Raw genomic sequence first — 71,223 nt, 5'->3', positions numbered from 1 at the left:
CTTATAATTCAATGTGTCCAGCACCTCACCTGATACTGTAGAGGACAGTCCCATCCTTGAAAATCCTCAGGAGCTTGTTGTCTGTGGTTACATCATGGAAGTTGGCACCCTTTTCATTGGCAAAGAAGAGGTCAGGCTTCCAGATGGAGTCCAACATGGATGGATCCAAGTCAAGGGAGGAATCTGGGTATTTGCTGTATGCCAGCCGGGGGTCGTTCCACTTCTGCCGCAGGAAGATGTTCACTCTGTAATCCTGCAGAGATGACAAGCAGCTTTACATACTTGTGGTGCTTTGGGTATGAGAAAACATGCTATAGATGAAACATTAGCCATTGGTTTTATTCTTATTCTTATATATCCTTCTCTCTTTGAAATGCCACAGAGATTTGCATTGGTAAACCTACCTTGTGAATTATTATTCTAATACATAACATTAACATAAAATGTCTACACCACATCTGGTGAAGTCACAGACTTATTGTTCACATGTTGCTTTTCCTGTTACATCATTATAACTTTAATTATAAATTGTCACATTCACACAGTTACAAACATAGAAGGCTACTTTTTCAGAAACAGTTCTGTAAGATAAATAATAGCATATGACAAATAACATGAATGATGAGCGGTATATGAATTCCAATGCACATCTGGAAATTTCTATATTAACCAGCAATACCTAAATGCCCATATAAGCATAAATTAATTACATTTATGGACAGGAGCAATTTGATATACTGATGCAGTTTGCTTTTGGGATATGCTGAACTTATTACAACTTTCCTCATTAATCATGATTATATATAAGTACCATTATGGTAGCTAGATGATGTTTATAGTAAGCAATGCTTGGCAAAGAAAATCCATTGGATTCTGGCAATGCGGTTAGTATTAAATTACACATGTTTCACAAAGCTCAATTGCTCAGAGTAATTGACATTTCATGATGATGAGATGCCTTTATGTTGTTTGATATTTTATCAGTATATTGGCGGTTCCAAATGTTTGCATCTGTGTTTATCTAAAAGATTTGTAGTTCCCTTGCAATCTCATGAAATCCAGTTCCTGTGCAAATTAGCATCCTCCTATCATGATCCAAGTATTTTTGATCACTCATGAATTCTTTGATCACAGCTTGTGAATGAGCTGCAGTGAAGTGTCCCAGGTTTCATATTGTTTACCCCTTGGGCAGTTGGGTGTCTTCAGATATCACATTGATCAATCTGTTTGAATCTTAAGCCCTAAGTCCCCCACCCACAAATATTGGCTGCACTTTAAGTGAATTATTAGTTGGCATTCGTTGTGTTATTATTAAACGTGGGCTAATTTAACACATGTACAAGGGGGCGTCATGGGTGCAGAAATCCAATACTTATTTGGGTAGAAGGAGAAGCATCTTTCTCATTTATAATGCTATGTCTGTTGGGTGCCTCATGGACCCGCCAATAGACTCTTGGATGGTAAAAATGAAGTCATTTTGTGAATAAGTAAACAGTAATAAAACAAAAATTGATTATGTTGGATAAATAAACTGGATGAATCAGTCTTAACTCCAGGGCAGAAGATCAAGGCTGTCGGACATGGCCAAGCACAATACTCAACTCACCATTGTAGTTTCTGCTATAGAACCAAAGCTGTTGATAAATATGTTGCAGGTAACATTAACTGGTGGACCTGCAGGTTGAGGGATAGATAACACATTGACACATCGTACAGGGCAGAAATCAATCAAAATGCCAAAGCACTCACCATAGTTGTCTCTGTGACAGAGCCGAAACTGTTGATAAAAATATTGCATGTAACGTTTACAGGGGGACCTGTGAAATGGAATGACAATGACATGACAGGAGAAAAGCCTTTATCCCATATCATCAGGAGGGGTTGGGTTTGGAAAGGTGTTTCATCAGGAAACGAGTGTGTGTTGGTTACAAGCTGCTGTTTCACTGCATACATCAACATACATCAATACCCACAAGCATGAAGATTTTTTTCACGAAGGCTCCATGAATGGATGATCACACGTCTCATGCTGTGTCTCACCAGATGTAAAAGATCACATAAAACATGATAGGACCCTCGGCTTTGGCTTTGGTGGAGACTGAACTGAGTGTTCCTAATTTTTGCAGGATATAGTTAAAATACAATTAAACCCAGCCAAAATATAATAAAGGGTAATGATATCATACTGTGTCAGCTTGATGTTATAATGAGCGCTTCAACTGGGGTAATTGTAAAAATCATTGTCATTTCAAAACTTCATCTGACGTTTTTTTCTCCATCCTCTCTGTCTTCTTAAGACAAATGAGCACACACTTTCACAAACAAGTACCCACAAACATACAAATGCATGCACACACACACACACAAATGATGCTGGTAAATTAATTGTACCAATATCAAATCAGAATACCTTCAATCCAAGACTGCCTTGAGTAAAAAGTGTTATGCATACTGTAGTGAGTAGTGTCATTTTTACTCCACTGAGTCCTCTGAACTGGAATCTCTTTGCAAGGCTTGGCAGTTTATACCATTTAAAGTCACAGCAAATCTTTTTCTCTATCTGTTAAGTGAAGTTGTAAGCGCAGTGCCCTTCCCCTGCGCTTTCCTCATCAATATTGCATGGAACTTGGTATTAATATTTGCCTCAGTTTGTCGTCAGGCAGCTACATTTAACAGCGGTAGCAGAAAAATAAAGCAGTTTCTCCTCACAACAAACTCAGCAAGCAAATCTAGGTCAGCCTTCAGTAATACAGTTCAACACTCTCTTCAAAGTATGACTAGCAGGTTCTCAACCAAAATCATCTGTTTACATTGTGGTGGGAGCATTAAGGTGTGAGTGCGTGCATGTGTGTGTGTGTGTGCGTTCGAGAAAGAGAGAGAGAGGAGAATACAAATTAAACCAGCAACGCTCAAATCATGTTTTGTGCTGGAGACTTTTTTGTAATCCATGAGTGCCCATCCTCTTTGGTGGCTAGAAACAGTTGTTGCCGTTTCATCTCTCCTCTGAAAATGCCAGCCGGCGTTAAACAGACTGTTCTCCTCTCATCTTAAGTCCATTTCTGCAATCTTGTCAACATTTTCCCATTCTCCCAGATGGGATGGATAGATCTGGGCAGTGTGTTTCTGGGTTGAGGCTGAATCCTGCTGATCAATCTCTGTGCTAGTGTCTATCTGCTTCGCCAATCCTACTTCCCGAGCCCAAGCACATCTCCAGCAGAATCCCAGCCCACCTGACCCAGCCGGGGCCCGGAGCGGGCCTGAGCCTGGGCCAGGCCCGCTCCGGGCCCCTGTGGGCTCCCCCTCCTCACTCAGCTCCATGCTAGTGACAGATGCTGTGTCTCTCCCCAGCATCACAACACAACAACAGAGGAAGTCAGTAGCCTGCAGCCTAGCCAGGGGGGCACCATCCATCATTTGGCCTGTCATGGTGGCATCCCTGACTGCTGCAGGTGCTAATCTGCAACCTTTCATTGTGTTCATTGTGATATTTCTAAGCCTTTTTTCCTGTTTCGAAATTGATATTTAATGGGCCTATGGATTCTATTTGACATACCAAATGAAAAAAACCCCCCCAAAAAACAAAAAAACATGGGATGTTATGTTGAGGAATCATAAACTATGATGTGAGTCTAGACTGTTTACACAAGTTGAATTCCATGGTCCTATAAATTCCTGCTGGGATGATCATGTTACTGTCAACAGCATTGATTGACTACTCCTATTAAAAGCCTGCAGCGACTCCAGGCAATATTTTGGTAATAGACAATTAATTTCATAGTATTGACGGCTGCCATGATAGTGTTTAGGAGGGATGGACATCATACGCTATATGAACAGTTTCACTATACCAACAAAAAGCTACTTCAGATGCATCATCAGATGGTGATAAAAAGAAGGGGGTGGTAGTGGTGGTGGTTGGGGGAGTGGGGGGGCGTTAAAGAAGTGTCTAAAGATTATCAATAGATAAAGATCATGAAAAACAAACCTTTAAAATTTGGTCTTATTCGTGCATCATAACCAGATGTTCGACCCATGAGTGAGTCCAGAAAGTCTGATGGAGACAGGTTAGAGGATGATCTGGATTCGTGCTCCTTGGCATCCACAACCCTGAAACACACACACGGTGAGAAGATCACTTGATCAGTCATCAGTCATTTCCCACAGTTCAAATAGAGGAGTAAAACCTTATTTGTCATGGTGAGTGTGCTGTGAGTAGCAATGAAATACGCTAGCCCACAGCTCGGAGTGATAGGCACGCTTAGGAAAACTAGATTATGCGTTAAAGCGCATAAACATTCATAGATGGATGAATCTTGCTGCGGTGTCAACATCGTATATGTGTATCTCCCTTAACGAAAATCGACAAAATACATTTTACAAGGATGCTATACAAAGATCACATTAAAACTGTAATTCCCTATGGGAACATTATAGGGATATTATAGTGATACTACAAGAGATAAAAAAACAAAACAAAAACAAAAACATATCAACTCATTATTGAGTACTACAGACACTTCAAGTCCCTCTAGGAATATTTTAGGAATATTATGATAAATTATCGTTAGGGACTTTATGGAACTCACTATCAAAACACTCACTATCAAAACAATTCATATATAGGTAGATGAAAATACGTATACATACTAAAAGAAAAAAAAACAGTAACTTGAGTCGATTGGTCAAATTTAACCTAAATTAAAGCGAAAGAAATAGCTTACTAACTTAGGCTGTACAGAAAAAGTCATTGTCCATTTCACCTTGGCTCTAATTTAATTTCCATTCAGCCAACATATTGTTGAATGAATAATCTAATATCTCAAACTTTGGGAAGGGCAAATCATCTGTGTTAGTGTGGAATCAGATAGATATAACCTATTTAAATAAAGCTAGATTTAGTAAATAAATCCGCCTACCTGAAGTTGCTGGTCTCCATGAAACATGCAAATAAGGCTGTCAAGATTTTTATAAAGGAGCGATTCATTCCTCTTGGTTTTCTCATAGGCTCACTTTTTTATTTCTTCCATATGTTTACATTGGTCAAACACATAATCCAAACAGGGATACCGCTTTCTTCCTGACCAAATCGTGGGCGTTTGGGTGTTCTTGTATCATACAAAAACGCAGGAGACATTCCAGTATGTAGCCACAGATCATAGTTTAGTTTCATAAAACTCTGATTCCCAGAAGCAGATTTCTTGAGAGGAAGGTGTGAAGAAGCATCAGGCTTGTGGTAAGACGTCGAGAGGGTGAATCTCCAAAACGCATCGACTGGAGCTTTCTGCTTTGGCGTCTGCTCAAATCTAAATGCCCGTTCCTGTGTGATTAGTTGTGAAGTGACATCGTTCGCAGGTAGAGGACCATCCTCTGTTGAGGAATGGGAGTGGAACGCCTTTTTTCATTTCAGCACTTGGACAGCTCCCGGTTCCTTTACGCGCAAGCGCAAGGCTTAAAAGTGGAGGACGTGAGTCGATTTTCAATAAGTCAAATAAACGAGAAAGGCAATCTATTCAAACTAATTCAAACTTTATTTACAATATCTGTAACATAAGAAGATGTATACATTTTAAATACTAGAGCTTTACTCTCACGAGATCGGCTTGATTCAGAAACTCCCAGTGCGCGCAGCTGCGCATCATGGATCAAGTGGCTTTGGCTGTTTTGAGGGTTGTCCAGGGGTTTAAACATGCATGTTCACATGAAATGACAAGGGTAATATGAGCATCTAATGTACATCTATATGCTCCAGTGAAAATAAAATGAGTTGGAACGTGCATTCATAATAATGTGCAATCATGACGTTTATTCAAGGGTGCAATTCAGCTGGAAGCAAAAAGACAGATTGACACTGTGAATGTATGACATGAGATTCACTGGGTCACTTCTTGTCTGTATTTTACAGGGTGTGCTGTTTTTGGTCACGTCCTTTGTCTGTTTAGAACAAACTAAATCCTCCCAGAGATATGAAAAGTGTAAACAAAGGACACACCAGCAAGAAGCCGCTGGGAATGTATTTGGTACCCTGGTTGCCCTGGAAACAGATTTCCGAGGCACATCATTGGAAATGCTGAAAGGTTGGCCTCCCAGAGCGAGACGGAGGAGAGCTGACTGACAGACAGAAACACAGACGGAGACGGCAGAGAGGAATATAGGGTGGCTGTAGCCAAAGGGGGACGAGTATAGAACATAAAACAAGTTCAGTAGTCCACTACACAAATTCAGCAGTCGTCGAGCAACATCTACACAAAACAGCTCTTGATTTGTTTTAGATTGTGATATTTGTATTGATACTGGGGCGGGGAGACCTGGCAGCGCATGCCTGTGAGTGGGCTGCAAGTGCTTCATGGACCATAGGCATGAATGACTCATTTCACATGAACACACAGGCATGTGCTGTGGAAGAAACAGCGACAGTGAGAAAAAGTCTTTCATTCACATCAGGCCAACCATAGGCATTATGTTGTGAGATTACTCGCAGTGCATCATATGCCTCAATGCTGTGACATGCTTGGGGCCATATTACACTTCAGTCTGGCACTTGGTTACTGACTGGTTTCCAGATCATCTGCTATAAGAGACGGACTGTCTCAGCCTGAGGAGGAAATCATCAAGTACTCCCCCTCCCCCATTTTAATGCTATGGTCCAAATTACATGTGTCACATTGTATCTCATGGTTGGGAATGTATGGCTTTCTCTGGTTTGGGGATTTAACATTAGTCTGTCATCACAGGTCTTGTGCATGGCTTGCTCTACAGCATGTTCTACTCCCTAAACACTTAATGCTCTGTATAAATGAATTGCCAATAAGCATATGTCCAGGTTTTTGCAATTAACTGTGGGATACATGATGAGCAGCACTTCAGTTTGATGAGCAGCACGTCATATTGAATATGAACCTGAACTATCTGTGGTTCTCATGTCAATGTGCCTGATCCAAGGCAAAAAATAACATCTATAAATCTGGATATTTTGTGGATTCACTTTAATGAATGTATTTGCTATTGGCAAGGGCCAAAATTCACTTGGCACCCAAGTCATTTATTTTCCATCTCAGAGACAGCTGCAGTTGGCTTGTCTGTGTTATGACAACCAACGAGGGCTTCAATTGGCCATTAGATTCCATAAGGAAAGACTTTGGGCCAGGTGGGTCATATAATTAAGGGAGAAAAAGTCAAATCCTTGTGTCGCTAAGGGGAGAGAGAGATGTAGTTTATCCCCCTCTGTGAAAGGAAAGAATAAAACAGAATAATCCTTTTGACAAGAGCTGTCTGTTTCATTCATCCAGCAGTTTCCACAGCCATTAAAATTAAAGGCTCAAGACAGGCGAAGGCGCTATTTTAAAGCTGCCCACACACAACTAAGATTGGCCGCTACTGCTTGTTATTCTGTGGGGAATTAAGGGTTTTACATCATCTGGTTTATAGTGCTGTCCTTTCCGAGACTCTGTTGTCTAAAAGGATTTGCGGCACCATTTATAACTTTCAAACGCAAACAAAAGGTTTTTTGGCTTTTGTAATCACTCGGTTGTAATGTTTCACTCCAAAATGATATGCAACTGGTAGGAATAACATACATTATAATATGTATATTATAATATCTTTATATGAATTTATATTTTAGATTTTTTTTTTATATAAATTGGAACAAGCTGCCACAGCAGGCATGCCCATGTGATTTTGGCTGAAGTAGTATCCAGCTGAAATCTCCTATTCAGTCCCCATGTGGATAGGCTGTTCTCATTGATCCCCTTCAGTAACCAAGGAGTTGCAGACTGGCTGGAGAGCTCACCTGGAAACAACAAGCAGGCTTGAGCCACCCTGATGCTCATGTGCACTGGACTGGAGAGAATCGAGAACTGTGGAGTATCCATTGCTCCATCGATTCCTTGTATCTTTATCCCACTTAATGACTTTTCTACTGTATAATTCACCTCATGGATCTGATCCTGAGCGCAGTATAAGACTAAGAAGAAGTGACTTGTGGTGAGAGCTATTTAGATGAGACGTCGTAACCCCACTGGCACGCTGGAGGAAGAATGCAAAGGAATTAATGAGTGGATTCCTGAAGAGAGGGAAGGATTTGTGAATCCTCCAAAGACACAACATCCCACGCAATTATCATAATCTCTCTGTCATAACAAAATGAAGCTATTTTGAGCATCCTGTGAAGCGCATAAGAGAATGATAAACACCATTAGAATATACACAGGCCGTGGCTGCAGTATAGACACATGGCCATATGTCTTGTGGACCATGGGTAAATGAACAGCCTCAAAGCCCAGGAGGATGCTGCTCCTTAGGTTGTGTCGTCCCTGAGGCCAGGTGAAGAGAAGAGTGGTGATCCTGACTGAAACTCATCTGTCAATCACAGCTCTCCTTCATCAGTGGGAGCAACCTGACAGTCACAGAGCCTTTCTCCATCACTGAGCACTGAAAACCCACTGATCCCCAGTCTAGACCCTCATACATGCTCCGCAGTCACTCAGTCTGTGCACATTCAAATGGCTGTCTATGACGCCACGTGCTTTTACAGGCTGTTCGATGGATATACATATCGAACACAAATGACTGTGTTGCATTTGTTCGGAAATAATTGCTGCAGCTGATGATGAATCCATCACTTAGATCTGCATGTCGTCGTGCTTCTCCGGGGTTCCAGCTTCGGTGCAGTCACCCAAACCTAAACGATAGACATACTCCTTTTCCCTGGCCAGTGTCTGCTCGATGTTGACACTGGCTCGCAATTTATCTATTTCTGGCTGGCAGGCTTGTCTCACTGAGCAATGTCACTGGAGCTGTGCAGCTGTCAAAAGGATAAAAGAAGAGACTGAAGATTGAACACAATTTCAATTGCTTAACTTGTTTACATCAGTTTTCCTCTCAGCGGAGCTTAGAAGTATGTTATAGGACCAATTACCCACGAGAAGGACACAGGCAGAGAGGCAGCGCTTATTCCCCTGCTTTTTTAGATATTTATGGGGAAACTAATCTCTTGTATGCAGCGTCTTGTGTTGAATATTAATGTGTGTTGATATTCCAACCTAATGCGACAATTTCCTAATGGTGGTTGGAAATTCCCTGTGGGTGGGAATGCTGTCTGATGCAGCTGATTGTTACGTCTGACCAGGTCTGTCAGAGGAAATAGGGAACTTCCTCCCTTTACAGTTGCTGTCAAATCGTTTATAGTGGAGCCAGGGGGACAAAAAAAAAGAACAAGTATGTGCAAGTATACAGTTTAAGGCTCCCTGTAAATAGAGAATACAGAACATGATGTGCTTGCACAAACATGGTTTCATAAAAGTGATTAGCATGCACCCTGTCAAATGGAAGAACATATTAAAGATGACTGACTGTCACACTCTAAATATATCCGCATCCAGAGAGTCGGACGTAAATCCAGGTCTATAGAGGTGAGCAGCGTACTAGGGCGGATTGACTATGTTGTTTCCTGTCCCAGTGCTTCATTTTAAACTTAAATACCGCCTACAAGTAAACCTATTTTCCTCACATTACATTTTTAGCCCGTAAGCTGAGCTGCTGTGTCTTACCCTGAAGTACAGCACTACTGCTCTCCATTATCAAGCATCAGTGTCTGCTTGACTCAGCACGTGCCACGTCTTTTCTCCTACTCATCATATGTGTCTTAGTTTACACTGTCAGGCATTAAGGCATGTAAGGCATTACAGGTTTACTATACTCACCGCTGTGCCAGAATACTGTGATATTTACTGATCGTGAATCTAACTAGTCTGGGAAGATTCAAACAAAATAGTTATATTTTCATTCATTTTCATCATATCCATTGCTTTTCCTTTGCTTTTCTGTGGTTAATCATCAAAATCCTCCCAAAATTTGCATCTAGAGCCAAATAATATGTATGTTTCAGGTTTCAGTAATATTCCATGACTCATTAATCCTTTTATATACAACTATGCAGTGTGTGCTATCATGTGAATAGCATAGCCAGGCTTTGCTCATATCTACAATGCTGAATTTTAAATGAAAGCTTAGATTCTTGGAAACAGATAGGAGGCTGAAATGTGAAAGATTGTGGGGCTGGAGAGTCAAGACATCCCAAAAATCAGTTAAAAAAGATTTAATTCTATTTTTGCTAGTCATAATTGTAGATAAAAAACACATTTTGGCTTTGAAGCTGAGTGCCTTGGATCCCTCTTTTTTCCAAATCTTGGATTCTATTGCGTAAAATGTGTCATCTGAGCTAACAGGGAAATGATAATAAGAGGCTTAAGGCATAGTGATGTAAAAGCCATAGTTGTAAATGCAACATAGGGTATCTGTGGCACTACTGTTTGGATTAAGCACAACTATTTCATTGGAAAACCTTTCAGTAATTTAAGATTATTTGGTCCTCCATGACAACCCATGTTTTTTTTTTGTTTTTTGTTGTGTCTATTATTATATCACTGTTGTCCTATTTTGTTTCTTTTGTTGTAATGTATGTATAATTTCTTGTGTTTTGTTTTGTGTCTAGGACCCCAGGAAGACTAGCTGTCTCTTTGCGTCAGCTAATGAGGATCCTAATAAATAAACAAATAAACAAAATCAGAACTTCCACTAAAATCTTTGAGCTGACGGTGACATTTTGACAATTTGCAATGTGAGAAGGATAATGATGTCATCATACAAGGTTTACGCATCAGGTTTATTCCTTTGATGAATAGTAATAATAATAACACATTTTATTTTAAGTGCCTTTCATGGTACCCAAGGACCCAGAGAAACCCATACAGAGCTACACTGTCTGTGCTAATTTGCTGTAAGCCAAGTTTTCCAAGTAACTGTTACTCTAAACTACGTGAGAATACCTGTCAATACCACAGTCAAAGCTTAGTCCTGTTCCCAAGTCTCAAATAATTTCAGTTGCTTTGTGATAATTGTTGCTCAGGCTAATCTTCCTCTGGGTTACACATTACATAATGTGTACATAATGTGAGCTTTGGGACAAGGGCAAAACTGTGAAACTGAGTGGTGTAACCCACAATAAAATAAACAAAAATCCTAAATTAAGAGTTAAACTTTCATCCAATATGGAATGCCTGCTAATCTGTTTATTTATCTCAATGTATTTATTTCAAGTCTACACTGAATGTACAAAATATTAGGGACATCTTCCTTGCAGTTGCAGCCCCTTTTGCACAATCCACATCTCAGCTGTCACAAAGCTTAAAAATCCTTCTCTAACTCGTCTGCTTCTCTTTATCTACATCTCCCACTTTGTGATTGGTATAGATTTAAGAAGGAAAATCAATAAGGTATAATTGCTTTTACCTGGATTCACCTCATCAGTGGAGTTCATGAAAGGAGTAAGCATTTCTAATATTTTGCACATTCAGTGTATGATGCCATTGGAAACAATAAAAAACACTTGAAACCAAAAACATTCCTTCTTAGTAAAACTGTGTACCATCAAAGAATGCACCACCATCTATTTATCCATATGGAAGAACATCAAAGGAAATACTGGAATTATTGGTGATGTAACTAGGTGGTGCATTTATGGTGCCACCATTGGTTAAACTTTAAAGTCTCCCATAAATCACAAACACCACAAAGATGAAACTTTTTTCTAAACAGGTGGTTCTGTTACCACCTAACTGTACTCAGTGCAGATGTGTCCTGGTTTTAGTTTAAGGGTTTTATTCCAAAATGGCACATCCATTTTGCAAGAAGATTTTTATTAATGTGGCATCTAGAATGTTAGTACTTTGTAAGCAAAGACTTTTAATTATCTAATAGTTTGAAAAATATTCCAGAGAGAATTTGATTTTATGTTAGCAATCATTTCATCAGAGTGTCACATTTTTTAAGCGGTGGAGATCTCATTCTGAGATGAAAGTGTTCAGTTCTAGCTGGGTGCTGGATACGATGTGGATCTGTCAGATCACTCAGTGATGTGAGCTGGTTAGGGGTATCTGACAGCTCACTGGCCTTGTATGTGTCTATGGAGCAGCTCCACTCTTATTAAGTCAGAGATTGCTTGGGTTCACTCCTTGTGACTGGCTAGTGGTCTGTACCAACGAATAACTGAAGAACATACATCACAGTCTTTCAGTAACCATCACATGACATCACATTTTCTATCCAATACTGTATGACCAGAAGCCACATTCTATCATTTAATTGCAGTTGTGTTTCATAAGAAATAACTAGCTCTTTCATTATTGATGGGTATACAACACACACACACTTATTCCCCCCACTCTGTTCATGAAGAGGCAGAGTGAGATCTGATTCCTTCAGCAGCTGTGTTGTCTGAGGGAAGTTTCAGTAGTTGCAGTGTACACTTATGGATGCCATTTTCCTAGAGGGCATTTGATTTGATTTGACACAATGAGAAAAAAAGACATTCCTGTAATAAGGATCACATGTGTCTAAGAGAGAACATGCACCACCTATAGAAGAGTAGATGCGCCCCCATACCCATTCAAACGATCAAACAAGATATAGCTCTACAAAAACCCCAGCTTTCCCCACTGATAAAAAAAATCCTGTTTCCAACTTGCCATGAATGCAGGGTTATTTCCTCCAAGCAGATTGCCATGGGAACAGTGCTGACTGTCTCTTCCATCTAAGACTTAGTTGATGATTGTCTCTTTCACAAGTCATTTTATAGCATGCACAGATAAAACATATTGTGATAAGATAGTATAGATAATTAGATCATCATATAAATAATGGCTAAATAAAAGGGATGGCAATATATTCCAGAAATTAATCATTTGAATTCTTTCAAAACAACAACGCGTATTTCCTTTCATGTTTTCGTAAGCTGGAATCTTTTGGCTGGAAATTTCAATCCTGTCCTCCAGACCATGAACTGAAAGAGCTGATGGATATTCATCAAAACCAAACCTCCAGGTTAAAATGTGGAGGACATTGGCACAGCGGTCGAAACATACCGTCACACAATTATACTGTAATGACAATAGATCTTCTGGTCGAATAACTGACAAAGGGAAACTATCTGGAGGTATCCAGGTTTTGGTAATGTGCCAGTGAAATCCACATTATTAGAGAAGAAAGAGAAATAATGACATTAGTTAGCTTTTCTAATTCCACCATTTGGACTTCACACTGAAAACGGATTGCCACAAGGTCAACTTTAATTTCTAATTTGCCTCTATCTAAATTGCACTCATCAGCTCACACATTCAGCACCTCTCCAGAGCTGCCAGCCAGAATCATGGACAGTGGATGGGAAGAAAGAGACAGAGAGAGAGAGAAAGAGAGGAGAGGGACAAAGAGAGACAGAGGGAGAGATCCTCTTTCGTAATACACCACATTTCCAATGTCTGAAACGAGTGATAGAATTAAAAGGGGTAGAGCAAAACAATTTGGTATCTCAGAATTTTATGAAGGTTTAAACCTAATAAATTCTGAGACACTGAATTTAATTTAAAAACATTTTTAGGGGGAAATTACAATGTTTTGCCTGTATTCCTTTTGATTCCACCTGTTACAATGTCCCGTCATTGCACCACACTTACCAGTCTGGCGCCGTTATCACTTTGGAACCATTTTTAGAACACTGTGGTGCAGTAAACACAGTTTCCATGGAAACATCACTGAGACACACATTGATAAGCGGATTGGTGCAGCTGCATTTCTCTGATGACGAATGAAACCTCAAAAGCTGAGAGGGTTTCAGCTGGTGAACACAATTAGACGCTGCCAATATATTCCAGAAGAGGGATCCACACGAGTAGAGGAATCTGTTTGATTTTTCATTATGAGGCAGATAACAAACAGCTCTTATCTGGTTTTGCCAAAGCCCCCTCCGGCTCTGCTGCCTTCCTGTCTGCCAGCCAGTGGGCCTGCCTCTGTGTCTGAGAGCAGCCACAAATGGGCACCAAATTCCAATTAGATTTTACTTTACAAATGGATATATTGATTTGGTGCAGCTGTTCTCATCAAGTTGGAGAGAAACAATCAGGCACAGTTTAATTTGGCATCAATCAATAGACTTAAGCAGATGAAACAGAACACATGCAAAGCTCATATAGACTATCTTAGCCTATTATGTGGCAGATATGGCTTGCATGAATCTGTAATGTATACATAATTGAAAAATAATAATTTAAACTATTTTATTTACAGGTAATTAGCAAAAATAATTTTGTATTTGTGAGCTTGGAATTATATGGTTCTATCTGACCTTTTTTTAATCAAAATTGAGTTGTCCACATATTCATGATCTTTGAATGTTACTTTATACTTGTGTGGTGGTTTTTTTTTGTTTTTTATAAAGAACCTTTTTTTGCACTCCACCCAGATAGAACCTTATAAATCCGAGCTCACATATTGTTTTCTATGTCCACTTTGTTTAACACTACTTGACATAATGTGATATACAACAAGAAAACATACTGCACAATCTTTGAGTAGATGAGAGATTTCATTCAGTGTCCTGGCCAGTGTAAGTGATCTGAAACACCCCGACCTCCATTTATGTTGCACACTGTGAAAAGTGAAATATATCAGTAGCCCATATTTGGACTGTGTCCCAAGTCTTCCAGGGTTATGGGTTGAGACTCAGCTGTTTAGAGGACACAGGGAGAATAACTTTATCCCAGTGCAACTGATGATAACCTGAGAGAGGCTTTGCTTGACAGCAGCACATCTCCCCTCAGTGGTTTTTGAAAGTCCTAGAAGTGTTGACCTAAAAAACAGACTTTTGCCAGTGAAGTACTGAGAATACACAGCATCGCTTTATCAACAGCATGTTCATCTGTGGAATGTAAGGGGTGCTGGTGAACCAGATGGTGAAATAGCATGCCAACAATACATGGGCCAATGTAAGTTAAGGTAGTGAAGTTAAGCAAATAAATATCATGCCAAGTGCATTGGCGCTTCATGCACAGGTGAGGTATGTCACCTCAGTTTGCATGCAACATGCTCACACAAACACACACACACACACACAAACTACAAATACAGAACGCATGGCAGTGTACATTTCTCATTCCCTTGCTCTGCTGAGTGTGAATCAATGTTGGTGAGGCTCAGTGATGAACTCATTCCCCACTGGCAGGCTGATGGGTCTGTTTTCTAATGAAGCAAGGCCCCGAGAGAAAATGATGACACACTATACAGGCCCCTGTCACTGAATACAGTCCACCCAGCCACAAGGTTCAGCCTGTAAATCTCCCTTTGTACTGTAAGTGCTGTGAGAAGAAAATACACCACTATCTTTATTCAATGCTGCACAGGTATTACTATCCTGAAAAAGACATTTTCTGCAGCAAAAGAGATGGTACAGAGAGGATGTGAAGCAAAATACACTTGAGATAAATTTTTCTCTGGAAAATCTCTGTACTAAATTGCCATATCAAAAGTGAAGAAAATCTCGGTCAGAATGTCCCTATGTCCCACAGATTGAAATCACTGCAGTATTTAAAAGCTTCAGTCAGCCATTTGCAAAATAATTGAAAATGGCAATGAATGTCTGCTTTAGCCAGGTCAGCAAAAGAGAAACTACCATTATGCTCACTATATAAAAAGCCCCATTTCCCTTTGATACAATGTAGCTACCAGAAAAGATGCACACAAACAGCATAATCAACATAAACAATATATTGTGGCAAAATTGCAGAGTATGCAGGCCATTTTATAAAGACATGCTTTGGCAAATTGATTTGATGTAACCATCAACAAGAATTGAAGTGCTTTCCAATCTAGGCAGTTCTTGTACATCATACTGACATTAATTGTGGCAAACCCCAGCAGATGCAACCAGCCCCACCCGTCTAAATTGCTCTTTCCAAGCAAAGAACAAGCACTTTAACCTGTTAAAACGCCTAAAATAATATACTCCAAATGAATCAGGAATAGCTCCTCAACCATAAGGCCTATATGCATATTTCTGGTCTCCTTTGATAGGTAAGAAGCTAAGGAATATTAATTCAGTGTAAGTAAACCTATATCTGTTACCATTCCAGAGTAAATGGAGATGCAATAGAGGAAAAAGTAAGATTTTCATCCTCGCCTAGTATATAATTCTAAATTTTAAGGCAATATCACCATTATAACCAAGATCCCATGGTTAATAATGCAACTGAATGTCTTCTCATAGTCTTTGACTACAACTGTAACTGTAAATTTGATGGAAATACACCAAAATACAACATTTATGTACAATTCCTAAAAATATACTCAGGCGGTCTCCAGGTTTTGGTCAAGTTTACAATTTACATTATGCCTGTTTACTGGGAGTTTTACTTCAAAACACTACTCATTTCCATATAGCCATGTTACAAATAACATACATCTCCCAAAAACATTGAAATAGTAATAAACACAATGATTAGGAATCAATATTCATATATGTCTGAAGAGATCCATGCTATTCAGGCAGATTAATGGAGAATGCAAGGGTCCTCAGTGCTGTATGAGGTATCCCCAGTTTCGTCTGTCTTAGATGAAGAGAATGATATATGGCTCATTGGTGTCAGTGCTTCGATGCGGCCACTAGAGGGCGACGAAGAGCCACTGCACCCTCCATAGGGATTCAGTCTGGCTGGACTAAAATGGCTGGGGAATCCCCCCTGACGATCGTTTTAACTCCCGTGTGGTCCCAAGTTACGGCAGAAACGTAGGTAACTAAAATGTGCCGTTTTTGGCGAAAATAGCATAAGCCTTAGTGAAATATTTTGGCAAGAACATAGATTTTTGTCAGTATGACTGTAAAATGTGAAGTTTGACTGCTACTTTTCCCCGGAAATGGCGGACTGTGTCGTTCCATTTTCATGGTGCGTTTACTGTCATTGGAAAGCTCGGAATTTCTAGTTTCCAGCGATACCAAGCATGTTATTGTAGACTGAAGAGAAAATTAACCCCGATCTTTTGATCACAACTTGCTCTTATATTTACGAAGTTTATATTTGTAAGACTTAATTGTTAAAATACTTAGTAATAAGACATAGTTTGGTCAACATACAGTTGGTTTACAGATTCTGAAAGCTGAAGACCCCATGTTTTCAAAACAGTATAACATTCATATCTTCTATTAATAGACCATCTTCTGTCGCGATTTTTCATAACTGTGGGGGTGGGGTGGACCCGGTACCGGGTCCGTCGGGCTAAACAGGTTAATAGAGCAAGAGAGACTACATGGATATAATCCATTTGACAAAGAAGTAATCACTTGACACGATGTAAGGAGCTCGCAAACTGCAGTGAAATGATTTGTGACTTACTAATGGTTTCTCTGAATCGTGCCTTGTTTGTTGTGATGTGAAGTAAGTACACATCAGCCACAATGCGGGACACACCATTTGGAAAAGTGTTAACCAAACCTGTAAATGAATAAAATATGAGAGGAAAGCATTTATCTCTAATTAGTATTGACATTGTGTTTGGGAAAGATTGCCAACACTGCAGGGAAATTACGTTGAGGGCTGGCAGAGAATAATCACCCTGCAAATTGATGCTATGATGCATTACTTTAATATAAGACTTGAATGATGCCACTATTCAATTTGACAGAATTGCCATTGGGAATAGCAATGGAATAGATTCAAAAGCAACAAATGTTTACAGACCAAACATTGAAAGTTACCATTTCATAGAACTATTCAATACATTTAATTATTAGGCAAGGATGTATGTATGCCCTGTATAATATGTATATTCCAGTGATTAAAACAATGATTGTGTTTTGTTTTTTGTTTTTTTGTTTTTTTTACTGATATAGATCAACCTGTTTCACTGACAGGGGTGAAATAGAGAAGAATCCTCAAGAATGACTAAAGAAATAGAAACATAAAATATCACAGCCGATTAGGTTTTTAAAAATTCAAATGAGTTTTGGTGCCACAACGAGCATCAGTGATATTATTCTGGGACGTAAATTCATTGTTAATGAGCAGAAAATCTCCTCAGCACCTGCAACTTCTTTGTAGTTTTCTCAGCTAGGTAAGCTTGCTGCCCTAGAAAATCTATACTGTCATGCTGTGCCTTTGTAAATAAATCATTTGAAGGGTTCCATTCCAAAACATAAGATATAGGCTACACACAGGATATACATTTCAGAAAGAAAAGCCATAAATTCATCAGGCATTATTAGGCACTATTCTCAAAAACAGAGCTATTTTGTATGTAAAGGTTGTAAGATGAGTCAAAGCATTTATAATTGATCATGTGCATTACTTTTCATGTTCAAAATCATTTTGTAAGAGCAGGCGCCAACTTTTACATTGTAGATATCTCATTTGGAATGAAACTTATCCCCCCTTCTCATTTTTTTTTTTAAATATACTGTATTTGTCACTTTCTTTTCATTTTGAAAATGTGAACAGGCCATTTGATATATTTGATATATTTTTCTTCTTTATGTATGTAGTTTAGTGAAAACTAATATAATAGTAATTATGAAGAACTATGGTGTTGTCAGAGAAGGTGGGAGGTAGTAATGTTGTTGCTCAATATTAGTTGAGACTCCAACTATTCCCATGGAGATAACACCCAGGTTACTGAAAGGATAAGAGCAGGAGACATCAGGTCTATCGTGTCTCTTCCTAGATTCGGCATCACTTGACTTTAACGAGGCTGGAAACAAAAACACTTGTTTCAGTTGATCATTTTAGGCCTTGGCAATAATTTGGCAGTGACATCTTCACAAGCGTGCTGACACTTTCACTTTTGCTCTGTTTCTGACCCATATCAGTGCAGACCTCTAACTGATGCCCCCTGCACACTGCTGCTCAGCGGAGCCAGAGGCGTCTGTCTCCAGCTGTCAGATGACTGTCTGCTCTGACACAGACTGTCATCAGAGATCCTAAACTGTGGATTTTTTTTTTTTCAGCAATCTTTCAAAGCTGTGATACACATTCATAAGAATATTCACTGGTTGCTTTTAGATACTGTAGGTTTGCCTTTTGTTTGTTTGTTTGTTTGTTTTGTTTATTTATATAGGCCTTTATCCCAAGCAAGTCTCAAAGAGACCATCACCATGTCATATACATATATCATATATATATATATATATATATGCAAACATATGCAACCTATATGCAAACATGCATATAGGTTACATGTGTGCACTACAAATAGGGTATGAATGCATACATACATATGTGAGAGGCCGTGCAGTATCCAAACTTTGCTGTTTGTGTGTTTGTGTTTCAATTAAGTCTAACATAGCCTCTCATGTACATACACACACACTAATGCATACATACATGCATATACATACATAAATAGAAATCTGTGAACCAGGCAAATCATGAATCTACTCTGAATTAAGGTGAGATGGATGTTGGCAAGCTTTTCTACATCCAGTATATGCAGTAACCTACTCCTTCTACTTGGATTCATGTTTTTTTAAAAATGTAAATCTTAGAGTGCAAGGAGGATTGATGCATGCGCACACACACACACACACACACACACACACACACACATACACACACACACACACACACACACACACACACACACACACACGCACACAAGACTACATGCTTTCATTCTGCAGGAGACTCAGGAGAGTCAACAGGAGAGCAGCTGCTTGGAGGTGATACCATTCAAATAACATAAGTCGCCTGTCATCCAATAAGTTGATAATTTCCCTGAGGTAAACTCAAGTGCACTAGTTTATTAATCTGTCAAATGCCATAACAGGAGTCTTCTGGAGAAATTTGGCACACAACAGTTGTGATGGGAAGAAAATATCATTCTAATGCCACTTGTTAATTCAGAATGCCTACTTATGTGCAGACAAACGTACAGTATATGATGTATGAAGTATTGGTGCATGTAACTGTCTGCACCTGTCAAGGCCTTGACTAAACATGACTAATGAGTGAGAACGTAAATGTTAAGGGTTGAATGCAGATTAATCAATTGCATGTCTGAAGCATCTGTTCTTTTTTATTAATTTGATATTAAATTACTTGAGAGTCATGCTCTGTTCCTCCTACAGCTTCTATTTGACTTTAACTTGTTCAAGAGCTGTATCAGTGTTGTTGTTTTTTTTTCTTCTGTCGTCGTGCAATGTGACAGAGAAAATGAATCCAGACAGAATGGCGACAATAAGCATGGCAATATCCAAATTAGTCACTAGATGGCAGCATAGTATAGACTAGTGTTGACACTGTTCTCTATTTTGTCAACAACAGTTCAGTTTACCGTACAAGCTTCATTCTGAACAACGTTTCTCACTATTACAACAAACACCTACTCATCCAACAAGTTTTCTCTTTTAAAACAGTTCCAGAACAGCCCAAAATGTAACACACATCATTGATCTGCCAGAATGAGCTAGCTAATGTGGTTTCTGCCCATGGCCATTCTGCCAACCAGCAAATGAAAGGAGGGGTTGAGGAATTCAGCAAAGTTTGTTTCGATCTTTGGGCTTGCCTGACTGTCTGATGTCCTATCCAAAATCCTCTCTGTTTACGTTCTGTTATCCAACTTGTTTTGAATTTGCCAAAATCAAATGTTTCCCTGAACATTCACCACATGGTCGACTCATTTCTCCACGATGCGTCTTGTAGACTGTTGAGAATGGGAGAGTTGCAGTGACCCAATTATCCCTGGAGGCAGAGTCACGAGGGTTTGCATAGTTGCTCTTTGTTTTTCTATTCTCAGAGTAGGACAGTTTGTTGAGTCCTCAGGATCTGGCCGCTCCCAGCTCTTTACTCTCTAACACCACTAGAAATCAAGGGAAGCAGATGCAACAGGATTTGTGCTGCTGTTGCGTTGCATGCAGCTGGGCAGTGTTTTCTCATTCCTTGGATGGAGTCTTGTTCTCTTCCTCCCTCCCTCTCTTTCTTCCTCCCTCTCTCCCCTTTCTCTCACTCCGTTTTCCATCCATAGGGATCATAACATTTTTTTTTTTCCATTTTCTCTTTCTGTTCCTTGAGGAGATAGATGCAGCCTACATGTAACTTCCTCCCCAGCCCCCAGCTGTGGCTCTGTTTAGTGCATGCCCTCTGCCTGGGGGCCATGGGGGCGATAAATTACTCGGTCCTGCATATATGTTCGCCACTTCCCTTGACCTCCTGGAGTCGGTCACCACCCCTTCACCACTGTCTGTTTTGACATTCAGGGAGAGGCTATTAAAGACCACGACAAGAACACTGCTGTTGCTTTGTGCCTGCAGCAGCATTCATTCCAAAACGCTTCCAGATATTCATGGAATTTTATTTTATTTTTCTCCAAGAGCTGCATCCTGCCACAAAAATGGCTGTTTTTGGAAATCTGTGATTTCAGTTTGTATGCTAGTCTCATCTGTCTGCAGCCAAGAGTAAAAAAAAAATCTGGTCCTAACTTTTAAAATAGTATTATTGGGTTCCTTTTTTGCCAGTGGCTCACTCCTCAGCCAAAACCTGTAGCTGACATATGCCTCACTCACTCCACAGTCTCGGCTTGACTGATTAGCTATTGCCTAAGTTTGGTCTGAATCTAGAGCCGCCACTATTAACCTCCAGCAGCGACTAATAAGCTGCAGAAGTAGAACGCAGAAGTAGAATTTACCTACGAGACTCCTCCGAGACTTGACATTTCTTTTGTTAAATGCCTTGGAGAATTTACAAAATTAGAGGCAAATTTTGAGGGTCAATAAAACTTGACATTATCAGAAATGCACAGTGAAGGTAGGAATTAGGGTAGAGTATAATTGGACAAAAGATGCTGACACAAACGTAGGTTGTTCCCGAGCAGCAGATGCTTTTAAGTTGTAGAGCATGCAGGATTTATTTTTACAGGCAAGCTGAATAGATTATATTCTTTTGATAGCCTTTTGTGGTAAGTGGTAAACAATATGCTTCCTCTGCATCTACCGTCAGATGGCAGCGAAACATTCTTCCACTTACTCCACTTGTCCTCAAATGTTAAACCAGATGTTGGTTCCACACTAAACCCCATATGCTGTTGACTTCAAAAACTAGGTCAAAGTCTCAGGAATTGTTGTCATATTCTGTTAATTCAGAGGGATCCAGGCTGTTTTATATATATTATATCATATACAATATATCATATGATTTCTATTGAGTAATTAGCTTATGTACAAATAGACAAAGTATCTAGTTATAAATATAATATTATGCTCTATGGAGTGTTGAACTGAAGTGATTCATCCCAAAAATTAAAATTAGTTTCACAGAGACATCAGCTGCCAGCATTTGCCTGCAGTAAATGGAGTGATAAAGTGATGTGAAATCACTCTGTAACAGCAGATAAAGAGAAGAAAAGTCCACATTGTTTCATACAGCTGGATGTGTTAAGATGCTCTTTATTGCTCATGTAGCCTGGCTCTTCTGGGGATACAGAAAAAGTCACCTTACAAAATGTATGTATAGATTAGGCAACAAAATATTTGACTTGGAAGCAGTTTGTCCGCACTTACCTCATTATAAAGCCTTTTTAGTAATTTAAAGCAGTAATGGGATGTGTCATGTATTCCATTTTGTAATCGTAACATCTGTTGACCTATGAAAGAAATTTGGAAAAACTGAAAAAAACCCCATCTAATTATCTCATAGATTAGCGCACATATTTGCACCAATCAATCATGGAACGCACACCCAAAACCCAAGGACAACTGGTGATGTTTTGTGTTATTTTGAAACTAGATACTCTTTTGTATAATTTGATCAAGTGCAGTTGTGTGAACTGACACATGTTAGAGTTTTAGGCACAGGGATTTTCAATAATGCCATGCAGGCCCAAATTGTTCAACCAAGTCATGTAATATTCTCTCCGCCGCCAACTTCACTTTAACAGCTCTGAGTGAGCGTGCATTAAGCTGCCTCTCATTTTGAGCCCATTCACAGTGTCTGTGCGCTGCCATTTTCTCAGTGGCTTTGTAACCATGGTGGTTGTTGTGTTTGGTACAGCACTCCAACAGCTTTTCTTTATTTGCAATTAGAAGCTGCAGGATTACCTCAGTTTGCCCCTGCTGCCTGCCATCATCCATGTTTTAGTGTGCTTATTTTTAATCAAAAACATTACATGTTTTAAGAACAATTCAGCATTCAGTTGTAACTTTACATTGGTTTGTATCTTTGGTAAGAAAAGCACTATACAAAGACACTATTAAGTTTAAAGTTAAAAGATTTTCTGATATATTTTGCCCAGATTAGATATATAATGTGCCTGTCCTATTTGAATAGTCAGTTTGCACCAAACCAGCTGGTGCTGGTCAGCATTGCCCATAACCAAGGAGCCAGGAGGGAATTATTTTTTAAGGCCATTTATGTTTTTGTGAAGTATTTTTGGAACACAATTTTATGAAATAATTACAGTTTGCTTTTTTCCTTCATCTGATTATTTACATACAACTATATGTCAAATATATTCATCAGATGGCATTACATAATCTAATTATTTTAAATATTGTTGAGGTAAAACTTTCATTGTGAGAACTAAACCAACAAGCTCATCTATCCTGTCTATACTGTATCAATTAGCCTGCTTTGTTCAATCTGATCTCTGGTGTCATCTTTTTTTGTGCTAGCTGTCTAAATCCTACTGAATCCCCTCCAAAAACACATTCAACACAGGTCTGCTAAACATCCCAAAAAGCTGTGAAGGTCTCCTCGCAGAATGCAGATGCCTACCGATAAATTAAAAAGTCATGGCCTATGTGTATGGCTCCTCTACTTGAATGACATGTCCATATGTACTGTATAATATCCAATAGAAAGGATTCGTCTGAGTGTTTTTGTTTTGCCATGGTCCGCCCTAATAACAGTTGCATGACTGCTGTCTGCCAGCTGCCGGTCCCGACTGTAACAGCCAGCACAGTGCTGGAATGTTCCCATGCAGATCCTCTATTCACACAGAGACATGCAATACATACACAACCTACAGACAGAAAGCCCTAAAGCACACCCAGACAGCTCATGGAAATTCCAGTTCATGGGGCAGCGGAATCAAAAAGTTTTCTGATAAGATCCCTATCAGCCAAACGCAACTGTAGGCCCATTTGTGCTGCTTTCTACACATACTTTGAATAATTACAGTATGACTGGACACTTTAATAAGCGTCTTCGTTCACTATTGCGTTTTATGATAAAATAAGGTGAAGTTTATTGAACCCCAAGGGAAATTGCATCATGTCACTGAAAATAATATAGATAACAATGCAATACAAATTAAAGATGAAATATACATCATGGTCATACAAAGCTTTGATTGGCTTGATAGAATTCTTGCTTTGTTGACTATTGACAGATTAATAGATGTTTGCAGAGCATATATGCAGGATACATGTAGCCTACATTTGTTGGCTATTCACATAATGAGATTTGCAGATAGAAGAAACGGAAATGTGTTCAGAAGTGCAAACAAGAAAACTAATCCTTTTGCTATACTGCTACGGCTAGACAGTTTTCCTGGCCATACCTAATTTTTGTCTTCTAGCAACTTTGATTTGTGAACTGATGATATTCTATCTGTAACTCTAAAGTTGACCAGTTAAATATTTGCCTTTTGGAGGCTGTTGTCGTTGCCATGTTGGGCAGTTGCCCTGTTTGACCATGAAACGGCCCATTGAGAGTTGCCCATTTGGCGATGAGTGAAAAGACTAGGATTGGAGGGTGCTTAGACCTCCTTGGATACCGGATACCAGTACACTGGATTGATGGTGATTGGCATTGTTTCTGTCCCTCTAATGGCCCCGTCTTTGTGAAAGGCAGAAAGACTGGAATTTATCCCAGTCAACAGTAATAATGTCAAACATGAAAGATATCTATAAAATCTGACTGAGGCCCTGTAATGTCATATTTCCTCTCTGTATGTCCACCCCTGAAGGACAGAGTAAATATTCCTGACTCCCTGAGTCAGATCTGTTTCTTGTTGACAGTTTGACAAAGCAGAGCAGGTGACCTGATAACACCTTATCCTAAACATTGGCGTACTAGAGCCTTCTGGTAAACTAAAACACAGAGAAACCTAGCTTGACTAACATGGATTATAATCATGATGCTTCTAAATATTTACCAAATTCATTGTAAAAAAAGACCAAAAAAAAGAGGGGAACAGCAACAGGTGTGCAGCCTGTTGACAATCCAGGCATATCTACTGTATTTAGACTATTTGATAGAGGAATGTGTGCATGCTGCATTTCAGTATTGCAGGATTGTTTCAAGATAAAGTTGCTCACGAGGTGACTGGCCAGTGAAGCTTCCTCACTGTCCTGATGAGGTCCGAGGCAAGTAAAGCGGCCAAAGCGAGTGCTGTCCTCCCATCAGTAATCCCTTCAGCGGTGACGTCACTCAGCCCGTCTCCAAAGGGACGCAGCGCAGAGTGCGGGGCAGCCAGGCGGCCAGTGTGCATCCCAGGACGCAACATCCCTCTAGCTGGGGCTCAACTTTCCTGTGATAACTCAACTTCGGACCAATTGGGAAACTGACCAAAAATGGGTAAGTTTTACTAAGAAGTCTTCTAATATGCTTAGAAGATGGTTATAAAATCATCTGCCGTGCTGACAACAAGCTTCATACTTCATTGTCGTCGCTTACTTTGTACGGGGCTGCTGATTGTTGGATAGTAACTAAACTATAGACGCTGATCGGAGGTTAGTAGTGCTGCAAAAGTATTAAGCCTACCTGACCCGGTTTCATGTGAATCAGCATTAGGCGTAGCCTAGTGAAGCAACTAGTGGAAAGCGATTAGGGAGATAAGTCTATAAGGATTTCCCTGCAGTCAGCCCAACTCTCCATAAGGCTAAGCACTAGTATGTGGCGCTGCTAAGTCCCGACAAACTGTTACCGTGCTGTCTGCTGGCTGCTATGCTGAACAGTTGGGATAAACTACTTGATCAAAGGTTGTTTCATTAGTCTTGAGTGATCATGTTGACTGATCTGCAACGATTGATCACGTTGATTGTTTGATGCATTGTTTAAGCCGTCTGTGGAAATGGAAATGGCAATCATGATGATTGTTTTGATGAGTGATTGTTGCAGGATTTATTTAAACTTCATCTGAGCACCATAAATTGCTTTAAAATGGATTCTTAAATTAATTCTAACACTGTGGTATTTCATAACAAATCTGCACCGGGTTTTTGCTGGTAAAGAATGATTAAAAGTTACTACAAATAGAAAAGACAACATATTCATATTCCACTCCAGTCAGATGCTCCATAGCTGAAGCCAGCATGTTGCTGCTAAAAGCTCGCACTGCTATCTGACAGGCTGAACTGGGAGAGTTGTAAGGGGGATGATTCTCATGCCCCAGTCTTCTCTGAATCAGTCCCAAGTGTTGGCCATCTGTGTTCCCACACTGGGGATGCCTGGGAGGAGTGAGGCGCTCATGCCATAGATGTTTAGTAACTTCTCGCTGACTTAAGGCTCTGAGACAGTAATAGGCTGTTGGCCAGATGGAACAGCATTCAGCATTCACTCCCAACTGTTCTTATTCAAACCATACAGCACAGTAGATATTCCATGTTCAAATGACAAGGAATTGAGATGGCCAGTATTTGTAGTTATACCTGTTGAGTCTTTTGTGTTGGCTGTGGGGCTTTAGTTGCTTGTACTGAGAGACTTCAGGCACAAGTCTGTTGGTTTGCTTTGGTGCAGCTGAGGCAAGAGAGAACATTGACAGTGTGAGAATGTGTATCAGTGCTCATTAATTCGCTCTGAAGCTCTCACAGTGGCGTCTTTGTGCTCCTAATTTGGAGCCGCTCCTTTGTGCGACTTCAGTGGCTCTTAATGTAGAGAGAAGTTCACTGAATTGCAAGTTTCAGAGTGGACGCCCAGTGAACTAATTCCCTGCAGACCCTCTTTCCTTGTCTCATGGAGGATATTGCCCTGCATGGCAATGGACCATTGTGCATTGTCCACTTGCTAAGACTCTCTTCATATTCAGATATTCTCTATAGCACTTTCAAAACAACAGCTGACCTTGGGCTGTATGGAATTTAATAGTCTCTGTTACTTTATCATTTTAAATCAATCTGTGAGATTATTTATATTAATTTATTATTTATGAGTTATAAGTCACTCACTGGTTGTCTTAAACAACTTTGTAATAATAACATTGACTATCAGAAAAAATGTAGTAGCCTGTTATTTTGAGCATGACAGGCTGATGTGAAAAATGGTGAGGAGATTCATTTGGATCCTAAACTCACTAGTTGCTGTAAAGGTTGCCTTTTGTTTTGATCCACGTAAAATGGAAACAGAAAGTGGTTTAAGTGGAACTGTGTGCATGTAATGGTGCAGCCCAAAACAAACAGGATATCTTGAGGCCGATTGTGTGTGGAACTGAAAATGGAGAAGTGAAGATGTCCCTCGGAGGTTATATAACTTATCAACTGTCCGATTCGATTTTATGGTGACTTTCACCTCGGAGAGAGGCCACATTTTTTCAGAGAGTTTCCCCTCTGTCCTTTTGGTTAACGATTTAACAGTGCATTGGCCTGTGTGTGGGATGTGGGAGGATAACTTGGCTGCAGACCGCTGAGCTCAATGTGGTTCTTAACTCAGAGGGAGACAGCAAGTCATTTTCCACCAATATCTTGTTAACTTCTCAGTGTTAGTCCTGTGACAATTACTCATCCAGTGGTATTTGGTTGCCATGGGCCTCCGTGATAACTAAAACACTCAAGGCGCAAACTGTGGTCTTTGTTCTATTCACACAGTTTATCTTTGGGCCAAACAATCTAAAGAGAAAGTGTTGGTCCAAAGATTAAAGCATTCTTTGGTGCATGTGATGATCATACTCATTTTAGCAAGAGAAGCATGACAGGACTCTGCTTAGAAGGACTAGCAGTTTTTCCTCACAGCAGACTCTAACCACTAGCCTACAGAGAACAAGTACGTCAAGCACCAACTAGCTTTTTGCTGAATTGGTTGACAGTGTTAAATAGACTTTTGGTAAAATGGTTTAGAAGTTCTGTTGAATACAGTGTTGAAAATCTACTAGCTTGCCAATTTGTTTTTTATAGACACAATTTAATTACATGCAGGTTAACATTTAAGACCCTATCTTGTGACTGGAGCTACAGCTAATCAAATACAGTAAATTATGGACCTGACTGTGAACAGTGACTCTGTTCTTCTTAGAGCCAGACCCTGATAGCCAAAAAGGGAAGATTGTTTTCCCTTATGGAAACTCTTGAACTTTCTACTAAAACACTTTCCCCGGTCTTCTGTATTCAGCATGGTGGTCCTCTGGAAAGGGTGATCACGATTGAATACAGACGAAATCTTAATGTTGTTGTTGCATCGTTTTGGAGTAATTGGAGAAAGAGTGATTTAGTCAATGTCGACAGAATGAATCATGCAGTTGTGACGGGTTGTGGTACAGGCCTAAACCATGATGACAGTCTTAACTTTTGATTTTAGAAGGAAGGATGAAATCTTGCCTGACTTTAGATCCTCATTCTGCACTGATCCACAAACGGAAGAGCAGAACAACTTGTTTGTTAGGAATGGTGATGACAAATGTGTCTGGGAAATGTTTCCGAGGTGTTGGCCGTGTTGTGCTGTGTAAACCCACTCTGCGCTGTGCTTGCCTGTGTGCCATCATCTGAACTAGGATGTCTGGAAAGTGTCTGATTATTTTGGTCACACATCAGCAGTGATTACTGTCACAGACACATGCAGTGGACTGTATGCGCTGTGACCCTGCATCCTGAGTCTGGGGAGAGGAAAGGACCTATGACTGCTAATGTTATGCCAGCAGAGGAGTTTTTTTGCCCTCGGAATCAACAGCTTGTCAACCGATGCCTGAGCAATAACAGAGAGCGAGATAATGTTTCCCCTGCTTTTGAGCTGACTCAAGGTGATCGCACTCAAAGGCCAAGTATAGGTCATGTGTATACGCAGCTGCTCCCCTCAGAACTGCTTGAGATGTAGAGAACAACATAGGAGTGCATGAATGAATCGCTGCAGAGATGCTCTGGAGGGAGCATGCAGACACAGAGACTGGGCTTTGCTGTTTTGTGTTTCTTGTTTGTTCTCATCGAAGCATTTTCTGGTTCACTCCAAATGACCTGAAATCTCTCTTTCATTTCCATACCTGGATTTGAACTAGGAACAGCACAGAGTCAAGTTACCTCCAAACAAAGTACCAGCTTTTACAAATGATTATACATTCAGCATTAATATTTTTTCCAAGTTACTATTCTCTTTTGGTTTGCAGTCATTAATTACACAGAAAATCCACAATAATGAGGTAGCTGCTGTCATAATTACATGATTTCTGGGCTTCTTTCCATTTGGCATAGGAAGTGACTGAGCATCTTTGGTAATAATGCAGTCATTGAGGCCCATACATTCTGCAGCTCCAAAGTGGGACCACTTTAGTGCAATCGAAACACCTCTGTCATCTCATGCTCCATGTTGCTCCCCCTCACATCTCCCTCCTGCCTCTCTTGGTGTCTCTGCCCCTCCTTTCCTCTCTCATCTTCACTGCTTTCTTCCCTCTTTTCTGCATGCATTTTGTCTTCCCTCTCTCCTCACTTATGACAGTTGATTGTCTGCCACCAGCACTGCAGGTCTGCCAGAGCAGTCATGTTAATTTGTTGAGCTTAATAAGTCCTCTGATAACAAAGAGGGGGCATTGTGTATTGTGACATAAAATGATAGGAATAGAAGCTCCTGAGTGGGGATGCCTGTTCAAGCATGCTCCTTGGCCGTCACTTTAATTAAAGGCCTATTTACGACACCACAGAAGGGATGCAAGTGGGTGGGTGAGTGTGTGTGTGTGTGTGTGTGTGGGGGGGGGGGGGGCAGTTGGGGGACCAACTGTGTCTAACCCCTAACAAGGGTTAACTGAGTTCACCCTTGTTAGAGAGATGTCACATTGCCACATGGTAGAAACAGCATGACATTTAAATATCTCAAAATGCCCTTATATGCAAATGACTACAGCCTTCCAGATATGCAAGAAGCCAAATGCTGGTGTGGTATAAAATATGCTAAAGAGACAATCTGGCCTTTAGTTTATCTGCAAGCCTTCAGAAAATACCCACTGTTATTTTGGTTAATCAAACAAATAAATGCAGACCGGGGTTAGCCAATTTGAACAATCCTCAGAAGAAAAGATTATTTTCCAACACCCTTAATCCCACTGCTTCCAGAATCTCTTCCGTTTTTACAATATGTTGGTATTACTGCATGTAGAGTGAATCGGTTATATTTGTCAGCGGAGCAACAATCTGTATCGGTGGTTTTGTTTACAGTAGAATGAATATTCCAGAAGGCCTGTGTGAAATAATGGACTGGAAAAGCAAGCAGAGTGGTGCAGACCCGCAGCCGATGGCTATTCAGCCACTCATTGAACAGGCATTCTACCCCACTGCAGGATTTTCTGCTATCCAAATCAAACTATCCATATCAAACTATCCAAATCAAAGCTCTGGAGAGCTACATTTCCCACTGCACAAAAGCACTATATATGCTGTTTGGGACATTGATTAAATACTAATCAATAACTTTTTCCCAGAATGACCTGCTTTCTATTGCCAGCCTTTTGTAAGCAACTAAATAGATGATAATGCGTGCAGTATTGAAAAGTGACGGGTCAGAATTGGTAGCTTGATGTGATTGCTCCATATGAATCCATAGCTGTAGTACAGAGGCCTGTGCAGCGAAGGCCACACCTCTGTGTCGGTCAGGATCTGGGCCAGAGGATTAGAACGGGTCACTCAGTGAGAGTAGACAGCCGATAGTATCAGCTAATATGGTGCTTTTAACACCATGCATGGATTCCTCTTCGTTTGGGGGAGAAATTGCTTCAGAGTAAATCCAGTGTTGTTTCTAAATTTAAAAATCACGACTCAAACTTCCGCTTTCATTCACTTGACTCAGATTATTTCAATTCATGCAGCTGCTCCTATTGTGATGGATAATTATTTAAGAGCTGACGGAATATGAAAACAGTTTGGATGTGAAAGTAGTTGAAAAGATAAAGTGAGAAGAAAATTGTTAGGGCCTCTAGCTAATTCCCTCTAAGGTCATCTGTAGGGAGTGAGAGCATACTCTTAGAATGCATTAGTCTGTTTTTCAACTGTGGGAGCCTGCAGGATTGAGCTGTTGGCAGTGTGCCCACGGAGCGTATTCAAGCCTCCACAGATAGCTCTTTGTCCTCTGCTCTTTTACGCAGCTGCTAAACAACGGTAAGACAAAAGCATCTGGGGTACCCCAGCACACCAATGAGAAATGTTCACCATATGAAGAGCCATGCCAGACAGCCTCAGATCCATTTGCACGCAGCCAAATGCTACACTGGAGATGTATTAAGCAGACTTTTAAATGCAAACTCAAGTAACCCCCTTAGAAAAAAAACAACAAAAAACTTTAGTGATCTGGTATACATATGGTGTCACCACGCTCACACCAATGCTTTCTGTGTGTGTGTGTGTGTGTGTGTGTGTGTGTGTGTGTGTGTGTGTGTGTGTGTGTGTGTGCGGGTGCGTGTGTGTGTGTAAGAGAGAGAGAGAGCATGAAAGTAGAATTGAGAAGATGAGAAACGTCATGTGCTGCCAGTTATCCAAGCAAGCCCACCATCAATAGTGAATAGATTCATGCTAACAATGACTTCTATTATTCTGGAGTAGCAGCTGTAAATATTACACACACAGTAAAAAAGTTTTTAAAGATATTTTTGTGAGAATATAGTCACACAGACACATCTTATGTACGCACAGTAAACATTTGTTTCTCCACGTCTTCTTATCTAAGATGTTGCGTAAAATGCACATGACTCATGATTCATTTCATGGTGACAGTGTGTGACACTGTGGATTCTGTGTTGGAGGCAACTGACCATGTTCATGACACACCATCCAGTCGGTAATCATCTTCCTGCCCAAGGAAGAGGTTTCTAAGTGAGAGTTTCATTGTCTACTTATTATTATCCAGAGAAAGGCTCGATAGGCAGGAAAAGGCACTTCTGCCAAGCAGATGAAAATCTGGAATAGTTGAGCTTTTATAAAGCGACAGCTGCAGGAAATCCAATAGCTAAGGGAGAGTGTCAGGGGAGATTGTTCCCCTCACAGACAGACTGTTAGGGGGATTGAGAAAAAGGATTTCAAATTGAATGACAAAATCATTTGTCTCTCAATGACAGATGAAAACACACTATACCAGTGATTCTCAACCTTATTCATATCAAGGACCCTAATTTAGTCCACATTGGAGCCACAGACCCCCATTTGATGAGATTTTATCTCTCAGACTCAAATCTAAGAATATTTTTATTGTTAGATATGATTTTGTCCGGAATGCCATGACTATCTGTATTGTAGGTAGAGAGATAACAGAGAAACTATGATCAAAATAGTCATTCTTCTACATTCTCTAATTGTGTTAACTTCTTATAAACTTAGTTCATTTGTACTGTATGTAAGTGTATGGAATACTCTGAACACAAATAATAGAATTGTACAGTAATGTGTGATGCTAATGTCATTAGCATACGTCTTGGTTCAGTAAAAGCTGAGGCTTTGGTGTCACTTAGTTTCATTACAGAGGAAATGAGAAGTGAAAACATCAGAGGATATGGGGGGGTTGGGGTGGGGGGTGTTTGCGGGGCAGAAAGCACTGAATTAGGAGAAAACAAATACCAACTAGCAGCAGCTTCAGGGGAGAGGAAATCCCAGATGTTTCTGTCTGAAAAACAGCTTGACCCCATAACCACACAAAGACCAGGGGAGAGCAGTTAGTAATATGAATATCATATCTACACCGCTGAGGGGTCTCATAAGTCATCTTAGCTTTTGACCTCTACTCTATGGGAAAATAATGCTGTAACAATAGAGTGGCCACAGCTGAAAATAGGAAAGTAATGTTGTGAAGGGAGGGGAACATCTGGAACATGCAGAACAAGCTGTCTGCCGTGGAACTTGGACCATTAGAGTGCTTTGTAGAACCACACTGGGAATGGTAAAGCTGAGTAACTAGATACACATGAAATGTCTGATTCACTGTTTCCTTTCTCAGTACCACACTACAGAGAGAGAGAGAGAGAGAGTGAGAGAGAGAGAGAGAGAGAGAGAGAGAGAGAGAGAGAGAGAGAGTGTGTGTGTATCTGTTTTTAGATGCGTGCATAATATACATTTTATGTGTGCATGTTGTGTATCATGTGATGTATCCATGATGTATCCACCATCCAGCTCCAAAGCTTCTATGAATTCTCTGGGTTTGTGTTTGCTGGACAGTTTCTATTTTTTTGACCAGTTTATTTTCCGGGAACAAAGTGTTTTTCATTGGTTTCAATCAAAGTTTTCAGGATCGAAGAAAATGCTTTTGCAAAGGTTGTATTTTTTTTTACTTTAAAGAGCCCAAGTGGTCTGACCATGTAAACATACAATTATAGGGGGAAAAAGAAAAAAACAAACAAGAACCAAAAGAACAGTTGTGTGGTTTTCCCAGCAATATGATTCACTACACAGTAATGTCTGCGTTATCGGAGCAGTGTGCGTGTGATTTGTGTTGTTTGTTATGCAACACGCACCAGTGAGTTCACATCCATAGAGAAATCCACAGAATAACCGCAGGAAACAGAATCCTCCCTATTTGCATGATGACCCTCATGATGTGTGCACAGAGCAGATCAGTGCGAGGGTAACTGATTAGACACTGATACTAATACAGAGACCGCACTACATCAGATGGAGCCACAAATGGGTTATCATTATTGTACAGTAGCCATACAGTTAGTGCTGAAATGATTAGTTGCTTCATTAATTAGTCAATCGACAGAAAATTTATTTAAATTTGGATAATTTATTCATTGTAGTCACTTATCAAGTAAAAATACCAAACATTTGCTTCAGCTTCACAAAAGCTAAGATTTGCTTGATTTTCTCCATTTCATATCATTATAAAATGAATACTTTGGGGGGTTTTTTGGCTGCTGCTAAACTAAGTAAGCAATCAATTTGTCATTGATTTTGACATTTTATGGACTACATCATTAGTCTATAGATTAGATTATGAAAATAATCATTAGTTGCAGCCCTACATACAGTATTCTACTTACCATACTGCATGGCGGACAAAAGGACATTGCAGTGTCCCTGCTGTCAATGATTTGTCTATCAGTACTTAAAGCAATAAAGTAATGGACTGACCCGCCCTCTCCAAGGTCAGCCAGTGTACAGTAGGTAGTGTGCCTACCAACCACCAAACGAATGAGTTTCCATCTCTTTCTTGTGACTCATATGCCCCTGTATGTACTCAGTATTCCTTGAGGAATACCAATAACATTCTCTTGCATTATGATTCAAAACAGCCTCCGCCACGACTGTGCGGGACGAGCTCATCTCTGCAGGGTGAGAACGTCAGGTTCAGGTTACAGCCGACTCTGTGTCCTTCCAGGATCCAGCCCCAGGATGCGGGAGGAGCGCCTGGCCGAACAATGGCATTAAAGTGATCTGCATGTCGGCTGCTCTGTTGTCATAGTGCCGACGATGAATCCTGACACGGTGGGGTCTGGCTGGCTGGCCCGTCGAGCAGCGCTGGCTAGGTTGAATGGAGAAGGTTTCCCCCTCCCCTCGCCTTCTAAAGAGGGCCGGGAGAACAGTGCTGGGGGGCTTGAATAGGGTAAACTCCGGGGTCAGGGGTGAGAGGTTGGCGGTGTGAGGCGAGGGACAATAGGGCTGCCGGGAGAGACACAGAGAAAGAGATCCCAGCAGCTGGGAGAGACAGAGAGGAGGGTGGGAGCGGCTAGAGGGGGGCTGTTCATGGGAAGCCCCCAAGATTAGCTGGAGAGTCTCGTCTGCTGTCTCCATGTCTCTGTGCTTCATTATGTCTCTATTGTGTGTGTGTGTGTGTGTGTGTGTGTGTGTGTGTGTGTGTGTTCACATGCTTACAAGTTGGAAAATTAAAATGAAAGACCCTCTCCAACCTGGTGTTATTCACTGTCCCAGCAGCTGGAGCGTGGGAACTTCTGGGTCGTAGGGATCCTAGTCAGCATCAGATGCCCATATGGAGCTTTAGACACTGAACCATCAGAAATCTCTTGCAGCCACAATATTTCCAGACAAGCCCCCTGAAATGGCATGGGCCTGCTGTATTATCCATTCTAACACTTGTCCATTTTGCAGACTGCCTTCTTTTAATTCTCTTTTAAATATTTGAATTTGGCTTGCTTCATTATTTTATTTTTTGTCTTTGCTCTTTTCATGGTGCCTGTGTATTGTATTGTATTGTATGCCACATTATAACCTTTATTTTTTTTTAAATGCTCTCTAAATAATGTTGTTATTGTTACTCGGCTGAAGATTAATGTTCCCAATTAATTCCTAGGCCTTTATGATAAAGGCCTATGAATTTAATGGTGCAGCTGGTTCTCTCTAGAATGAATATGTACAATACAGCAAAGGGTTGAAGCTATTCTCATGGCTGGATGAGTAATAAGGGCATGCTTGTGTTGCTCTCTTATTCAAAATCAATTTACATATTATGTGCACATCTGTAGTACAAAACAAATCTAATGACCTGCTAATTTCCCTATGATTGCAATTGACTGCTGTCATTCAAGTAGCACAGCATAAAGGCTTTGTGCTAAGCTAAATATAAAAACGCTTACGGCGATAGGTATTGTATTTAAAGGATTAACTACCCTAAGGGAAGTCCTCTGAGATTTATTTTTACTCTCGATGTTGTGCGGCTCCATTGAGCAGCATATGTTTCAGATGGCTTTGGTAAGTGCTCCGTGTCAAAGCGATTGATTGGCTGGAGACGTGGGTTCATTTCAGTTAATGATCATTTATTGTTTGTCTCCAGGACCGCCTCATTTGCAGGACTGCAGAGTGTGAATGGGTCTTCCTCCCTTGAGAGACAGAGTGTGGAGGGGGCAGATTGAGTCAGATTAGAGGGACATGTATGCCGCAGGGGGCCATCACTACATGTTTTATGCCTCTAGAGACGGAGAGCCATTTTAAGACTGTGCAGGTAGAAATGAGTAAGGTGCCATGGTAGTGTGTCACCTGAGAGAGGAAGCAATAGGTGATAGGTGATTTGTGATACAAATCATTTTCATTATTTTTTTCATTTTCAGTGCCAAATATAATTTTGTGTGTTCAGGGTTTTTGTATTCATAGTCTTTCTCACGTTCACTTGATATGATTCACAGACATTTCTTGACAAGATGATACATTGACTTATTGACTGCTTGCCTGCTAGTAGGACGGAAAATCTACTGAGCTGCATCGACCCATGTGGGAAAGATATTGTATACTGTAACCCTTCATTTTTCTCATAGAGTATATTTTCAGGAGAAACTAGATATTCTTATTATTTTCAATTTCTTGGCAAACTATTCTCACAATATATATTGAAAGTATAAGAAATGATTGTCTAATGTTATCCTAACAGGATGTTGGAGAGGTGTTTTCTTGCATACCTCTTGGCTGGTTTATTGGCTTGGTAAGTGTGGCACACCGCAAAGACAGTGAAGCCCCTTCCAGACCAGAGGCATCATTAAAAGATTTATGTGCTCCTGCACTCTGAGGGAACAACAGACAATTATGGAAAGACATTCAGCCCTTTACTTTCCTGTAAAATGGCAAGGAGTTCATGGCCTTAGACAGAAAACCAAGAAAAGGTAGAGGGGAACAACTACTATAACCCCCAACTATCTCTCTCTCTTTCTTTCTCTCTCTCTCTCTCTCTCTCTCTCTCTCTCAAGTTTATGTTTTTGTTATCCTGGCAGAGAATTGCTCTCCAGACTCCAGCATGAAATTATGAAATTCTTAGTCTTGAGGATTTGGTATTGCATTGGTTTTCTGCCCGGCCAATGTTCCTCAAGCCATGGTGGCAGTTTCCAAGGTAGACCAGGAAGCCTGGGTAATACGAAGCATCTGTGTCTCTCCCTCTGCCTGCAACACACTGTGGCCAAACCACAGTGGATGTGGAGGTGCCAGAGTTGTGAAGTCACTTTTAGAGGAAAAACATGGCTGCCAGGCATCACTGAGTGTTGCTGCCTTTCCAGACCTAACACGATAGTAACACAAACATGCAATTAGAGATGTGCTGAGTCAGATACCGTGGGCATTGTTTGGTCAAACACTAGCAATTACACTGGAGAGAAAATTCCAGCCGGATAATAATACAATGGAAGATGTTCAAATGCCAAGACATAAAGTGTGTCTTTATTGCCAATGGTTGAAAGAGAATAGTAACTTAGGTTTACTATCTTGCAACAAGATGTTAAGTGTAATTGAGTAGCTTACTTTTTGTGCTGGTAGAGTTCTTCTGCATGAAGGACAGTGTGTTGGTCTGTGTGACGATATTTGTGCACCACAAACTGACTGATTTTAAGGTTTTGTTTTCGAGGTTGTGTTATTGTAGGCATTAGATTAGAAAAGAGATCTTGTGTTCAGATGGGCCTCAGTTTGAATCTCTGGGCTGGTAAAATCTGTGCAGGGCAAGTGAACGATAGTCTCCCCCCGCCTCCGCAACTACCATTTTAGGAGCCTTTGACCAAGGAACTCAACTCCTGATTGCAGTAGGTAAGGATGTCATTTTAAACTGTTCCTAAAATAAAAATGTAGGCAGAATAAATATTTTTCTGCTGTGTACACACCATCAGACCACGGATCCAGGGATTTTTCTTAGTTTATTGCTTTCTGTCAGATGTAGCAAAAAGGAAGCACGAGGCTCATTATAAGTCAGCCCATTGTGGCTTTTCCTCTCCTGTCCACATATCTTGCTGTAACAAATGAGGACATTTAATCTTTAATGGCATATCCAGTTTTTCCACAACAGAGAGAGGAATTTTCTCCAAGGAACAGAGCACAGGGGCTTCATATAGTGTGCTTAATCATTATATGGCAGTATTAGCTGTACTGAGTTGGAAGCATAAGTTCTGATAGGCAATTACTCAACATGGCAGACTTTGATTGTAGCGGAAGTCTGCTTTGCAGCTTCTGGTGCATTTTTGGCGCAACAATTTGTCTACATGTGATAATTGAAATGTTCAGCAAAAGTCTATAGAATTCATAAAGTCTTTGTCCTTCTTTAGGCTCATAGTGTAAATGGGTCAGCAAACAAGTGAATAGATCTGTATAATGGGTTTGTAGACCAGCGCTTTTGTGAACAAATCAATGGCTAGGATTCAGCACGCCAAACATGAAGTCAGAAAAATAGAGCACATTGACCTATGAAGTGAGTCCACATTAAAAACTAGGTCAGCAATGCAGCAAGGGGGAACTCAGGAAGCCGCAGTACAGTAGGATCAATTCATGACATGCAACATAGGCACTTGTTTGCCAAAATACAGTGTTTGCAGGGAAGTGGGCATCTCATTCTGTAATGCTAGAAGATCCCAGTAGTGACTGTCAAACACAAGAACAAGGATGTAACAGCTTTGCAGTCTGTTTGTCCAAGAGAGCAGCAAAATATACCGCAATGATTTGTTTTGTTTTCTTTTATTTGGTTTTCTTCAAATACTTCTCAGCACATTTTGGCCTCTTTGTCCAGCCATTCCTCATATGATCCTCTTTCCTCCCTCCCTCCACACACACACACACACACACACACACACACACACACATACTTGACTTGATCTGTCCTACTCGGTGTAAGGCGTTGGCATGGTGAGGCGGCTTTCTCAGGCTGTTGTTAACTGTGTGTGAGTCTTGGGCACAGACCTGGCTCCCTGAGAACTCCTTCCTCTGTATGGGCCAATCAGGGTGCAGGTCTTCACGGGTGACTGAGCGCTGAGGAGCATTCAGGCCCCCCAGTCTCACGGCATGAAAGATTGACCCACAATGAAGCCTCCTCCATTTGTCTAAGCTTCATCATCATTCAGATTGTGTCCTTGACAAGGGGGGTGGCGCTGTCTCTTAGCACTGGAACTGAGTATGCGGCGCCCATGCTATGCTGCTTTGCCACCAAATGTATAGATGATTATGCTCACAGCCATTCAGCCAATCACAGTATTACTCAGTTCTTTCACTCTTTACGTTTCAAGGGGAGCTCCTTTTTGGGTTGACAGGGTGAACACCTTTTTTGTGATGGGAGGAAAAGGTATTTTAGTGGCTTCTCAAACCCCTGAGAAATACACTGAAAAGTAGACATGATATAGTGTCACCTACTATGCTGATGAATCCTTGCTTTTAAACATACATTATGAACCCAGAAACAGGGTACAATGTTTGTGCTGCTTAGCTGTACTGGGCATTTAATACAATGAAAAATGAGAAATATATTGGCATATGAAATGTAAGAGGGAAAGAGTTACTGTGTTGAAATGTTGACTCTTTTATTGTGTTGCAAACCTCACAATCATGGTTACTGGTGAATTTCATTGCAAGAAAAATCAGCATCATGACACTCATTCTGTTGGTGGTCTGTGCTCAGAGACATCTGTTGAAATTCAAATTGCTTAACAAATCATGCTAAATTTCATGTGGTGTTTTAAGGGATATTTGCTTGGTCACAGTGGTAGTGACAAACAAAGTAAAGGGGAAGGAAGAAGAGAGGGAGGAGGGACTTGTGTCTTTTAAAAAAATTTGAACCGCCTGCTCTCTGATGTTTTCCCTGGAGGATCAATCAAGTATCACATTACATCAGTAGAACCAATGTGTGTTTGATTTGCACTCAGACACATTGTATTGTAGAACAGACATGACACTAAAATATAGTTGTAAATTATGTTTTTTTCTGCTGGGTGTGTTTGAAGTAGGTGTATTTAAGTGTGAATGAAATTGACTCCATACCGTCTGTCTCCAGAGACCCTAGGAGCTGAATATAAATGTCTACAAGGGAGAACGTTGTCGCCCTTATGTGCTCACTCCTCCACTCTTACAATCTATTAGTAAACACACATACAAGGCACACTGTAACGCTGAAAACAGGGATGGGCCATATGATGATCTTACATAGTCACTAGCCATCTATGCATAAATTCCATTCAAAACGTTTGCACTGCCTTTACCAAACTCTTCACCCAACTTACTACATAACTTTCCTACTAGCCTGAAAGCTGTGGTTCAGCATCTTGTTCAAGTGCATTGTTGAGAACAGCCAAAGGAGTCTGGGAAAGTGAGGATTTTCTATGACACATGAAGGCAGGTTCAAGAACTGATGGTAAAAGTTATTTTTTATTATATGTTATTGGCATTGTATGTTTCTTTTTTCACTCTATGTTTTACTTTTAGTATTTCCAATCAAAACACTTGATTGAGTGATAAGTTGTCTTTACTAGAATCTGGAATTCATAAGTAAAAGGATAACCTGTTTTATGTTATCCCTTACTTGTGTTTATACTTTGTTTAAAGGCTGCAAATCGAGTGTTACCATTGTGTCTGTAGTCAATAACTTGTAACATAGCCTTGGCCAGAATGGCAAAATTATGAATATTGTGATGCATATAGTATATAATATTAGCCGACGCCTCAGCTTGGCTCCTTCAATCAATTAGTACCAAAGTCGAAATCACAGACACAGCTACCTCTGAATCAGCTGTATTGTCTTATACAGTATACCAATGGGCCACAGTAAAAATCTGTCGGCTGGAGTCTCTGTTCTTCACTCCACAAAGATGATGTCAATTCTCCTGGTGTTTTACAGGGCTGACAGAGAAAAAGCTTGCAGATTAGCGCAGCATTTGTTGTTGTGGGATCCCCGCTAAGTTCACTTCCCTGACCCCTGAGGCCCCCCCCCCCCTGCTGCTCCCCCTCCTCTCTGAGGTCTGGTATCCGTGAGAAGACCCCACTCCAGCACCACTCCAGCAGGACGTCCCGCTGAAAGCTCCCTCTCTCATTAGCATGCCTCTGGGGCTCCTCAGCCTGCCTCTGCCAAACAAACACAGCCAAGCCCCCTCTTCCCCGTCTCCCTCACTATCTGTATGTGTGTGTGCGTGTGCGTGTGCGTGTGTGTGTATGTGTGTGTGTGTGTGTGTGTGTGTGTGTGTGTGTGTGTATGTATGTGTCTCCCTCTCTCTGACTCTGGTCATCTCTCTCCATCCATCTCGCTCTCTGTCTGTGCTGTGTTTAACGAGCAGTCCCTGTTGTAGTTTCTCGCTCCTCTCTTTGTTTTTCTGGCATCCTCTCACTTTTTCCCTCTTTTATCAGCTCCCTCACCCTTCTTCAATTTCGGGATGCTTCTCCCCTTCCTATTTTCTTGTTCTCTCATTCTCAGATGCTGTTTCCTCTGTTGTTTGTATAAGCCCAGAGGAGCGTCCCTCTCCCTGTTAGGAGAATGGCGATCTGCCCCTCTTTCCTGTGTCCTTTTATGTGAGTTAGAAGTCACCAGATGGGGGGAAGACAGCGGTCAGAGGTTGCTAATGTATGCCTCAGGAGCAGGGGGCATATGGTGCGAATCAGAAGATGAAGGGCTCACCCCCCCCCCACACAGCCCCGCAACCCCACTACCCATCCACCCATTCACCCCCCCTCCTGCACTGTGGTCAGATGGGAAATAGAGAAAGGTGATTGTGTGCTGACATGCATTCTGCCCCAGCCTACACACAGCACAGAGTAGGGCTTTCATCCACTGCGCCCCGACCAAAGGAGGGGGTCCCTACTCTCCCACACACATCCCCTTCTCTGATGTAACAAGCCCATTCTCACTAGCCAGCCAGCCCCCGAAATTGCTATTCATGGTGCCACTCCATTCCACTCCGAGACAGAGACAGGGACGCCTCAGAGGAGGGAGTATCTTCAGGGGATGGGCAAGGATTTGTGTGTTTGTGTGTGTGTGTGTGTGTGTGTGTGTCGTTAAGTGGACAAATTAATCGGACCCAAACTGAATCCCAAAACAATCCGTGCAAATAGAGCAGATGCACAATATTTCCTGTGAAACTGGATTTCAAGTGACGTATGGCCGGGGCATGAGGTTAGCTGGCAGCGTGCACTAAGCTCAACCAAATCCCATCTGACAAGACCTCTGCATCTTGGAAAGGACCCGCGATATATACAGAGGAGCCGTGCCTTCGTCAATCAGGACAACACAGGAGAGAGAGAGGGAGAGAGAGAGAGAGAGAGAGAGAGAGAGAGAGCGGGGAAGAGAGTGAGTGAAGGAGGGAGTGAGAGGGGAGAGAGTAAGGAGGAGATAGGAAGAGAGAATTTGCTGAAAGGAAGCATTTTTGTTGGATGGGAGAAAAACAACCATGGAAACTACATCAGAAGAAAACCAAGAGCAGAGGCAGGACAAAAGAGGTACCAATGAGCACTCACAAAGGGCCAGTTTAGTTCCTTTCACTGCTTTGTTTACTGGGGCTTTAACCTACTTGAGCCTGCTTGGTTTCACCCCGCACAATAGGCGGGTAGACTCCGCTCAGCAGGGATTAATTCAAATAGTCATTGTCTTATTGCTCCGCTCAGACAAATTTAAATTTTTAGCATTGCCTCCTAGTTTCAGTGCAGGCTGTATTGGTTGTGTGTGCATAACTGTTGATATCCCAGTTGCAGATCATGCATCAGATAGTGCGTCACTGCCTATACATTGTAGTGGAGGGCACGCTTCAAGTGTATTTTGCCAGCGCTGCTTGTGCTTGTGTTGTGATCTAATTATCTTATGTCTGTGGGATGTTTTCAACAGCCCATGCTCCTGTTGTGTTGCTGTTCATCGTTATCGTTATTATAATAGTTCCACTATTAAGGACAAAGAGCCTGTTGCAGCATCAACAGTAAATCAATCAATCCTCAGGGTGTGTTTGAGTTGTTCTTTCAGGGGGATTGGTGATTAATGAGGTGAATAAGAGGCTGGCAAGGACAAAGATAGATGCACCAGACATCACTGCTCTCACACGTAGAGAGCCGTGACTTTACACTACTGAGAAAGAATGAGTGAGAGAGAGAGAGAGCAAGCGAGAGAGGTGCCACTATGGGAGAATGAAGTGTTCACATAAGCTACCGGTTCACATTAGTAACCGGTCGTAAACATGCTCAACCCCCCTTGTAGCAATCAGCAGGAATCATTGATTTTTCCTTTGCTCTTTGTTCTGGCTGCCTCCTCCAGGTTAAAGATCGCACTGTTTCAGACAAGCACACGTTCCCAAGTAATGATGCTGTGGTTGTCTTTGAGGCTCATTTAATGATGTAGTATTAATTCAGTGATAAGGAAAGGAAGGCAGTAACTTCTTAACTACACTGTGATGTTTTATTGATGATGTTTGGTAGATTAGTGGTATTTAACATTGCCTACATTTGTATATCTGAAGAGTTTTACTCCAAAATGAGATATCCACTATTTGAAAAATGTGACACCTACTCTTACAAAATTATTGATTCCAGATTATGGCAATTTTTAAAAGATGAGAGGTAAATTAAGTCCTTGGTTAACAAAATCATGACAGACTTTTATTGGGTGGATCATCTATAATATAGAGATACTGAATGATAAAATTCAGGTAATGCTCTTTTTTTCCAAAATGGATCTACTTACTTTGCAGCACAACTATTCATTTGGGTTTTCTGTATTCTCACGTCACTTTCTCTCTACTCTCTGATCAAGTGGAAAGTTGTAACAGGACTGTTGCTGTGGATGGTTGGGTGATTTCCACGTGCAACACTAACACTGTTGGCAAGACTACAGAAGAGAGTTCTGCGCTCTGTTTAGTTCTCTTTCCTTATTTACATGAAACATTACACCACACATGTTCACATATTTACCCCCCCCCCCCCCCGTCCCCAAACACACATATAAAATTTATGAGCCATCACGGCCATCATTGGCCATTATTCATGAAGTGCACATGTCTCCCTCAACCCAGCGCCTTTCACACACAGCCATGGGTGAGCTGCAGTCATCAGCTATTAGCTGACAGAGTGTTTCCCTTGTTAGATAAGTAAACGACGAGACCACTTTAGATGGATTTGCAGGCTCAGATCTCTCAGTCCCTCGAGAATGACCATTATGGCCATTATGGCATTTTTAAGTGTTGTTCCTTTTGCCGTGGAGAGTGTGGAAAATCAGACTGCTTCTCATAAATGGTGTTTTGGCTTCTCGCCCCACTGGAGCAACAGAACAACAACACTTAGCATTAGCTGCAAACAGGCACATCTGTCAGCAATGAGGCTGGATGTAAGATTAGGACTGGATGGTGTTATTGACTGATCAGAGCTGGGAGCCTGTTTGTCGTTCAGGACTCAGTGACGAGACTGGAGAGTTGTGTTTGTCTCCTGTGTTTGTCTGTGTCTGTGGGTGGGGGCGTGTTTGTGTCTGACATGTATGCCTATGCACGTATGAGTATGTGATGTTTACGTGTGTGTGTGTGTGTGTGTGTGTCTGTGTTTGTGTCTGGTGTGAATGCCCATGCATGTCTGAGTATGTGATGTTTGTCTGAACGTCTGCTGCTCTCCAGATCAAATCCAGCTGATATCTCTCTGGGCAGGTACCTAAACAAGCGAGGCTTTAGACATTTTACCCCCCTCTTTTTCCACCGAGGGTCCCAGCTGTCGGGAAGATGTCAGCGGTCTGGTGCGTTGGCGTGTTGACAGGCCGTGTTCACGTGACGGCAGATGTTGAAGGATGGAGGGCAGTGATGAAGCAGGGCCAGCTGTAAGGGTTTCGCGTGATGGAGCGGTGAGAAACCGCGGCGATGAGACACAGGGTTCACCCTCATTTTCTCAGTCACTCTGTCTAGCTGTCTGCCTCTCTCTCTCTTTCTCTCTCCCCCTCTCTTTCTCTCATCCAGTACGCCAGCTTGCCCGCACTCCTCGTGTTGGTCTTAATCAGCCTCCTCATTCACACGTTGGACGATTTGAGACGCTTTGACAAACAGGATCCTCCTGGAGTGTGAAGTGGCTGCCACCCATTTCCACTGTGGCCCATTGTGGCTGTGCTGTGTGCTGCGCTGGAGGGGCACACAGGATGGAGCTCAGCGGTGGGCTTGTCCTGGGCCCCCAGCCTGCGGGCCGGAAGAGCGGGCCGTGGTTCAGTGCCGCTCTGAATGGCCCCTGAGAGCCCAGCGTGATGGACAGTCTAGGGCTGCACACACTGGCTCTTTGTATCAGGGTTTTTTGGACTCTCTCTCTCTTTCTGTCCCTCTCTCTATTTCTCTCTGTCTCACTCACACTCTCTGTCACAGACACACAGTCGTTCTCTCACAAACAATCTTTCTCTCCCCTCTCGCCTCGTGATCCTGATGTGGCAAGTCTAGCCTCTGCAGTAAGACCACAACATTGCCTGACACTGTCATTATACGCAGTAAGTTAACTTGTCTGTCTGTCTCTCTCGCTCTCTTTTTCTATCTCTTTCTTATCCCCACCCTCCCTCTCTCATTCATGTGGTGATGAGATGACGAGTGGCGAGTCTTGAAGTGGCTGGAGGTCTAACCAGGATATTAGTCAGGGACTGGGACCATGTGAAAGTCATCAGAGAGAAAAAGGGCCCAACGTGATTATCATTTGTAGCTCTCCATGCAGAGCCAGTAGGATCCATTTTGTATGTTTGTTGTGTAGAGAGCCATCAGCTCCCACTGATATCCTCTGTGGAGGAGGATGACTTTAGAAAATCCTGGACTGTAATAGCCTGTATACTATGAAATCCTACGCATTACACTTAGAGAGAACAGCCTGAGCTGTGCTGCGTGGCAGGTTTACTGAGAGTAGCTGTCTGTCTCTGTAGAGTTGTTGCTACTACTCAATGGCCAGCCGACCTTATTTGACTTGGTCCAATCTGATACGCACAATTGCACAGTACAGCATCCCAGATGATTCCCTGTCATTTGGTCCATCTAATTGGCAACATAATCCATTATCCTCTTTGAACAAAAGTTAGTCAGAAGAAATTAACAGGAAAGGAAGGGGGATTACATTAAAAATAGAAATGACTTGGACAAAGAATACTACAATGTTTTCTTATAAGTGAAATGTCATTTTGAGTTTGATCTTCCATAAAGTAGGAAGGTTATATTATGCAGATTGTGTGATGACTCACATAATATCTCACAGACCCTGAGATTATTTCAAAATCCCAGGCCCCCTTTGAATCCATCTACTGAGTGAGTCTGATGGTCCAGACTAGCATCCCTATAGGACTTTGTGTAGGACTGCTGAGGATTTGTGTGGAGCTTTGATGTTGTTTCTGTCTCCCTCCATGTCAAATACCAAGACTGAAGCTTTTACAGTGGCCCTTTGTGAATAGAGAAGTATTCTTGAGGCTGCTAATAGTTAAACCACGTCAGAGGGTCTTTCCTTATGCCAGTGTTGTTTCAGCCAGCCAAGACAGAACTGTGCTAACCAGCCAGCATGTCCACTCCAGCTGTGAAAACACCACCTTGGATTTATTGAGTTATTAAACATAACACCCAATCAGCGACACAGGACCTCTCCATTGAGAGAAAAATATCTTTGTTCACCACAGCAGTGTGTGTGTGTTGGATGTGTGTTTGTATGACATTGTAGACCGGTGTTTAACAGTAATATTCAGAGCAGCAATGTTGTATCACTACAGTGCAGAGGGGTTACAGAGATCACATGACAGCATGTACAGTGGGTTATAGTTGTTTGACCAACATTCTCAGACTGGATGGATAGATGGCTTGGAAAGCAGGTCACTACTGTGGAGTGGACACTAATCAAATGGATGGCTCATCGATTGGATTGGTGGCTTTTAACCATGATGTACATTTTCTCTCTCTGACTTGGCCCAGTTAGAAAAGCATGGCAGATGTTGACATATCACTCTGACCTTCTCTGTGACAGGCACCAGGGAAGTGGGGTAACAGGGTCAAGGTGATACTTTAATGCAATGCAGCCTGGTGGTATAGATTCCCTGCATGCGTTAATACCACAGTTTTGATTCATTAGCTTTAGAGATGTCAGATTGTGTTGACGACAAATGTTGTTCTCATTGTCAAAGGCAATAAGATTCGGGCTGTCAGATACTGACTGTCATGATGATATTATGGCATCCAGGACCATGCTGTCTGCCGGCAGACAGTCGATCTAATGGGAAATGTGATGCATTTCAAGGCAGGGCTTGAAACTAAACAGACACTTAATGAGTTGGCAATCATGCTGCGTTCCAGCCGTGACACGTCACACCTGATTGTGCTCAACTGAATTCATATTAAACCAGTGTGACTGTTGTTATTGCCTCTGTCACTCATCTGCCCATTTATTACTAGAGAAATTTTGTTACCGAGATAAATCTTTACCACGCTTCGCATATGGAAAAAATTTCATCTCTTCAGGAGGGTGAACTTAATCGCCAGAAAAGTATGTTGTGATGCTCGGGAAACAACCTTACATGACTTCAAACTGTGAGAGTTAGTGGATAGTGTGCCAACGTACAGTTCAGCCACCTGGATCAAAAATACCTGACAGCGACATCCACTACAAAAGCAGCTCCTCTGTTGGATGGACTGTATTTACTTTGTGGCTGGGCTCAATATCCTGTGGAGCTCTGCGCTCCGACTCCAGCCCACTCACCCTTCCCGACATGTTCATCAGAGAAATGTGGGCTGCGGTGGAAGTTAGCCTCTTTGCTGTGGGCACACTCAATGGGTTGTGGTTAACATGCTGCCATGGCAACTCCTATTCACCCACCCTGGGACAAAAATGTTTTTATCCCCCCGTACTACACAAAGAGTCAGGATGAACCATCTGACTGCAAAACCATTGTCCTGACAGTAATATATCTGTTTTAATTTCCTCTGCCACAGCAAAGAGCTCAAACACAGATGAACTTTCAGGATTCTCGTCTCATGCAGGAAGCAAGAAAATAGATAAGCATCTCTGAAGCATCTCTGCTTGCTCTGATATAGCTGCAAATTTGTGTTGAAATAATAGAGGCCCATACTGTCTGCAGCTTCCCAGTTCACTTATTTTCATCTTCCTAGTATACAAGAAAGAGCACAAATAGAAAATGCCTTATCCTATACATATTGAACAGTTGATTAGTCATTAGACATTTTATACAAATGTTTTTTCATTTTTTCATTATGTGTTCCTTGATGAATGTGTAAAGTCACAAATCCCTCTATGGTAACTTGTGAAGATGAGGAAGGAAGTGATGTATAAACGGCATAAAATGTTCTCTTCTTATGTTGTTGGTCTGGTGTAATAGCTGTTATGGAAACTTGGGTAATGATAATTTTGCACTGCAAATGGACCCTGTCATGTCATCCCCATTACCCAGGCTACAGTCAGGTAATGATGATGCATTTTGCACTGTTGCTATATGTGTGTGACTATAGGCACGCGTCTCATTGAAAAGCACATTGAAATCAAAAGATTGTCAGAATCCACAGGCTGCTTGCTATGAATATAATTGTTACATGACCTATTCTGTGAAGGTCAGCGCAATTCTTTCAAGGCCAAAACAGCGCAAATTGGCTTAATTTGGAAGAGGCCATTCTGAAACACTTGTTTACAGTATTACATATGAGGTATACAGGCATGAGCCTCAGGCATTGACCAGGATGTCCTATAAATCTCAGCCTTGTGCTTACACTCCAACATCCTGCTAGACACATGTGGATGTGATTGGAAGCATATTGAGGTCTGTTTACATGTGTCCACAGACAGTTCACTGTGGTGACTGGGTCTATATCACAAGCCATATGAATACATTGGAGTAGACAGACCCATCTGGGTCACTTCATTCTATCATTGCGAGTTGCCATTGATTTCCATTACAGCTTGGCCGACACCCATGGCTCTGACTTGTTGGATGGCCATTAGTTCGCTTTAAGTGTGGTGATGAATCGTCAGATAAAATGGTAATGGCTGTGTAGACTGTACAAACTCAGCTGCACACAGCATGCTATACTGAATACTGTACTGACTGGTACTGCACATCACACAAGTCTAAAAAGGAAGCAGGCCTCCTGAAGCGTGACCATGGACAAATGTCATGAAACCTATTTTGATCAGATTTGTTTGCTATATGTGCATCGTTGCTTTGCAGTATTTAGGGTGACAATTTATTCTTGTTCTGTAAGTCACTAATTAATGTTTGAAACAGTCAGTCCATGTTCTTTAAGAGTCCAGATGAGTAATAAAAAGACTTTTAATTTCATTAATTTGAATTTTTCATCTCATACTAAGTTTCCCTGAGATCACTTTCTGGGTTACAACTGTTCCCAGTTAAGGGCAGAGTGAAACACACTCCCTTATATGGGCATGTTGACACTGAATTGAGTAATATGGCTTTGTAGAGTAAAGAGATTTGATTCGCTGTTCAGCAAAACCTTGTTTTATCATATCAAATGATCTTATGCTTGTGTCCTCTTTGTATTTTTTCACAGGTTGCTTTGAGTGCTGCATCAAATGTTTAGGTGGGGTGCCGTACGCGTCGCTGGTGGCCACTATCCTGTGCTTCTCCGGCGTTGCCCTGTTCTGTGGCTGCGGCCATGTGGCTCTCACCGGCACCGTGACCATCCTGGAAAACCACTTCTCCAAGGTCGCCAGTGACCACGCCATGCTGACCGATGTGTGAGTGACCTCTGCTCAGCCACACCTCATATCTGCTGCATGGACGGTTGTACTGCTCGCCAATGTCGGACAAACAGATACAGCTGATACCACATCCTGTCAAAACATACTGTATCCATGTTGGAATAGCCATCCATCAAACAATATCAGTAGTCGCGGGAGAATTTGTTCTCACATAGCCATCTCAATGAACAAAGAGACCCTTAGAGGCCTAAACTCAAGGCAGATAAATCAGATCAATGGAGTTACTCTTTTAATGAGGTTGGCTTAATGAAGCCTATTTTTAGCTGATAATGTCTCTCGACTTCACCTTATCCTGGAGAGCAGACCTAATATGGACCTTTTTTTATCCTCTATCCATTAGTCTAGACAATAAAAGAGGAATGAGAAGGACAGGACCAAGCATATGTTTTATGTTGCTGCTCAAGTGTAGACTTGGAGTGCACTGTTTAATTTAAGATGTCTACCAAGGCCGTCTGTCTCTTGGCAGATGATTCCCCCAGACATTGCATCACCTGTTATCTCTGCACTTGGGGTAAGGGGCTCAGTGTCTCTTTTCACTTCTTGGGCCGTCTGTTTGTGATTAATCACCCCGAGTTACTGATGATTTCAAGATTCCACTCAAAAACCCCAAAAAAACAAAACAATGGTAGGCAGTACTTTCCCCGTCCCTAGCTGCGGTATGTCAAATGCTATTACTCTACCTGACATTTTTAGTGTGTCTCTCCAGGAGTCACGTTGGAGGCTGAAAAAAATGTTACAGTCGTTGAATTGGGCTTACTGTGTGTGTTTAACCCCAAACTGATGGAGAGGTTATGTGTGACATGTTGTGTCGTTCCTTTACAGAATACAGCTGATGCAGTACGTCATCTATGGCATCGCCTCCTTCTTCTTCCTGTATGGGATCATTCTGCTGGCTGAGGGCTTCTACACGACCAGCGCAGTCAAGGAGCTGCATAGTGAGTTCAAGACCACCATCTGTGGACGCTGCATCAGTGGAATGGTATGCTACTATGACCACCACCCCGCTGTGTTGACCATGATGTTTTAACACTCCCTATAGCCTGTAACACTCCATGTAAAAGAAAGACGGGAGAAGTGTGATAGTAATAATAAAAAAAGACACATATGAAGATGATGTGAAGGGGTAATTAGAGGAAAACGAGGATGAGAAGGAGTAATAGTCATCATTATATACACTACCTGTCAAATGTTTGGACACCTGATTGAATTTACTATGTCTTTCATTATCTTAAAGCCATTTGGATCTAGAGGCTTATGCTTAAATGCTTGGAATTTGTTTCTTAGAAAAATATAAATAGTGAAGTTGATGCCTATGTATGAATTTCTTTCTTCTTCTTTCTTTCTTTCTTTCCATCAAGGCAAAGGGTGGCTACTTTAAAGAATCTAAAATATAAGATAGTTTTGATTTAACACATTTTTGGGCACTGCATAATCCCATTTGTGTTATTTCATAGCTTTGATGTCATTTTCTAAAATGTGGAAAATAGCAAAAATAAAGAAAAATGTGCATGTCCAAACTTTTAAACTTTTGACTGATAGTGTGTAGGTGATTCAGTGTTATGGTTATCCTGTGATGCTAACATTGTGTGTGTGTGTGTGTGTGTGTGTGTGTGTGTGTGTGTGTGTGTGTGTGTGTGTGTGTGTGTGTGTGTGTGTGGTCAGTTTGTGTTCCTCACATACATCCTGGGTGTGGCCTGGCTGGGTGTGTTTGGCTTCTCCGCGGTGCCAGTCTTCCTCTTCTACAACATGTGGTCCACCTGTGCCGCCATGAGGTCCCCCATGGCCAACTTCACCAACATCGACACCATGTGCGTGGATGTTCGTCAGTACGGTAAGAGAGGGGCGCTCTGTCCAAGAATATGTTCTCTGTTTTGCATCATCAGCATTTGAAACACAGAATAGACATGTCTAATGTTGTCTTTATCGGATGAGTCAAGCCCAGGTCGCACTGAGGTCGCTTCGAACTAAAACAGTATTATGGTAAATAATAAGTGGAACAGAAAACTGCTGCTATACTTCCCTTGCGCAGCTCCATCTCTAGCTTTACAGAGGCAGCGTTAAGTAGTAGCAATAAAATATAATGATCCAAAATGTTCATTGGGATGTGTTTTATAGCTTTGATTTGCTTAACTTTTAGACTATGACAGTTTAGCAGAGATTTAATCCAAAATCCAATAATTTTGCACATTACTACAGTGATAAGGGACTGCAGGCCATTGACTGAGCAAACTTTGGCTCATTTAGTACTTCACTCGCTGGGTTTTATCAAGACGTGATGCAGGGAATTTGCTCTGTGTAAATGGAAACCTTTGAATCTCATGACTACAGGAATTATCCCATGGAATGCCACACCAGGCAAGGCTTGTGGGTCTACGCTAGGTGACATCTGCAACACCAGCGAGGTAAGAGCCGCTGTCCCATCCAGACACATTCATACAAACACCATCCAGACACATTCATACAAACACCATCCAGACACATTCATACAAGCGTCATGCAAACGTCAGCAGAGGCCATAGAGCAGAGCGCTGTGTGAAATGTCCTATTTATATCAACAAGGCATAATAAACATGTTTGCTTGTCTGTTTCCCCAGTTCTACCTGTCCTATCACCTGTACATCGTAGCGTGTGCCGGGGCAGGAGCCACTGTGATTGCTCTGGTAAGTTTCCCTCCAGTCTCTCCATCCTCTCTCCTTTTTAGTCCATCTTTGCACGGTTTTGTATCAGTAGATCATGTGTCAAGTGCTCCTCTCCTCATTTCCCATATGGTTTATGTAACCACTCCAAGGAAGATTACGCATAGGCTTTTCCACAGCTCCAATTCCATTTGCTGTTTACCATCTGCTTAGATGCCCCTGGCCCCATTCTTATTTTAGGAGGGATGAAGCAGAGTGCAGTTTGCCCTGGATTGGGCTTGTTTATCGGGCAATGTTATCAAATAGAGTGTCTAATTTCTAGACATCCGAATCATGAGCTTTATCTTAGGGATTATGAAAATTGTAAGCAGGATATTGTAAATAGATATTTTATAGTCTCTCACATTTTCTTATTTGCTACTAGATAAATATGCCGGGAAATGGAATATGCCGGGAAATGATTGGTCACCATACTAACATGTTACTAGCGACTAGGGAGTAACTGGCATGTTCTCTTACCACCTTTATTCTGTTCTCTTCCACCAGCTGATCTACATGATGGCTACCACTTATAACTTTGCTGTTTTGAAGTTTAAGAGTCGAGAAGACTGCTGCACTAAGTTTTAAACTGTTTTAAGAGCACAGTACAGTATCTGAGGCTGTACTGAGTAGAGACAGTTGCCACTGACAACAAATGAACTAAAAACATGAGAATAGAAAAACCAACATCTCTCCATTAGTAGTCACATGAAGTGTAAATAGCTGATTGTATGCATCCTTTTAGCGTTTGGTATCCAGGGATATGCTTGTCTGAGGACACCTGATGAGACTTGTCTTCAGAATGGGGTGGTGTATAGTTTTACTGGATTGTACTGCTTTCCTGGGGCCTCGCTTATAGTAATATGTCACCATCAGATTTTATAGAAATGTGCACAGCTAGAAATCCATACCAGTGTCGTTATTTATAAACCTTGAATTTAACGTGAAAAAGTTCCCAGAGCTACGCCAGCTATTGATTTGACCTGCACAGATTTGAAAAAGGCATCAGCTGCATGAGTATCTCTGATAAAAAAAAAGCCTACAGTATTTTTGCGTGCAGTACTACGCGACATTGCAAAATAGGAAAAGTATAAATCAATGGCAGAGCTGAAATGTGTTCCTGTGTGCTTAAATTCCTGAGGCACTTATAAAATATAGACGGAAGGTACTTGTGCAGGTTGTTACACACAATTTGAAAAATTACCTTAAGATTGAGTTAAATATGAAATGAAAATGAGGCTCTTGCTCTTTATTGAGTCTGATTCTGACATAAACTGCATTAAGCCCATTCATGTAAAGCTCTGAAATTTGTCCATGTGGAGAAGGAAGAGAAAAGATAATTAATCTGATGACAAATAATGAAGGTGTTCTCAGGCTTTATGTTTTTGATAGCCAGATTAGCATTTTGGGTGAGGAAGAATTCTAGTGATTCATTTGTAAAAGGACTAGCTACAGTAGCAAAGTAGCGTTGGCCAAAGTGCCTTGTCCTTACATTTCTTTGTTTTTATTTGCTTAGCCTATTTTTGGTGCCAACCTATGAAACCATAAAGTGTTACACAGAGAATTTCCAGTATTGATTTCTTTTGTCACAAACTAGATTCTAAACTGAACTAAAAATCCTTTCATCAACAGTATTATGGTGATGTAGACCAGGAGACCAGTTGTGTATAGTAGATTTCAAAGTAACTGCACATACCTAGCACAGCACACTGAAGGGTTAGGCCAGTACCAGTGTCATACTTCTGCATGAGGCCCTAAGCCTCACTTTAATTTCTTCATGTATTTTATAAAAAAAGAAATTCTCCTATTCTAGAGTAGGGTAAATGTATTTTTTTTTCTATGAGATCTGATGCTGTTATAGCCTCAGCTATGAAGTTGATGTTTTGTTTCATACATTTTCCTTTATTCATTCAGAAAGTGCCATTAAAGAGCCATTTGTTTTTATTTTTTAACACTGAGCCTGCATGCTTAAATTTTTTTCAAATTCTTTGATCTGTTTATGGTTACTTATACTCCATATTTCATATATTTAATTCTCTCCTTAAGTTTTTGAAGACTGTAGCTTTTTCCTCTCTTTCTATACAAAATAAACAATCTTTGTTTACGAAATATCCTTACATGGTCTATTTCTTATCACTTCTACAGAAAGGACATTTTAGAGAATAATGCTGAGGTGCAGAAGAGATAGGATCAGGTTCATGAAACAGCAGACTCTCATGCTATGCACTAACCTCCCAAGTTTTCCAGCTGCCATTGTCATGAAGCTTGCATGCACAGCTCTCTTCCTCTCCTCTCCTCTTCCCTTCCTCTTAATAGTGCCATTTCCGTAGTATTGCCCATAGCGAAATAGTTACTCCGGTATAGTAATGTTGATAATAATTGTAACAGTAATGTCTTTTGTCACGCTTGTGTGTAATGTCCTTTGACAAGCTTAACTTTATGTTTGTGTATGTGTGTGATGTAGCTCTGACTCCTGTAGCTTGCTTTGCATCTTTGACATGCTCACCGGCCATCCACCTCACCCTTCTCTTCCAGATCCACTTCCTCATGATTCTGTCAGCAAACTGGGCCTACCTTAAGGATGCCAGTCATATGCATGCCTACCAAGACATCAAAATGAAGGAGGAGCGGGAGCTGCAGGACATCACTTCACGCTCAAAGGAATGCCTCAATTCCTACACATAAGGAATAAACGCTCACACTCCAAACCCACACACACGCAAAGACACATAGACAAGGCCAACCACTGGCGATCCCTCTGGACCAAGAGAATGCTCAGCTAAAACAACCTGCCAACTGCCCTCACACTGTGCAGTACTAACCAGGCTCCTAACAAACTAATGCATCAGTGTTGCTTTCTGCACTAACTCACCAAGATGTGTGTTGGAACCGCTACTTTGTGTTGCATTTATGCTGTTTTTCTTTTTTCTTAATTTTCTATTTTTCTGGAGAAAAATAGCTGTTTTGAACTTTGATCTTAATTTGCTCTTTTGCTTTCTCTAGCCCTTTTTCATAGCCAGTTTTTGCTGGTGAAGCTTGAGACATTGCACTATTCTTATACAGTACAAGGCGAAAATGATGAAAGTTTGTTTTACAGTCTTACTCTGTCATTCTTCTGACCTGTGGTGGCCAGTTTTAAACAAGGGAATGCAAAACATTTTATAAATGAAGTATTTTTTTTTTCTTTTTCAAAACAAAAATGCAGTTTTAATTATATTTCCCAGCACAACATGAAACGCCTTACATGCAAAGCCACATTAGAGGTCAATTCTGAATTATTGTGTTATTTTCTAACATGTCAGAACCATCAGTCTATACTGACCCAAGGCTATGACACATGCCACAAGATGTTTTGCTTTGGCTTTTAATTGAGGGAACATAGAGAGGTGAAATATAATGTGCACTACACTCCACTGTAAAAGCGAGGGTTATTCTTGCTCTTGGTAAAGTATTATCCTTCTTCCATTAAAACATACTAGGACCTTTAATACTTAAGTCTTTATTTGCATGACCTTCTCAATTTTTGGTGGTCAGTTGAGTATGAATAATTGGTTCTAGAATAATCTGTATCGTATTTACTTTAAAATCTTAAAAAATGATACAAAGCATTCACGGCCTACACTAACACTACCTCAGGTGTACACTAGAGCCCATGGAACACATTAACTGGAAACAAGAACCACTTCTCCCTCAAAAGAGCAAAGCTGTGGTGGTTTGAATATTCAATTTTAGTCCTGTTAACATTATGCCTCAAACACATGCATGTACAAGTTAAGATAACTGAAAGGAAAACACAGCACACACACCGGGAGCTGTGACATGGCAAATGCTTAATGGACCAAAATACAGTATTATAGAATTACATTTTCAAGCATGATGGCATAAGAATATCTTGCTTTCTAAATGTGGACTGCTGCCAATCTTAAAATAAAAGTATGTTCAATGCAATTCATAATTTAAAATGTTGAGAACTTTGTGGTCCTTTTGTATTAATTTAGGCAAATTAAAAAACAATGCTTGCCAGTGTAGAGAGCCTCTGATCCCTCGTATTGTTCCAAATTACCATTTGTGATACGATTGTTAGCTCGCTATCTATTCCAATAACTGTACAATATGATCAAAATTGCTTGATTTAGAAAAATCTTGCTATGAAACAAACTGTAAAAAAAAATTATGTATGTGCTTTGGTACCATGGCAAATCCTATAAATTAAATAGATCTAAAGAACACTGTTTAGATGTGAACAACGTAAATGTGTTACAAGTCAGGAATTTTAGTGATGTTTTGTTATTATTATTGGAGATAAAACCATTTAAAAAAAAAAAAAGAAAAAAACTTTTTTTCTTAATTCTCTATAATTGCATCTGTTTTTGATGTGCAATTGTCATAATACTGACATAATTATTCATGTAATCTTTTTTCTGTTAGACAAGAGTTACAGGGACATCTTGATGTTTATTTCTTTATTGCATGAAGAAAGCTGTTTCTGCAGTGATACAAGTGATGTACAGTCATGTATACTGACATCAATAGTAGGCAGTGTTTGCCTGTTTTCTTTTTTATTTTCTAACTGAATACAAATTAATCCATTCTATGATTATAGCCGAGTAGTAATAGATGTTTTATAGTTTTTCTTTTATTCAAGTCAAAAGTATATGAATCCTATAGTATTTTGTTACTGACCTGATAGTATACCCGTATTTTCTATGAGTGTCAAGGGCTTCCTCATACATTACCGATGCTTAACTCTTCACAGAACTTTCAAGTAATTACAATTACTTGCAACACCGCTCATCATTTATATAATTGGATATTGCAATCTAAATGGTAGATTCAGCCAAAGTATATATGCCATTGCAAGTCTCATTTTGGCCAGTGTTTTATAAACAAATATATCTCTGAGATATTGTAGTACAGAACCTGCAATGTACTGCGCAGGACTGGCAGCCACAGGTATGCAGTGGCCAAGCAGAATGATGGCAGATGTACAGTAAATGATGCTATGTACACCACATCTCATCTTATGCTGTGTTTCCTGAACCAAAAAGTAAAGAATCAAGGCTACCTATCAATCACCAGGAGGACAACAATCCAGCATCCTGTCTGACTGGAATCCCCTATATGACGTTACTCAACTGGCCTGTTGACTGTTTTTATGAAAAGACAAATAAAACATGAACTCCACTCTGTTGTGGTGTGGTTTCTCTTTCACATGGTAGATAATTTGAAAATTGCAGTTGTGTACAGTCATGAATTGAGAAATTGACTCATGTCAGAGCAGTTCGAAAATAGGATTTATTCAAACATATGCAATTGATGAAACAACAAAATATGGACAGTGTCAACTACACATATTGGAAAAAACTATTAATGCTATAAAAGGACAAATGCTTCACATTGGTAAAAACAGTACAGGAATGCAGAAGGCTGTTCATTTCATTGTGTTTCTGTATTAGCACTTCGGGACAACCAGCTCACCAGAACTCATCATCCACTTCCTCGTGCGAATATGCTGCAATGCTGGGGAGATAAAGAAAAGTTCATTAGTGAAAGCCCATAGGGACAGAATAAAATAATAAATTATTTCTCAATCATATGGTCCTCAGACAACATTATTACAAAACACATTGCAGCATATTCAAGACTAGGAGAGCAAGAGAAAACTCAAATGTGTTTTTCTCCATACCCCAGAACAGTTTATATTTTGTCAGAAAAGCCAGAGAAACGTTTATCCCACCACTAAATTTGTGATGTCAGGCTGATGTACAACTCTGCTGAGAATAAATTGGAAAAAGATGCAAAACTTGACTGAAATCCCAGGGGAATATTCTTGGGATATTTACATATTTTCTGATTCAAATCAGTCATTACTGCTAGAAAATGGGGATCATTTGAGTGTACAACCTCAAATAAACAATTTATGCATCCTTATCCCATTAATTGCCTAAGGAGCAGTTCAGGGTCATGCATTTTGATGCTATTTAAAGTTGTTTTGGTTTTCTGGTTTCTATCTTTGGATCTGTGTTGTATAGGCTCACAACTATTAACTGTCCTACACCAACAGCGTAGCATTTGAATTATTAAATTGAGTTGTATTATACATGCAAGTAAAACCATAAATCCATTTTCTCTCTAGCCCTGGAAACTGTTTTGAGTTACCTGTCATCTTTCTCCTCAGACAAACTCTTGGCCTCGGGGCTCATGTGTTCTGGCTCCTCTCTCCCGGCGCTCTGACAAACAACAGCAAATCACACACTCGGTTTAACACACATGACTGCTGCTCCAGATCTGCAATAAAAACAAAGCTTTTCAACAGTTAAGCGAGAGCTGCAGAGAAGTGTGTGTGCGACTAACCTGTGCACGCTGCTTCTCTCTTGCCTCCAGGACCATCTTCATGTATTTCTCCAGGGGATTTTCACCTGCAGACTTTTCCTCACCACTTCTCTCCTCCTCTTCCTTCTGCTCTTCATGTTCTCCTTCTATAATACCCTTCTCCTCCTCTTCCTGTCCAGGTTGCTCAATTTCTTGCAAAGTCTGGCCAGATAAAGATAATGTAAATCTTGAATTCATCATTCTACCTTTTCTCAGTTAACATAAATATAAAATGAGGATTATTAGAGGAAGATAATCATTACCATCTCTTTCTCCAGTCGCTCAAGCTCTTGCAGTTCCCTTTGCTTGGCTTCCTCTAGCTCCCTCTGCCTTTGTTCTTGTCTCTCTTTTCTCTCTCTCTCCCATCTCAGCTCCTCATCTTCTTCATCTTCTTGCCTGGCAGATTCACCTGGGGTTTGTAGGACTTCTGTAAAACATATAGGTTGACTTAAGTCAAATTATTTAGCAGTGACTTCTCTCCATTGTGGCAGCAATGTACTCTAGGCTGGTAAGCATGTGGCTGCAATGTGAGGTGGGATACAGTATGAGAGATCCATGAGACCCATGGTGTAGAGGAGAGGGTCAAGGGTCAACCTGAAGATTTTGCTTCAGTGATGGGAGGCCTACCAACTCACCCGCCTGGCCCTGCATATGTATCTGGGTGTCTGGGAGGTCCCATGGAGCCTGTGGGGGAGGGCCAGAGGGGCCGTCAGGGGCCTCCTCAGAGAGAGGGATGGCCGTGTCCGGGAGAAGCACTGGAATGTGGCTGGGCTCTGGAGGGAGACAAACACAAAGAGACCTTTTATGCTCCACCATAATGCAGCAGGGCCAGAGGACCAGCACAGAATACATAATCAGCTGCCCTTCATCTTCACCATTGTGCGGGGCCACTGAAAGGACACTTTGGAGGCCAGTCACACACTCATTAAAAACAGGCATTCCAAAATCCAAAACCTCCATAACAGATTTACTCCATTCCGTTACTGTTAAAATTAGTCAAAGTTAATGGAATCTGCAAAACACATCAAAACAAGCTTTTTCGATACTTAACAGCACCACTAACGAAACGGTGAGAATGAATGCAATAATTTTATTTGGGATGTTTTGTTCGGACACACGGCACCTTTGCACGACAATTGCAATCCTAAGACACTTTATGTTGTTTAATGTGAAATATACAGTTCATGTATAAGACTGGTGCACCAAACACTGCTCTGACAAAAGAAGAGAGCAGGCCTGGCTGGTAGAGTTTGTTCGTTCATCTGAGGTTACAATCCCTGCTTCCTGGTTTTAGACAGAACAGGAAAACCTGCAGGTGCTGAGCGTTAAGGATGATGGATACCCAAAGGGCTTGTCATCTCTGATCTCATGTCCGACAGAGAGGGCTTCTGTCATACTACATGCACCAGAACTATAAATAGTGCTTTATAGGCCAGCGGATTAAAAAAACCTCCTTTTGATCATAATTCTGGTCAAGAGTACTTAAATGTCAAACACAATGACATGACCGAACAGCTTTGCCAGTATATCAGTCATATTTCCATACTGTATTTGCAGTGGTAGATTGGATGACATCCAAACTGGGTCTCTCAGGTCAATCCCATCAGATCAAAGGAGGATGTCACAGTATGTAAAGTACAGTGGAACAAATGAATGAATGAATGAACAAAGAATTATGATTAAATGAACACTTCTGGAGGAAATAGTTAAAGGCAAGACAAGCTGACATACAATCTCCTGTGAGAACACAATCAAGCACCATTTTATTGTAGTGTTTTTCAAATAGTAAGGAGGAAAAAAAACAATATACACATAATCAAATATCAGTTTAGAGTACCTGGCAGAGTGTCTGTGAGATCGTCAAGGCTTATCTTCTCAGGCTGGGGCGAAGACTCTGAGCTGGAGAAGACTTGCTGTATCTGTGGCGGACTGAAACGAACAAAGACACAGATAAGGGCATTAGTGCTCACTGTCCCTGTGTAAAACTAATATGTTGCACTGTCCTTGCCAAAGCAATGCCAGATGCTACCTGGCCTGGTCTCGTGCTGTGCTCTTGAGCTGAGGACTGCAAGGCGGGCTGAGGTCAGAGGAGAAGTCGCCCGAGGATGCCACCTCACCGTGGGAGACAGGAGGGAGCCGTCTCTCAGATGACAGCTCAGGGAACGGCACCGGAGACACAGCAGCCTCTACATAGTGGCAGGGAATTTATGTTAGGGGAGAAAAAATTATGATCCAAAGACTGACATGAAAAGACTTGGACTGATTGTTTTGAATGTTTAAAATACACCTAAGTTCTGCAACAGAATACTAAATATACACAAATATACACAGGCAGCAGTACATGAATGCTGACAATGTGAAACTCTTTCACTGTTTATTTCTTGACAGTTAAAAGGGGTTGGTATATCTAATCTCTTTGAAGTGATTTGACAGGATGAAGTATCGTCTGGAGTACCTTCAGCAAGCTCTGTTTGAAGCTTCCTCCTGGAGGGAGAGTGGGGGGTGGAGGAGAGGCATCTGGAGTGAAGGGAGCTTCCATCCTGAGGGTGTCCGTCTTCTATAAACAGAGGCTCAGCCAATGACTGGGGACCATGGTCTCTGACTGAGCCTGTCGACTGGGGCTGGTTTTGGTCTTCTAAGAAGGTCACTCTTGGCTGTGGAGTTGGTAAGGTGTTTCTAATGTCGTAGGGGGCTGGGGAGGGGGTTCTGCTGCGGTGGGTGGGATATTGTCGTTGGGGAGACAGTGGTCTATGAGAGACTTTAGGTTTCTGAGGTGAGAGGGGGCGAGAATGGTGAGAGATTTGTTTCCTCGGAGGAGAGTCAGGGCGATGTGAAGGATGGGCTCGTTGGGGGGAAAGTGGTCTTGGGGGAAGCATGTGTGAGATGGTGGCGTGCACTGCCCTCTGCTGGTAGTTCCTGTAAGCCTCCTCCAGGGTCTCGGCCTCCTTCTCCAGCTCACGGATCCGGGCCTTGGCTCCAGCCACCAGCTCTGTGTCAGAGTCTGGAGGGCTGCTCTGAGCCCACTGACTCCTGTGCCCTCGCAAGGGTCCACCTGCTTCACAAACATCATCATAACCCACCCTGCGCTTCAGCAGAGCCCTATCCACATAGATGTCAGGGGGAACCAGCTTGTCAGTGCCGAGCTCCAGTACCGAGCGATCCACAAGAGAGGGCTTGGGGTTACGCAGCACTTCATTTTCAAGAGCTGTCACCATCACATGGATCACACACCACAAACGAAAAGAAAGAAGGGAAAAAGGAAAAGCAAAGAAGGAGAGTTTTAGGTCTAATACAAAAGACCAACCACCATAAAAGAGTACAGATCTGAAAAAGGATTTGTAAACGGATTTCTAGTGCAACCATTTAGTACACTAATTGAAAAACACGTAAAAGGCAGTATGTTTGAGGTCTTCTAAATTTGTCAAGTTCAACTTTTAAAAGATTAGATGTTCAATAGAAAACATGATCCGGGAAAGGAAGTCAGTTTATGAGGAGTGGGCTATAAGGATGTCTAGACAAGTTATGCATCATTGCCTTTGCAATGTGTAGAGGAACCAACATGGTTCAAGGTGACTGATCATGTCAAGCCATGGTGAACATGCACACCCAGGCATGGGGTACCTTGTTGAGTTTGGCGAAGCTGCATCTTGATTTCCTCAGCATGGCTAGTCATCCACTGCATCTTCTCCTCACACTCAATCAGTTGGGCCTTGAGCTGGGCACAACGCTCCACCTGCAGAAAACAGTAGACAACAGGACATCGCACAAAACGCCACCATTTACTCACAGTGAGTATGACTCACTGGAAGCCCAGATCCAAGGCTGAACCCCAATTAAACATGCAACTCTCCAAGATGAGACAGATTTGCTAAAAAGAAAAGCTGACCACATTGTTTCCCACACTCGGTGAGAGGGTATGTTGTGACTGACCTCACACTGGAGTTGTGCCTGCAGCACCTGTTTCTGGTTGTCAGACTCCTCCTCGTCCAGCCTGCGAGCGTTCTGCAGCTTCCGCAGCTCCGTCTGCAAGGCCAGCTGCTCTTTAGACGGCCTGCCCAAATCTGAGAGGGATGTTATCAGAGTCAAAACATGATCTAAAAGTACAGCACTATGTCACAACATTTGTTGTAACGGGCAAGTATTGCAATTCATTGTCTTATTCAGTGGTAGAATTAACTTATGAATACTTATGCCAAAACACCAGGTGATAACCAGTAGTGAGTTCTGACATACTGAGTCACTTTAATATCCTTCGATTCATAGCCTTGGCAATATGGATTTGGCCGACAAGGTGCTCCGTGTCTGATGTATTGTGTTGAGAGCAGAGCACATGGTTAATGAAGCCTACTGTTAGTGATGAGGAGAGAGGCCCACTGATCCCCTGCCCTATCCTCTAACAGGAAGAATATTGTGTCCCTCAGAGAGAGGTAAAACTTTGGTACTCCGCCATGGGCAGAGAGAGCCCTCTGTCCCTCCTCGCTGTGCTCCTTTCTCCCCCCCCTACTCAACTCCTCATCCCACCTCCCTCCCCGGTTTCTCTCCAGAGAGCTGTCTGCAAAGCTACAAACACAGCACAGAGGCTCCACATTGACAGGCGAGACACATTCAAAAAGACTCCACTGAGCCAGAAGCAGTTGGACAACCAGCTTGAATGCTTCACACTACAGTGCATCTCCAGACAGCTCACAATGAGTCAAGGCACAAGTCCTCTGAATGCAGCAAAGGAGCTGGACTCCTCTCAGTTAAGAAAAAAAAGAATTACAGTTACAAATGTATTGGTTTTCAGGATTTACAAATTATAAGCAATACCTCTAAGGAATGAACTGATTTTCCCTGTGTCAAAGGAAGCTGTGACACATTATCACAGATAGCAAAAACTGATTTTATTGGTTTCCCAAGGTAATCTGGATATGGAGGGAGAAGGCAGAACATAATGAATCCTGGGAGGTACTTGAGACCAGTAGTCACTCCTCACCTGCGTGGAGGAGCCGATTCTCCTCCTGGGCCTCCTCCAGCTGTTTCTTTAGCAGACGCAGCTGCCCCTGCAATTCCACTTTCTCTCTCTTCAAGCTGGGGTAGTCACTCATGGTCTCCAGTCGTTCCCTCAGCAACTCCTTCTGTTGATTCAGCAGAGAAGCCTGCTGCTGTGATGTGTCCAGCTCAACCTTGAGAGAACCACAGGAGATATGAGGGAAGCACGCATAGTAGAACTGAAGCTTAAATTAATATTAGCCTATGTTGTATACAATTATTACAGAATCATATTACACTGAATGATTGAAAAATTGGCATTAATTCAACCGTTTCATGAATTAGTAGGAAAAAATACTGTGCAAAATGTCATGTGATGAGAGTGTACTCAGCAGGTACAGTGCTGGATGAATAGCAATTATCCCATTTGCAATTGATGAATTGAATTGTCCCATTTACCTGCAGCCGTCTCAGCTCAGAACACGCTTTACTGTGCTCCTCTAATCTGGCATTAATTGCAGCTGTCTCCTTTTGTATGCGAGCAGTTTCCACTGGGGGAAAAACAGAATGTAAAGATGATACCTAAACAAGGTTAGCAGCAAGCCTGAGGCAGTAATACTGTATAAATGAAAATACACACCTTTGTTTCTGTTCTCATTTTCTGTTAGCTTTTCTGTCCTCCTGATGAATTCCTCCTTCAACTCAAGCTGATATCTGATAATTACAAAGAAAACACAGCTCTGAAACTAAACCGTATGGGATGGGATATGGCTGACATGATGCAATCAACACAACAAGATCTTGAAAAACCAAGCCTCTTTGATCTAATATGGAATGGTGCAGATTTAATAACCAAGCCATGTATCATCTAGTGTTGTAAAGGCAGTGTATCGTTTGGTTGAGTGCAGATCGAAGCTGCATGTTGAACAGTCTGTTTGACCTCCTAATGAATATTACAATATGTATAGTCCCGGTTGCTGATAGCCAGCTACACAATCTAAATATAAACACTACAAGGTTGCATAACTGAAAAGGTGATAGTTCTGTGGCAATGATGAATGATAGACCTGTTATGACAGAAACCCATTTATCACCATTCCAAAAATTACATGCATGCCCACTTTGGGACCAAAACACATGCAGCACCAACATCTAATTTATGCCCATTTGCTCAATTTTATCGCTAAGACAAACAAATACTGGTCAGACCCACAGCAGCATTACATCTGCTGGAGCACATAACTCATAATGTGGGAACACCCTCATGTTGACACTCATTAGGTTTAAAATGCACATTGTACATACAGGACATTGAGGATCTTTTATCTTGGCCCTACACAACAGTGACATCTTCTGGTCAAAAAAAGGCCTGAAAAAGATCAACAGCCCAAACTTGTGAGGTCATGTGAGCTGACACAACAGGCAGAGGGTGCCATCAAATGAGAGACTGCACGTGCGCAACCAGTGGAATATTTCTGATTGTTGGTGATATTGTGCAGGACACAACCTGGGCAAATAAGATATTCTTTGTAAATACCTGGAAAGTTCATTCTTCAGCCTTTGGTCATATGTATCCTCCATAGTCTTCACTGCCAGCTCTCTCCTCCTCAGCAGCTCTTCGGTCATCTTGATCTTCTCCTCATGGATTTGGCAAGTCCTGTAGTCATTATACTTTCAGTAACACTCTCTACCATCCAGTGCTCGCCATGAGCGAGGACGGCAATCATATGTTCATTGTAATAAATGGTACGAAATGCTCTTACTTGTCAAAAGCCTCCATTCTCAACTTCAGCTCATTTTCTCTGTTCCGCAGTGTTTCAATTTCCTTCAATACTGTTTGTCTCTGCATATAGACATTCTTTTCTTCAATCTAAAACAGACAGAAATCCAAATAACTGCATCAACCATTTCCCTCTGGATCTCAGAATACCTATGAGTTCTCAGATGTTGGGAGCCTTCTATAATTTTGCCATGTAAAAATGGGTGATATTCTACAAGTTTAACATTGGAGAACGTTGTTTTGTACAGAGCATAACACCAAATTAGCAGTCATCTACCTCTTGTTGTTTTTGTAACCGATCAATGGCATTTTTCTCCCGGTTCATTAATGCCTTTGCCTTCAACTCATAAGTCCTCTCCATATCTTGTCTCATCTTCTCAAATTCTTTATGAGATTTTGCTTTTTCTTCCATCTTCACCTTGGCGATTTCCACATCTTTAAAATGTTGCATCTTAAGAAACAAGAAAGACACAATGTATGCATAAAGCCCACATAACTAATAAGAAAAAAATAAAAATCATATGCAGTGTAGTTTCAGTCAAGCAATCTGATTGGTCAAAGACATGTAAGCCAAGAACACTCTCGGGTATACTTGCTATCGTATCATATCATATATCATTTTACGTAGTAATTTTTGATTCAAAAACTTAACGGAGATACCTTTGTGCTCATTTCTGCTTGCATCTGCGCTTCAATTTCTTTTCTATACGCAGCCAGTTTAGATTCGATTGAGACCCATTTGTCCCCCCTGTAATGGAGGCTCTCATATTCCTTATCGATCATTTTCATCTTGTCAACTGTAAAGAGAAAAATAGCAAGAGAATACGGTAATGCTTTATTTTCTGGGTTATACAGAAAATGTAAGCAGTCTGGTGGAGTCAATAACATACTGTTAACTTCTAAAAGAATTTCCTGGAAAGAACTGAAAAACTATAAGCTATTTATTGGAAAAATAATAGGCAGAGGCCAATTATCAGAAGTCATTATTCATATAATTATATCATATAGTCATTTGTTGAATTCTTAATTAATTTTAGTTCATTTCAAATTTTCTATATAACTACTACAAAATTGAATGGTTCTGTCTTGGAAACAAGAAATTGGAGGAACTTACCAACTACCATTGACCTCTTTCTCTATTTTCCCTATAATCAGTACATAATTATACATACATGTTTTTTCCAGGAAACTTCATAAGAAACAGTTCCTTCCTGGGAAATTATTAGGAAATTATGGATCCGGAAAATAAAGTGTTACTGAGAATACTATTGAAGGTCACAAGTGTGGAATATAAGCGGTCAATTTGAGACATACCAAGAGATTCTCTATAATTGGCTATGCTGGTGGTCTGAGTGTCAGCATCACAGTGCAGCTCATGAGTGTGTTGGTCTGTTAGTTGTGTTAGAAGGCTCATCAGGAAACCTGGAGAAGGAGAAAATATTTGAGGGAAAGGACTTAGGGGCCTAGTTAACAGAAGCAGTATGTACGCCTGAAAAACGTAGCAAAATGCTGAGCTTACCTTTTTTATCTTTCTCTTTCTTTGATGACTGTGAAAAGAACAATAAACATAACTCTGTTATTACCAAGACTTAATTCTATATAAACTATATTCTACATTCTAAATCACAATACTCAATACCAGGGATCTGTAAAGTGCAGATTCAGGACTAATTTTCATAAGCTGAAGAAGGTCTCCTGTTGTGAAAACCTGCCAAGAAGGATTAGAGCAAGTCAGTTACTATTGAGAAACGTCTATCTTCATCTGAAACCATATTCATTTCAGTTTAGGCTAAATTAACCTAATGTTGTAGTCACACTCACCTTGTCCTTACACAGGCCACTTTCAGGGTGGAACACAGATAAAGTGTACTCATACCCAGAGGTCCGAAGGTAATCAGCCACTATACTGTTAGAGGCTGAGACCAAAACAGAGTCCGATTTCACAGGGACAGGCCTGGGAACTGTTTCTCCTCCACTCAGAAGTGGCTGCTTTAACTCCTGGATAAGCTGGTTACGCAGCTGTGTCTGGATCAGAACAAAGTAAAAGAGAACAAAACAGATCGAGACCAAAATCTTTCCAAAGGCAGACCAGAGTAGACATAGTCTTAGAAAATCAACAGGAACATAGCCTACTTACTTTCAGTGTGTCAAGCACTCCTCTACTTTTGAAAGTTTGATAGAGCCTCTTCCTCAGCTCGTCTGGGGATAGCACCTCTTCCTTGGCCGCGGACATGATGGTCGTGCTTTGTCTCCGAGTTTGTCTTGGTCCTAATAGAAGAAAAACAAAAGCAGACAACAGTACAGGAGAACTGACATAGCCAGCTGTGGAACAAGCACCTCCGCTTTCAACATCAACTGACTCGTCTTTCTTACCTGATTTTATTTTACCATTCCTCTACCAACTTAACACCAGACTTAATAGCCATCTCACAAAGGAAAATTGCAATTAAGCGGGTTTATTTGCATTTTGCGTTAGTTACCAGCCTAGTAACCAGCAAGCGTCTCTTCCCAAGTGCCCACAGGATTTAAATCCGACTAACGTTAACGTGTTTTTGTTCCGGGCAGGCCCACAGTTATGACGTAAAAATAATATTTTTAAGAATACATTTATCGAAAGCTTAGACATCTGGCAACATGTCTAATTTAAAAACAACACATGTGTATTTTAAAATACAACACACCTTTCAAAGTAATAAATAACCTTATAAATATCATTTAGACCACACAACCATGTCGTCATCTTCTTGCGCCTGCCCTCCAGGAAGCAAAATTACAGGTAAACAAATGTCTGTTCTGTCAAATCAAAAAGCTGTCTACATCGATTGTTTTGAATGTCATTGTAGATTATATTGGTGTAGTCTTTTAAGTAATGTTATCTTTATTGTATTCTCGTAAAACTCACTCAAAATAAGCATACGAGTATGTCAGAAAAGTTTTACGGTAGAACGCTTCTACGGAGCGCTACAGCTAGCTTGCCAGCTAAAGGAAGGATTCACAATCACTAGGGAGTTACTGACATTGTCAATTTACAAGGTTGATTTATTTAACCTAATTGTTTTTTATTTGAATTGATTTCAGGGCGGCTAGTCTGTGCTGAGAAGGAACAAGAATGTCTGGAAGTTTTTATTTTGTCATGGTTGGTCATCATGACAACCCTGTATTTGAAATGGAGTTCCTGCCAGCTGGGAAGGCTGAATCAAAGGTAACTGGCTTTGTTATAAATCATTCCAGCACATCTTTTCTTGCCCCAGATCTAAGGAATAGGCCTGAATTGTCTATGATTCAGTAGCCATGTTAAATGAATGATGTTGCAAGGAACACCCTTCAGTAGACTGTGACATAATTGTCAAGGCGTAATCGGTGTTCAAACTATTTCTTGAAATGATACTAGGCCTTAGAGAATTATACATAGGAAACAGAAATGCCTGTTAATGTATCTTCTCTCATAAGATGTGTTTCATCTTTAACAGGATGACCACCGTCACTTGAACCAGTTCATTGCGCATGCAGCCCTGGATTTGGTGGATGAAAACATGTGGCTGTCCAACAATATGTACCTGAAAACTGTGGACAAGTTCAATGAGTGGTTTGTTTCTGCCTTTGTCACTGCAGGACATATCCTTTTTGGACTATTCCCTTCCATTTTTGGCTTTTATTCCCTGAGAGTACATTGATTGCTCAGGGAACAGATATACAAAGATATACAATTCTCTAGAGATGCTGCTAGTCTCCCTTCATGGTTAGAATGTCAAAAATTACTAAATATTATAGCTTCGTTTTGAGCTGTGTTCAGCGTTGGAGAGAGAATTCAGAAATCAATTTGTGTAAAAACAGTTGGTAGGGACATTTCAACAATCCCAAAATGTTGGTCGGGATTATTTCTTTCAATCTTTTTTTTTTACAGAGCAATACGAGTCCTTTATGTTAATTTTAGATCCTAACCTTCCAATCAGTATTTGTCAACACAAGTACCTATGTCCCAAAGACAAAATCCTGAACACTAACTTTAATCTGTGTGTTATCAGTTTCAAACCAGGAAATGCATCATTATCACCATATATATGTCACAGATTCAGGGGCAAGACATTTTTTTCATCACTGTTTATGGGACACAGCAGAGAATTTTCAGTAATATAAGCTGAACTGTTTTAGAGCATGAGGATGGTATATTTCAAAGCTGAAATTAAGTGGTATTCCACTAAACATGCAAACTAAACATGTTGTGTGCATCCATAATTTGCTATATTCTCACTGAACAAGAGTACAAGGCCTAAAGGCAATAAAGGAACTTGGCTCATCATATTCAATGAACTGAGCACAGAGATGTAGTATTGTAATTCAAATACCACAATGCAGTAATGCAAGATATCTGACATTAATTTATCTGACTTTAAGTTGTTTTAGTAGGGAAGAATTTTATGTAGTGCAGCATTTAAGTTTGCAGGCAGTATATGTTGCTCGCTTTTTTGGAGCTCAGTCACATGGATGTGTTGTATTGTTTAGTCATCTTGAAGGATTTTTGTGGTAGGTCTTTATTTTCCTTAATTATCTGTTATACATATGAGATTCATCATGCTGCATGATGTGCGACAAGAAGATGGAATCAAAAACTTCTTTAATGACGTGTATGATTTATACATTAAGGTGAGTTGCCTTTTGTTGAAATGAGTTCTCTTAACATGAGTTAACATTTGGTCAATTTATCCTTCATCGTTTGCTATTAATAATCTGTTCTCTTTTCCAGTTTGCAATGAATCCCTTCTATGAAATCAACGCGCCAATCCGTTCAACAGCGTTTGATAGGAAAGTCCAGTTTCTTGGCAAGAAACATCTCCTGAGTTAATTGCTCCACAAGCAAGATGATTTGGATACATCTTGTCTGTTTTTGTATATATTTTCTTTCCTGTGCATTACCTTAAGACACTTGTTTGATGTCTGTATGTTTATCATCTTTATTATGTTTTTAAGTTGTCATTTGATTACATTAGTTCTAATAGTAAAATGTATTCAACATTAAGAAGTGGATTTTCTACAAGCGTGATTTTTTGTGTGAGTCTGATATATTATTGCTCAGGTAACACTTTCATCATAATAATGCCACCATCATTTCTTGAATGAGCTTGCCAGTGTCTGAAGGGTTCTTGTTTGTTGAATAGTTAACTGTACGCTTTAAGGCATACAAAAGTTCCTAAGTATGTTTCACCAGTGAAGAAATAAACATTAGAATTGTTGTGCTGTCAATGCAACAGCCAGAAAGAGCAGCAGTATTTTACAATCTGAGTTCAATTCAAACCTTTTGACAGTTAAGCTCTAATTTAGGAAGGCCGTTATCAGTGTTTTCAGGATAGAAAAAATGCCTTAAGAGAGAATTCTTCGGGGTTTTATTGAAGTTTTTGGCATACCAGTAATACAATATTGAATATGATATGAAGGGTGGAGACAAGGTGAAAGTAAATTAATGGTTCACTATTTCATATCAAAATGAAAAATGAATTTCTGGAGAAAGAGCTGAAATTGTTAGTATAAAAAAAATGTACAGTGCTTCAAATAAAATCTATTATGTAAAACAATAATAAACCAAACAATGAAAACAAGTTTTACTCAATCATGACCACTATCTTGTTAGACTCCGTTAAGGGTATGTTCTTCCTCCTGAAGTTGTTGATTCAAGGATTACTGGAATTCTCATACGGTAAAAACAGTGTACTTTACATATTAGAAAACAGTTTTCATAAATTTAAATACACAATATGCCATGCATAATAACTTTGCTTTAATGCTCATCAATTGTTAGGGATCTTATCCCTGTGCTTCCAGCATATAACCATAATCCATTCACTATGCAAAAAATACACAAACAAGGCCAAAAGGTGCAACAATCACAAAAAGCCTCCATTTCTTACTGTTATATAAAGTAGTGACTCAACTACTTCATGATACATTTTAGAAATAAAGTTATTGGACTGTATAAATTATTTCCAGTTTTGTAATTATGTTTTAAATATGAATATATTATATAGGTTATCAGATTATCTGCAGTAATTTGGGAATGAAGTTTACAAATCCTATGATAATCTCACTCC

At 40.8% G+C, this 71,223-nt stretch overlaps 4 protein-coding genes across 9 annotated transcripts in view; 2 read left to right on the top strand and 2 right to left on the bottom strand.

Annotated features, from left to right (window-relative positions):
* Positions 1-5,002, bottom strand: part of glra2 (glycine receptor, alpha 2) — a 9,428-nt gene extending 4,426 nt beyond the window's left edge. Inside the window, exons 1-4 of one of the 2 annotated variants that reach the window (XM_071538958.1) lie at positions 4,917-5,002; positions 3,986-4,107; positions 1,607-1,674; positions 30-253 (exon numbers count right to left, since the gene is read on the bottom strand). In XM_071538958.1, the coding sequence (XP_071395059.1) occupies positions 30-253; positions 1,607-1,674; positions 3,986-4,107; positions 4,917-5,002 (500 nt within the window). Of the gene's footprint in view, positions 1-29; positions 254-1,606; positions 1,675-1,749; positions 1,818-3,985; positions 4,108-4,916 lie in introns of both variants that reach the window. The other variant, XM_071538961.1, reaches the window with a different exon arrangement.
* Positions 5,003-25,264: 20,262 nt separating this feature from the next.
* gpm6bb (glycoprotein M6Bb) lies at positions 25,265-57,195 on the top strand. 3 transcript variants are annotated; one of them, XM_071538963.1, is made up of 7 exons: positions 25,265-25,388; positions 49,132-49,318; positions 50,165-50,321; positions 51,005-51,173; positions 51,671-51,744; positions 51,937-52,002; positions 54,553-57,195. In XM_071538963.1, the coding sequence occupies exons 1-7, from the start codon at positions 25,385-25,387 to the stop codon at positions 54,700-54,702; spliced, it is 807 nt and encodes a 268-aa protein (XP_071395064.1). In that variant the 5' UTR covers positions 25,265-25,384; the 3' UTR covers positions 54,703-57,195. The 3 variants fall into 3 exon arrangements, with proteins under 3 accessions (XP_071395064.1, XP_071395063.1, XP_071395065.1); XM_071538962.1 differs by lacking the exon at positions 25,265-25,388 and adding an exon at positions 41,963-42,091; XM_071538964.1 differs by lacking the exons at positions 25,265-25,388; positions 54,553-57,195 and adding exons at positions 41,963-42,091; positions 52,525-54,126.
* A 126-nt stretch (positions 57,196-57,321) lies between these two features.
* ofd1 (OFD1 centriole and centriolar satellite protein) lies at positions 57,322-67,665 on the bottom strand. 2 transcript variants are annotated; one of them, XM_071538968.1, is made up of 23 exons: positions 67,514-67,665; positions 67,278-67,408; positions 66,962-67,165; positions 66,780-66,848; positions 66,660-66,687; positions 66,455-66,562; positions 65,801-65,937; positions 65,418-65,591; positions 65,124-65,230; positions 64,898-65,017; positions 64,001-64,074; positions 63,820-63,911; positions 63,365-63,554; positions 62,320-62,450; positions 62,011-62,122; positions 60,845-61,594; positions 60,419-60,575; positions 60,227-60,318; positions 59,025-59,162; positions 58,653-58,816; positions 58,372-58,551; positions 58,177-58,247; positions 57,322-57,537 (listed from the first exon to the last, which is right to left on the bottom strand). In XM_071538968.1, the coding sequence occupies exons 2-23, from the start codon at positions 67,371-67,373 to the stop codon at positions 57,492-57,494; spliced, it is 3,240 nt and encodes a 1,079-aa protein (XP_071395069.1). In that variant the 5' UTR covers positions 67,374-67,408; positions 67,514-67,665; the 3' UTR covers positions 57,322-57,491. The 2 variants fall into 2 exon arrangements, with proteins under 2 accessions (XP_071395069.1, XP_071395070.1); XM_071538969.1 differs by having other exon boundaries at positions 60,845-61,444.
* A 218-nt stretch (positions 67,666-67,883) lies between these two features.
* trappc2 (trafficking protein particle complex subunit 2) lies at positions 67,884-70,133 on the top strand. Of its 2 annotated transcripts, XM_071538966.1 has the most exons (5): positions 67,884-67,916; positions 68,219-68,342; positions 68,611-68,759; positions 69,703-69,784; positions 69,885-70,133. In XM_071538966.1, exons 2-5 carry the CDS (start codon positions 68,250-68,252, stop codon positions 69,981-69,983), a joined length of 423 nt encoding a protein of 140 aa, XP_071395067.1. In that variant the 5' UTR covers positions 67,884-67,916; positions 68,219-68,249; the 3' UTR covers positions 69,984-70,133. The 2 variants fall into 2 exon arrangements, with proteins under 2 accessions (XP_071395067.1, XP_071395068.1); XM_071538967.1 differs by lacking the exon at positions 67,884-67,916 and having other exon boundaries at positions 68,068-68,342; positions 68,611-68,755; positions 69,699-69,784.
* The last annotated feature ends 1,090 nt before the right edge of the window (positions 70,134-71,223 follow it).

Source organism: Centroberyx affinis, unplaced genomic scaffold (assembly GCF_046629955.1).
Source record: "Centroberyx affinis isolate AG114_WGS23_722 - 3 ecotype Tasmania unplaced genomic scaffold, CSIRO-AGI_Caff_v1 ptg003379l_1, whole genome shotgun sequence".
In the NCBI taxonomy this organism is placed as follows: domain Eukaryota; kingdom Metazoa; phylum Chordata; class Actinopteri; order Beryciformes; family Berycidae; genus Centroberyx; species Centroberyx affinis.
The sequence above is the reverse complement of the archived record's forward strand: the minus strand, read 5'-3'. Positions and strand labels throughout refer to the sequence as shown.

Coding starts and splice junctions, on each gene's coding strand:
- ofd1 (XM_071538968.1), bottom strand. CDS start 67,373: ATGTCCGCGGCCAAGGAAGAGGTGCTATCCCCAGACGAGCTGAGGAAG. Junction 63,555..63,819: donor CTGAGCTGAGACGGCTGCAG/GTAAATGGGACA, acceptor GGTTCTCTCAAG/GTTGAGCTGGACACATCACA. Junction 57,538..58,176: donor TCTGAGGAGAAAGATGACAG/GTAACTCAAAAC, acceptor TTATCTCCCCAG/CATTGCAGCATATTCGCACG.
- gpm6bb (XM_071538962.1), top strand. CDS start 42,043: ATGGAAACTACATCAGAAGAAAACCAAGAGCAGAGGCAGGACAAAAGA. Junction 50,322..51,004: donor GACGCTGCATCAGTGGAATG/GTATGCTACTAT, acceptor GTGTGTGGTCAG/TTTGTGTTCCTCACATACAT. Junction 52,003..54,552: donor GAGCCACTGTGATTGCTCTG/GTAAGTTTCCCT, acceptor CTTCTCTTCCAG/ATCCACTTCCTCATGATTCT.
- trappc2 (XM_071538966.1), top strand. CDS start 68,250: ATGTCTGGAAGTTTTTATTTTGTCATGGTTGGTCATCATGACAACCCT. Junction 68,760..69,702: donor TTTGTCACTGCAGGACATAT/CCTTTTTGGACT, acceptor TGTTATACATAT/GAGATTCATCATGCTGCATG. Junction 69,785..69,884: donor TGTATGATTTATACATTAAG/GTGAGTTGCCTT, acceptor TCTCTTTTCCAG/TTTGCAATGAATCCCTTCTA.